General features: G+C 31.9%; 5 protein-coding genes across 8 annotated transcripts in view; 1 reads left to right on the forward strand and 4 right to left on the reverse strand.

Annotated features, from left to right (window-relative positions):
- Positions 1-588, forward strand: part of LOC107908933 (lysine-specific demethylase JMJ25) — a 2,402-nt gene extending 1,814 nt beyond the window's left edge. The window contains exon 4 of the mRNA XM_041089141.1: positions 1-588. This exon is cut by the window's left edge and continues 318 nt beyond it. Coding sequence (XP_040945075.1) covers positions 1-535 — 535 coding nt within the window. The 3' untranslated portion in view covers positions 536-588.
- Positions 589-3,067: 2,479 nt separating this feature from the next.
- On the reverse strand, positions 3,068-3,808 carry LOC107908932 (vegetative cell wall protein gp1). The gene has a single exon (XM_016836238.2). It carries the CDS (start codon positions 3,755-3,757, stop codon positions 3,422-3,424), a length of 336 nt encoding a protein of 111 aa, XP_016691727.1. The 5' UTR covers positions 3,758-3,808; the 3' UTR covers positions 3,068-3,421.
- A 24,110-nt stretch (positions 3,809-27,918) lies between these two features.
- On the reverse strand, positions 27,919-28,983 carry LOC107887011 (protein PELPK1). Its single transcript, XM_041088366.1, has one exon. It carries the CDS (start codon positions 28,981-28,983, stop codon positions 27,919-27,921), a length of 1,065 nt encoding a protein of 354 aa, XP_040944300.1.
- Positions 28,984-35,342: 6,359 nt separating this feature from the next.
- On the reverse strand, positions 35,343-36,044 carry LOC107908931 (glutamic acid-rich protein-like). The gene has a single exon (XM_041088367.1). The coding sequence runs from the start codon at positions 36,042-36,044 to the stop codon at positions 35,343-35,345; it is 702 nt and encodes a 233-aa protein (XP_040944301.1).
- Positions 36,045-37,743: 1,699 nt separating this feature from the next.
- On the reverse strand, positions 37,744-40,579 carry LOC107908930 (beta carbonic anhydrase 5, chloroplastic). 4 transcript variants are annotated; one of them, XM_016836232.2, is made up of 9 exons: positions 40,278-40,579; positions 40,112-40,179; positions 39,291-39,452; positions 39,158-39,206; positions 38,928-39,041; positions 38,779-38,832; positions 38,618-38,700; positions 38,394-38,499; positions 37,744-38,236 (listed from the first exon to the last, which is right to left on the reverse strand). In XM_016836232.2, exons 1-9 carry the CDS (start codon positions 40,335-40,337, stop codon positions 38,036-38,038), a joined length of 897 nt encoding a protein of 298 aa, XP_016691721.1. In that variant the 5' UTR covers positions 40,338-40,579; the 3' UTR covers positions 37,744-38,035. The 4 variants fall into 4 exon arrangements, with proteins under 4 accessions (XP_016691721.1, XP_040945076.1, XP_016691720.1 ...); XM_041089142.1 differs by having other exon boundaries at positions 38,394-38,496; positions 40,278-40,538; XM_016836231.2 differs by having other exon boundaries at positions 40,112-40,182; positions 40,278-40,531.
- Between the last annotated feature and the right edge of the window lie 24,256 nt (positions 40,580-64,835).

The raw sequence follows: 64,835 nt of genomic DNA on the forward strand, positions 1-64,835 counted from the left end.
GCAACTGATTCAGAGTGCTGAGGAGCTCACCATTAATTTTCAGTTACCTGATATCGAGTTTTCTCAAGGCTGTTCTTTGTGTCAAACCACCTGCTCTGCAGGAAATGAAGCAAAAAACTTTGAAGTAAGGCAGGCAGCTCATAGAGAGAAAAGTCATGACAATTTTGTGTACTGCCCGAATGTAATGCAGTTGGAAGACAATAGCATTCAGCATTTTCAAACTCATTGGATGCGAGGTGAACCTGTTATTGTTAGAAATGTCCTTGAAAAAAGTTCTGGTCTTAGTTGGGAACCATTGGTTATGTGGAGAGCTTTTATAGGTGCAAAAAAGATATTAAAAGAGGAGGCTAAGAGGGTTAAAGCAATTGATTGCTTGGACTGGTGTGAGGTACTTTTTTGGATAAGAAGCATAGAAAAATTTGGCTTCAAAAATTTTCTCAGGGTTGAAGATATTGATACTTTTATGTGGTGTAATATTATGCACTTGGACAATGTTGTTATTATGTGGTGTACTACTAATTATGTATTTGGATAATATTATTTCTAGTACTCATTATGGTTTCGAAGCAATTTATAATTATTCAATATTCTTACTAGTACTCATTGTGGATAATATTTTTTCAATTTATAACGATCAATATTGTAGCTTATTATTGAGTATTATTATAAATAAATCATTGCAATATATGTAAAAACAATTTAAATATAAAAATTATTAATATATATTAATATATGTAAAAAATAACTTTTCGGAAAATATTTTCAGGAAATCTGTCAAACAGCGGAAAATATTTTACACAGATTCAATCAAACACCAGAAAATATTTTCCAGTAAGTCATTTTACAGAAAAGTAAAACATTTTCTAGAAATCATTTTACGGAAAACATTTTACTGCCAATCAAACAGACCCTTAGATGAAATATTGAAATCTATCTCCACACATGTGTTCGTATTTGATAATGGAGTGAACTCTTAAAGTAGTAAGAAATAAACTTGTATAGCATGGTCTATTATTGATGCTGAAATTGGCATTTTTAGCGATGGTTCAAGAGAGTGTTTGGGTTAAAATAATCACGATTAATATAGTTACGTTAAAGCAAAATATCTTCTATAGTTGGATTCAACATAGTCCAATCCAAACTTATTGCAAAACAATGAAAATGATATTGAGGTCTTTTATTGTACTCTCTTGTATAGTTTGCATCTCAAGGCACTTTCTAGTTGATTACGATGAACAAAAAACGGTTGCAAGCTCTGGGACGAGCAAGATCAATATCTTTAGAGATCAAATGATGGTTAGTATACAAATTTAAAAACTAGTTTTATAATTTCATTTTCATATAGTTTTTATTTATTTGTTATTATAAATTTTATGCTTTTTATAATATTTTATATGTTTTAGTATTTTTACAATATTTTAATAACTTTCTATCTTTTTAAATATTTATTACCATTTTTATTTTTTAATTCAAATAATTTATTTTTTTCCAATTTTCTATATTTTATAATATTTTTAATAATATTTTATATATTTAAATATTTTTCATAATTTTAATTTTTTAAATTTTTCATAATTTATATGTTTTTTAATTTTATTTTAGTACTTTTTAATGCTTTTCACAATTTTTAATAATTTTATAATTTATATTTTTTTCGTTTATAATCATTTTATAATTTATATATATATCTGCAATTTTATATATTTTATAATTTTTGCAATTTTTATATTTTATAAAATAATTTTGTAATACTCCAAACTCGGCCTTAACGTTATGACCAAATCTGGAGATGCTATGAAGATACATTAAAAAAAATCTAGAATATGTTGATTTTATAAAATGATACTTGCCCTTATTTAGTAAAATCTGAGTTTATTTGAGAAATTTATCGTTTTGATGGGTTTGTCAATTATTTACTCATAAAACTAGTCGAATCCAATTTGAAACACGATTTTTTTTTGTTGTAAAATCCATTATTCAACAATTCAATTTTCAACCCACCAACGAGGAAATCACACAGGACTTCCTGCTAACCTACCATCTTTTTCAAGAGTTCAAACCCAATCCAACACCACCAACTCGACAGCACATTAAGGGCTAACAAAAATAAATTAGAGACTCAAACGATAAATTAACATCTTATCGTTGAACTAGTAAACTCATTCTATCACAAATTGATCAAAAATAGTATTTAAGTGGTAAGGAACAAGATAAGGATAAAAGACAAAATAATAAAATTTCTTAAAAATGAGATTTGAACCCAAGAGCTTCAACAATTCACAAGAACCCTAATCAGTAAAACAAATACTTATTCATGACATAAATTAACAAATTAAAAAATCATATTTTTGGGTCTTAAAAGTTTTTAATAAATTATAATTACTTGATTCCAGTTTCTTTATTATGCCCAAATTTAAGATTAAGCCCTATATTTTAATTTTGACATAATTTGATTTATTTATTTTATAATGTCATTAGTTATCTTAAATCGCTAACATTATTAGCTATGCCAAGTAAAATAACATCGTGTATTTTTTTTCTTAAAATCATCACTTCTAACTAAATAATTGCTTAATCACTTTTTTAACTAATTATACTAACATAGATTTTTTTTAGTTGGAACGAGTATGTTTAGGAAAAATCACCTCAACACTTTACTTGAAATTAGTAATCACATTAATTATTTGGACTAACTAAATCATTACTGAATCACCTTCTAACTAATTATAGTAATGTATATATTTAAGAAAAGCTCACTTTAATGTTTTAACTGAAATTATTAACCGTGTTAATTACTTAAACTAACTAATGAAAAATATTTCAAATTAATTTATACTGAATAACTCTCAAATCCAAGTATAATAAAATAATATGACTAACTCAAACTTGGCGTTGAATTGAGTTTGGGAGTAAAATAATCACATCACTCATTGGCAAAGCATGACTGTGATTATGATATGGTTTTCGAAGTATAACTATGGTGGAGTTGATAGCATTGATTAGAATACCTTTATAAATGAATATATAACATTTAATCATGTATATATTTTTAATAATTTAATAACTTAAAAAACACCACACTTTATTATATATGTAAAATGTAAATAGAAGCTACATTCTTATTTCATGAAATAACATCATAGAGAATGTGATGGCAGAGTTCATTCTCAGTAATATATGTGATACTAATTAGGAATCAAACTGTCTTCAATGGCTGGATGGAGGTGGAGGTGGAGGTGGAGACATGAAAGGAATGGAAGGCAAGCTGCTACTGGGAAGTGGTGGAAGAACAGTGATAGGCTTAGGCTAAGATGGTGGGATTGTTGGTAGCTTCGGGATTCAAGGCAATGGAGGTATGCAGGGTTGAGCTGAGAATGATGGTAGATCTAGGATTGAAGGCAATGGAAGTATGTTGGGCAACTTACGAAGTGGTGGTAGTTCTAAGTTCTGGGATTGAAGGAAATGGTGGTGGTTCTGGGATTAAAGGAAGTGGTGACATCGGAGGTGGCAATGGTACCGGTAAATATGCAGATGGCAATGGTACTGGTAAAAATGGAGGTGGCAATGGTATTGGCGACAATGGAGGTAGCAATGGTACTGGTGACAATGGTATTGGCGACAATGGAGGTGGCAATGGTATTGGTGGAAATGGAGGTGGCACTTGCTGAAGATTTCGGGTTGCTAGGCTAACCTCCATGCTTGAAAAACCCAAGGAAATGAAGCAGGCTAATAAAATGAAAACGTTGGAAGCTGCCATTTTTTTTTGGAGAGATGAACTAAAGATTGAAGATTTGAGTTGAGGAAAGCAGGATTGGTTTCGGGTATTTATAGCCACATTTGAAGGAGTTTTTTAATTATTTGTTTGAGATATTACTCCCCTACTTAGCTTACTACCTTCTCTCACCCATCTTTCATCACCAAAAAAAAAAAAAAAAAAGTCTTTCCATTTCCATTTGTCTAATGCTAGTTAAAAAATTAAATGCTTTCAGATTTTGTGTGAAGCATATCTTTTACTTCTTAATGTTTTTTATACGGTGAGTGTATATTTGGTGTGGATAATCTTTATCGTGTGTAACTATTAATTAATTCTCTTATTGCATTGTACTAAAAAATATTTAAATTAGGAGGATTAAATTTAAATATTATATAAATGTATACTTTGGTACTTAAACTTGATTTTAAGGTTCACATTGGTATCTAAGATTTTCTTTGTTCAATTAGATAACTGAACTCGACTTTAAGGTTCAATTTGCTACCAAAAGTGTTTTTATAGTCTAATTAGGTACTTAAACTTGACTTCTTGATTCAAATTAGTGCTTAGTTATTTAAATCAATTTGAACTATAAAATCAAGTTTAAGTACTTAATTTAAACCTTGAACCCAAACTTAGATACTAGAATATATATTTACCCTTAAATATTTGATATAATACTAATCCTAGATTTAAATACTAATTTAACATTTAAACTATTTGCCCCATAGAGCTACTATGTAAGGTGGACTAAATTAATGATACAACAAAAGTAATTAAATGGGATTAGGACATGAAGCTCCTACTTGATCTAATTTGTGGGTTATCTAATATTAATTATACCTAAAGCAAAAAAAAGAAGTTAGTTTATATTTTCCTGAAATAAATTTAAAAAATCGGAAAAAAAAGCAAAAAAAAATCTCAATTTTTTTAAAAATCCAAAAATTTATATAAGATTCCAAGAAATATAAAAATTATTTTATTTTTTAAAAATAAAAAAATTGTCAAATAAATTTAGATAAATCTCAAAAGAAATTGACAAATCAGAAAATATATATATGAAAAGTTATATAAAATTTCTAAAAATTAAAAATATAATTTTCAAAAAAAATAAAAAAATATTTTAATCATATTCAATTATAAATTAAATAATATTAATTTTAATATTTTGAACAAAATAATAGTATTTTAATTATAATTTTTTAAAAAAAATATAACTATATAAAGTATTGTAAAAATAATTATTAGTTATACAATTATTTTCTTTATATATATATATTAAATTTATAAATAATTTATAACTATAACTAACATAACTTTCTCCATCTTCTTATTGATTACTAGATATAATTAAAATTTAATTTTCATATTTATTTCCTAATTTATAATTACAACAACTTTCGGTAAAGAAAAAAGCGACAAGTATCAACTAATGAGATTAAATAAATTTCAAATATAAAATATTCTTCAATAAACATCACAAATACAATGCATCATTAATCAAACTCAAAAGAAACAAGAAAAAAATTCATAAATTAAACAGTAAGAATCTAGAATCAATAGACCATCTCATACTGTGTATATAACAATCCATTATTCAATAAATCCAAAAAAAAATTATCATATTTATATTTTAAATTTTATTGGTCTAATTTTAGATAGGTCCTTAAACTTATGATTCTAATTGGATTTTAAAATATTAACAACTTAACATTAATTTTGGACATGGTTCAAATTTAACTGAAACATATTTAAAATACATAAATCAAAACTTTAGTTGGCTGGGTTAATTTATTGGTTTGGGACAACATAAACTATAGTAATTCAATGGATCCCAACTCCTAGTTGATTTAATTGCTAGGTTATCTAATATCAGGGGCGAATCCAGGGGCTGGCAGGGGCCTGATCCCTCTAATATGGAAAACTTTTTATTTAGGTCCTTTAAAATTTTAAAAATTCTAAAATAATAAAGGTAAAATTTCACTTTGTCCCCCCTAAAAATGATAAAATTTTAATTTAATTCTTTAAAAATTACATTTTTACTATCGTAAAAGTTACAATTGAATTTCAACCCTGCCTAAAATTTTTTCTATCTTTGCCCCTGTTTAATATTAATTATAACCAAAGCCACCTCTAAATCCACACTTGCAAGTATTGCTTAAAGCAGTGGTTTAATAAAACCCTAAATCCCATTTGTGGTGCTTTTACATAATATGAGATAACCTAAGAAAAAGGAAAAAAGTTAGCTAAAATTGAACTAATTAAGGCAAAGTGTAAAAATGGAGTGTCATCATTCAAATCGGTCATTCTCTTAATTGTCACAAACTAATTAGGTAAGCCAAATTCTTTTAACAAAAAGTAAAAGATTTCATGGCATCCCTTAAAACATTACACATCTCTTGTAAGTATTACAATGACATTAGTTGTTACTGTTGTGCGGAAGCGTGTAAAAGAGTAAAATTATTTCACACTAAGTTCAATTCCCAGGGAAGAGAGGTGGATCACAAGGATCGCTTAAGTACCAAGTCTTTCCTAGCCAGAATATTCCTCAATCGTAATTTAATAGCACAATAAATCACTACAATCACACTCACAATTCATGCAGAATAATACAATAAAGAACACAAGAATTTAACGAGGTTCAGCAAATTTTGCCTACGTCCTCGAGCACTACCAAATATATTTCACTCCAAAATACAAGTGAGAATTTACAAAGAGAGAGAGAGAGAACAATGCCTTAAGTAAAGAATGGCAAATATGAGATACAAAATGAGAGATGGTTATGCCTATTTATAGTTGAGGTTCAGGGATCAACTTGCAAAGTCACTTTGCAATTGGGACCAAATATTGCAAATATCTCAGATTTCTTATGTCAATATCTCGATACCCATATCTTTGATTTTCCAATATTTGATACCTATATCTTTGACTTTCCATTATTTGATAACCATATATTTGACTTTCCATAAATACGGATGATTGCCAATAATCTCCACCTTGAAGATTTGATTCGAATAATCTTATCTTCACACAATTCTCTCTGCCTTTGTCAACAACACTTGATAGTGCATTCTTCAACTATTAAACATGCAGAATATTGATCAAGTTCAAACAATGTTCGAACTTGATTGTTGTTACCACCTTGGTCATCATATCTGCGGGATTATCTGCAGTCTTAATCTTCTGAAGGTGAATTTTCCCCTCATCAATAATTTCCCGCACAAAATGGAAACGTACGTTGATATGCTTTGTACGTGCATGATAGACTTGATTCTTTGCTAAATGAATAGCACTTTGACTATCACAATATACGTTAATATGCTCCTGAACCAATCCCAAGGTTTTAACCATACCTTGTAACTAAATAGCTTCCTTTACAGCCTCTGTTACAGCCATGTATTCAACTTCTGTGGTTGACAACGCAACTGTAGATTGCAGTGTAGACTTCCAACTTATTGGTCCTCCAACAAGTGTAAACACATAACCAGTGGTTGATCTTCGTTTGTCCAAATCACCGGCATAATCAGAATCAACGTACCCAATAACACCTTTACCAAGTGTAGTATCCTGCTTGAACAGTAATCCAATATCCATGGTATTCTGAATATACCGTAGAATCCATTTCACAGCTTGCCAATGTCCTTTTCCAGGATTATGCATATACCTACTCACTATACTAACTACCTGTGAAATGTCGGGTCTTGTACACACCATTGCATACATCAAGCTACCTACTGCATTAGAATACGGAACTTGTAACATGTATTCTTGTTTCGTATTCGTCGAAGGAGATAGTTGTGCAGAAAGCTTGAAATGAGAAGCCAACGGGGTACTTACAACTTTTGTCTGCTCGTTCATGCTAAACTTCTATAGTACCTTCTTCAACTATTGCTTCTGAGACAAACTAACTCTGCCATGAGCTCTATCCCTATATATTTCCATGCCAAGAATCTTCTTAGCTTCACCTAGGTCTTTCATCTCAAACTCAAGGTTGAGTTGAGTCTCCAATCTCTCAATTTCAACTTTACTCTTAGATGCTATCAACATATCATCAACATATAAGAGCAAGTATACGAAAAATCCTTCTTGTAGCTTCTGAATATACACGCAATGATCAAATTTATTTCTTGTGTACCTTTGCCCTTTCATGAACTGATCAAATCGCTTGTACCACTGCCTCAGAGATTGTTTCAATCCATAAAGCGACTTTGTCAGTTTGCAAACCCAATTTTCTTTATCACCAACCTTGAATCCATCTGGCTGAGTCATATAGATTTCCTCTTCCAAATCACCGTGTAAAAATGCGATCTTCACATCGAGCTGAACTAGTTCAAGATCATATTGCGTAACCAAGACTAGTAAAATCTGAATAGACGAATGCTTCACAACTGGAGAAAACACTTCATTGTAGTCTATTCCTTCTTTTTGAGCATAACCCTTTGCTACCAATCTAGCCTTGCATCGAACTTCATTTTTACTAGGAAATCCTTCCTTCTTTGCATATACCCATTTGCATCCAATTGCCTTCTTTCCTTTGGGTAGTGTCACCAACTCCCAAGTCCTATTTTTATAAAGAGACTGCATTTCTTCATTCATAGCTTGCTTCCACTTTACACCATCAGGGTTACTTCTTGCTTCTGTGTAAGTAGAAGGAACATCATCATCTGCAAATGGAAGTGCATAGGCCACCATATCATCAAAGCGAGCAGGCATACAAATCTCTCTTCTTGGCCTCCTATATGCAATTGAATCATGTTGTTGTAGAAGTTCTTGGACTGAAACTTCTTCATCATTTGTTCCTTCAATATTAGCTGGATCATCATTAACCTTTTCAAGCTCCACCTGCTGCAAAGTGCCACTGGTTTTGTTATCCTTTTGTGAATCCTTGTTCTTCATCATGGTTGATTCATCAAAAGTCACATATCTACTCAACACAATCTTCCTTGTATCAGGACACCAGAGACGATATCCTTTTACTCCACCAGTTATACCCATGAATAATGCTTTCTTTGCTCTTGGGTCTAACTTAGATTCTTTTCATGATAATATGCAGTGGAACCAAAAACATGTAAAGAATCATAATCAGTAGTAGGTTTACCAGCCCGCCTCTCCATAGGAGTTTTTCCATTTATTGCAGCTGATGACAATCGGTTAATTAGATGGCACGCATATGTAACTGCCTCAGCCCAAAATTCCTTGCCCAATCCAGCATTGGACAACATACATCGAACTTTCTCCAGTATAGTCTAATTCATACGTTCTGCCACCCTATTCTATTGTGGTGTATCTCGAACAGTGAAGTGTCGCACAATGCCCTCATCTTGACTTACTTGTAGAAATGGATCATTCTTGTACTCGGTACCATTGTCTGATCGAAGTCGTTTGACCTTTCGACTAGTCTGGGTCTCCCCCATCTTCTTTTATTTCAGAAATGCATCCAAAACTTCATTTTTTCTTTTCATTAGATACACCCATACTTTTCTTGAATAATCATCAACAAAAGTAACAAAATAGTGCATACCTCCCAAAGAAGCCACTTTAGTAGGTCCCCATACATCACTGTGAACGTAGTCCAGAATTCCTTTTGTATTGTGAATTGTTGAACCAAATTTTATCCTCGTCCGCTTGCCCAGAACACAATGTTCACAGAATTCCAATTTGCAAGAATTTGCACATTTCAACAAGCCTTGCTTCGCCAAACTCTGCAAAGCTTTTTCACCAGCATGTCCCAATCGTATATGCCATAACCTGGTAGCCTCTGAATTTGCGTCTTTCGCAGAAGCTGTTGATGTTGATCCAATAACTGTACTTCCATTTAAATAGTACAGATTATTCTTTCTTGTGCCTTTCATCACCGTCAATACCCCAGCTACTACCTTTAGTAATCTATCTCTCAAAGTGATTGTGAGCCCTTTAGATTCTAGGACCCCTAATAAGATGATATTTTTCTTCAAGCTAGGTATGTAGCGAACATCTGTCAAGACTTGAATTGAGCCGTCGTGATTCTTCAATTGGATTGTACCTACTCCCATTGTCTTACAAGCGCTGTCATTGCCCATAAAAACAACTCTACATTCTAGTTCTTTAAGACTAGAAAACCAGTCCTTATTAGGACACATATGATAAGTACATCCCGAATCCAAGATCCACTCATCTGTATGACTTGCCATTGCCATGCCAACCAAGCTAAAGTCTGACTCCTCATCATGCTCCGCTACACATGCATCAGAAATAGCCTTGCCCTTTTGTAACTTAGGACAATTCTTTTTCCAATGCCCTTTCTCACGACAAAAAGCACATTCATCTTTGGCAGGTCTCCCTTTAGACTTACTCCTTCTACCAGATTTGTTGCTGTGCGACGACCTCTTACTGTTAAGACTTTTGTAGTTGTATCTCTGTGATCTTTTTTTATCTTTCTTTCGAGTCTCAGATCTATACAACGCACTACAGACTGTATCAAATGTGATCGTATCCTTCCCATGAAGCAATGTGGTGATAAGATGATCATATTCATTAGGAAGAGAATTCAACAATAGTAATGCCTTGTCTTCATCTTCAAATTTCTCATCCAAATTTAGCAAGTCTACTAAAATTTTATTGAATGAGTTCACATGGTCATGCATTAACATACCGGGTGCATACGTGAATCGATAAAGTTTCCTTTTCATATAAAGCCTATTTTCAAGACTTTTTGTTAGAAATTTTTCTTCCAGTGTATCCCACAACTTCTTCGCTGATGTCTCCCTCATGACAGAGTACTTCTGCTTTTTGGCCAAACATAGGCGAATTGTTCCACATGCATGTCTATTGATCTTAGCCCACACCTTGTCATCCATCTTGTCAGGTTTTTCTTCAAGGTCTATATCCAACTCTTGCTGACATAAGACATCCAGGATCTCACATTGCCACACACCAAAATAATTGGTACCATCAAATTTCTCTACTTCAAATTTTGCATTGGTCACAGTAGTCTTTGCTGATGACGATACCTTTTCCATTTTTCTCCTCAATCCCAACTACTGTAGTGAACAGTGCCGTGAACGATTGTATTCCCCAAGTACGAATCTAGCTCTGATACCAATTGTTGTGCAAAAGCGTGTAAAAGAGTAAAATTATTGTACAAAAAAATCACACTAAGTTCAATTCCCGGGAAAGAGAGGTGGATCATAAGGATCGCTTAAGTACCAAGTCTTTCCTAGCCAGAATATTCCTCAATCGTAATTTAATAACACAATAAATCACTACAATCAACTCACAATTCATGCAAAATAATACAATAAAGAACACAAGAATTTAATGAGGTTCAGCAAATTTTGCCTACGTCCTCGGGCACTACCAAATATATTTCACTCCAAAATACAAGTGAGAATTTACAAAGAGAGAGAGAGAGAGAACAATGCCTTAAGTAGAGAATGGCAAATATGAGATACAGAATGAGGGATGGTTATGCCTATTTATAGTTGAGGTTCAAGGATCAACTTGCAAAGTCACTTTGCAATTAGAGACCAAATATTGCAAATATCTCAGATTTCTTATGCCAATATCTCGATACCCATATATTTGATTTTCAATATTTGATACACATATCTTTGACTTTCCATTATTTGATAACCATATATTTGACTTTCCATAAATACGGATGATTGCCAATAGTTACAATATTGGTATTCTTCGGTTTTAAAAGGTACCAAATAGTTTATGTTCCATTCAATTAAAATTTTGTTGTATTTGGTTATTTCAGTGTGTTTCAACCTAATTTTGGCCAATATTGACTTGTACTAATTGGTATAAAATTTGATATTTTAAACTAACTTTTAAATTTTTTTTATCTTAATTATTTCAATTTTGGTTAAAGGGTCTTGAAAGCCCTTGAACGTTAAAATTTCAATCAATTAAGCCCATCACCCATTAAAATTAATGATCAACCATGAAAGAATAACAATAACCATTATGAGCGGTTGTTTTCACCACGTGGCGAATATGATGGTTTAAATTTAAAACCATTAAAACTATAAAAAATCATAAAATATTTAAAAATTACAAAAGTTATTAAACTATATAAAAGTGCACAAAATTATAAAATTTAGTATAAATGATACAAAAATTATATAAATTATTAAAAACTTGCAAAAAAAAACATTAAAATTTTCTTAAAATAACAAAAAAAATTATATATATATAAATTAGAAAAAGATAAAAAATGTAAAAAATATTTTAAAACTAATTTTGGTACCCAGCGATTTTTATAAATAAAAACTTGAGATTTTAAATTTTATATAAATTAAAATGTATAAATACAATAAACATAACATTTATAGTACTGAACAAGTGTAAGTAATTTCCATTGACTAATATATTTAGATTAATTATGATTATATTTATAGGAATAAAAATATTCCAAAAGTACAAGAGAAGCATTAATTTTTATATATTTCATCATTTACTTTATAATATTAAAAGACACAACATCTATGTTTAATTAAATAAATATTTAAGATATATATGTGTAAAGAAATTAAAATATATAATGAAAGTGTAATTGAATAATAAAATTCATGCATTTTGTTTTAAAATAAAAGTAAATAATTTAATCTTTTATTAAATATGAGTATAATCTTGTGAAACAATTGAATTTTGGTTTTGTTATGGGATTAAATTAAATGTTCAATTAAGGACTAAATTAGCAATTAATCCTTTTTAAGAATTTAGAGAACGAATTAGATAAGTTTAGACGTAAAAATAAAAGAGTAAAAAGAAATAAAAGTAAAAGAAAGAAAGTAATGTGTTTATTTTTTATAGTTTAGATTAGATTTTGTGTAGATTAACATAATTAGGAATTTAAATTATATTTTGATAATTAAAGCTTTAATTTAGTTAAGATAATTAGGAATCTAAATTAACAGGTTAGATAATATTTTAGATGTTAATTAATAATTAAGAATTTAAATTAAATTAGGATAATTAGAGAGATAATTAGGAATTTAGTTAATAGGTTAAATACAATTTTATATTTTAGTTAAGATAATTAAAAGTTTAAATTGTCCATTGTGTATCCACAGCAAAAGCAAATTCTAACTGCGTTCGTTTTACCGTTCAACCATACAGCTTTTATCTGCAAGTATGTTGTGCTTCCACGGTCATTGGCATGTTTGCATTTAGTTTTGCGTTGTGTATCGACAGCAAAAGCAGATTCCAACTACGTCAGTTTGCTGTGTGTCCACAACCATTGGCAGTGAAAACTACAAATTATTGGTTATATATCCACAACTCGGTGTGATTGGAGAAGGGAGTGCTGGGGACGCAGAAAACTCACAATGTTAGGACGCAGACTCGACATTCAGAAGGCCTCAGTTCGGTTTAGTTATTAAAATATTTTAGAATTATTATTTGATATTTCTCTTTATTATTCGGAGACTGTATTATTTTATTTTGAATTGTGGCATGAGACTTGGTTTACAGTTTTTACTTAAGCATGCATGACATTTAAATCATTTAGGCCATTAGAATATGAATTTTTATTTAAATTATTAATGAAGCGTGGTTTTTATTAAAATTACATTAATACCACTTTTTCGCTGCTAAGTTGAAAATAAGTTTTTGAAAGTTTAATTAAATTAACTAAGTTTTCAAAAATAGGTTCTGTTATAAGAAAAACGTTAAAATAAATCGTTTTTGCTAACTCATGTGTTTTTCGAAAATAGACTAAATTTTCTTTAAAATAAATAAATGTTTTAAAATCGATTGTTTTTAAACCCTGATCACTACTAGGCCATCTCAATGGCCGATGTAATCTCCCGGATTCGGGTCCAGCATCTAGCTGGGTGGAGGAGGTTACAAATTAAGATAATTAAGAATTTAAATTAAATTAGGATAATTAGAGTTTTAAATTAGATAAGATAATTAGGAATTTAATTAATAGGTTAAATAAAATTTTAGATTTTAGTTAAGATAATTAATAGTTTAAATTAAATTGGTATAATTAAAATTTTAATATATTTAAAAAGAGTTCTAATAATATGGTAGGTATAAAAATATTTAAACTGAAATTTTAGGGATTATAGGTTAGACCCTATTTCAGTTAAGAATATGGTACATATTATATTACAATATTATAACAATTATTTGCTATTTTATTTTATTTATTTCATTTTTTGTTGCATTTAATGTATTATATTACAATAATTATTTGTTATTATTTATTAAAATTTTAAGTGGAATTTGTTTAAATGTAATTAAGATCATCAATAACATACTAAGATAGCTAACATTGAACTAAAACTTGTAATTATATTGTCATATATTTATACATGTCTTAACTTGTAAAAAGTTTAAACAAAACAGTGCCATTTATAATTAATAGTAGAAGAGTATAATGATCAAGCAATGTTAAATTAACAATACATGCAATATCATTAAAGTAAAATACATAACATAACATAAATCAAGCCAAGTGATGTTAACATTAGATACAACATTTAAAATTAATTTCACTACAACATACACTATAACATAAACTATAACCATTTAGAATTTCTATGTATGCAAAGAGATTCACCATTAGTGCATGGAGGAATGCACACACACATTTCCCAATCACCATCTTTTTTATTAACTATATATTACGATATACCATGAAATTACTGCATGATGATGGCACATGCACCAGTGTCATATGATTCAAGGCTTAGTGGCCGAGCCAGGCTGAGTAAACATGGACTTCGACCATTCAGGCATTTTAGCCCACTCAAGGTACTCTGCCTTTTTCTCAGGTTTCTTCTCCTCTTCTTTTTCATGCTTTGGGAACTCATGTTTATGTTCGTTACCCTCATCTTGCTTTTTCTTGTATTCGGGTATTTCCGGATATTCGACTTCGTGTTTCTCGTGCTCTTTAGGCTTTTCCAATTTAGGGAACTCGGGTTTTTCTTTCTCGTACTCTTCGTGCTCTTTCGATTCGCGTGATTCGTGGTACTCTTCATGTTTATGTTCCTTGCCCTCATCTTGTTTTACCTTGTACTCGGGTATTTTCGGATATTCGACTTCGTGTTTCTCGTGCTCTTTAGGCTTTTCCCATTTGGGGAACTCGAGATTTTCTTTCTCGTACTCTTTTTGCTCCTTTGATTCGTGTGACTCGTGGTACTCTTCATGCTGTTTGCAGGGTTTTTGTTTTTCCTCCTTTTGCATTTCAGGCTTCTCAAGTTTTGAGTACTCTTCGTGATACTTTGGCTGTTTGTATTCTGGCTTTTCGTATTCAGACTCTTCGTGCTTTTCGTATTTTGAAGCCAATTGTGGGAGCTCTGATGAGGTTGCTTGTGTCTCGAATAAACGTCGAGCCGCTGCCGAAACAGTGTGGCTACCGGTCACTAGTGAGACACTTATGAGTAAAAGTTGGAAAAGGAAGAAAGGGTGACGAATGCTATGAGCCATGGTTAATCAAATAGAAAGAAAAGAACGTGTATTTGTGTGTGGATTGTTGTCTATGTGTAGCAAGCCTTTTATAGGAGAGAATGAGAGATGGTTTGGTGGGATTTGGCCCCACGTTGTTTGTACCAATTTCTCATCTACATACTTGACTTATGGTGGGATTATGTTAAGAAGGTGCTCAATCTATGTCAAATATTTTTACGTAAATATACAAAATATAATCTTTCAAATATATGAAAAAATGTTATAAAAATTAAGTGTTTTTCTTTATTTAGATAATAATTTGTGACAACATTTAGTTCGAGTAATATAAGATTATTTTTCATAATAAAATTATGGGAATGTAAGATTACAAGTAAGATGTTCCGTATGTTATATTATCTTATTTAGTTCATTTGATTTGAATTTTTGTGTTTGGTTAAGAGTACTTAAAATTACCTAAAAGTACATTTTTTTCTAAATTGTCTTTGTTATAGAATTTGTTCTCTTAATGTTTCTTGGTCTCAATTTCCATAAAATTATGATAAATTATGTATTAATAAGTAAATATACGATGTTGAAATAAATTTATAAATCATAGTTAAAATATTTAGTGGAAAGCGATTGTATCCCACCATAATTATAATCAGAATTAATATACTAATAAATAAATCATCAAGGTAAATATAATACTTATAATTTTGAAGTATAACATGAGTTGTTTCAACATTAAGGAAAAATTATTTTTATTTAGATTTAAATTTTATTTTGAAAAAATAGACTAAATTAATTAAAATAATAGAAATAAAAATTAATTGATTCAAAATTTAATATTATGCTTGTAATTTAAAGTTAATTACACTTTATATTACTATATTTTAATATTATGTATACGAAATTATAGTATGGAATGCTCAAAATATTAAGAATCTAAATAACATAATTTTATTTTAAAATATAATATTACATTCCGTAATATAAAATTCAACCAACCAACATTAGTTTTTTTTTGTGTGTGTGACCAGGCCACCTTATTTTAATTTCATTTTAACATTATTCTGTGAGCAGTTGAACTAAACAAATTGCCTTTATCCATTATGGGCAAAAATTGGCTCATTGAAGGCAGCTCAAACTTTGATCACTCTTGGGTAGACCAGCCAACTGCTTGCAAAAAGTATAATGTTATATACTTTACGTATCTCCCCACTGTCACATTCACCAAAGTATAATTATGATTAAATTATTAATATTATATGTTAAAACATAATAAAAAAATATGGTCAATCTTCATTTCCCTCTTCTCTCCACCGTTTGCAACAAAAAGAAACAAAAGAAGCCATTTTTAAGCTCTTAGCATTCGGCCAAGCTTTGTTGTTCAAATTGATAAATGATTTTAAGTTTGTTTTTTTTTTGTAATTTTTATGTTTTTGAAGACTCAAAAGCTTGATCTAACTAATCATGAAATTTGTGTCATTTGGTTAAATTTGATGCTTAGATGTGAAAAATGATTAATTTCTAAAGTGAAAATTTATAGTTTTGAACTTAGGGACTAAAGTGTAAATATTTCAAAATTAATTTGAAATTTATGTAATTATAGATAATAGAGAGTTATAAAAGGATGAAATTGAAATCGGATTGAAAAATGAAACTTAAATTTGAAAGATATAACTATTTCGGTTTTAGGGAATAAATTTAATAAAATTCAAAATTTTTGGGAACTTTCGAAAACTGAATTGAACTGACTTATATTTATAATAGGATGATATAAGGTAATTGAAATTGATAAATCGTAATAAATTATTATAGATCGGAACTTGAATCAACCATATGTTAATTGAAGAAAAAGGAAAAGTTGTAGATTCGACCCTGACGTCATGTCGTTTTGTCAGGTAAGTTTCTATAGACTTACTACTGTAGCACAGCAAACTCAGCCTAGAAGTTATGACCAGATTTTGAGAGTTACACTGACTACTTAAAGCTAGATTATTTGCTCCCCAAAACGTTGTTTGTTCTTGCATTAGTAATTTTACAAAAAAGAAGAAGATATTTCCGTTTATTCCCTAGAAAACTTAATTATTGTCAAATAATTATGTTCAAAAACATACATTACTTTCCACCAAATCAAACTAAAAATCGTAATACTAACTTATTTAATCTTTCTAAAAAACAAATTCACTTATTCTGAATTTGCAGTAGTAAAAATTCTTAAACGTTTCAATTTTGAAAAAAAATTCGAACATCCTTTTCAAATAACAGAAAAATTATGCAGAATATTTAAAATAATTATCTAAAAAATTCAACAAAACCCAAAACCAAAATAAAATTCTGAAAATTAGTCAGACAGTCCAAAAGTCCATAAATTTTAATTAATAATTATTTAATAAAATATGATGTGAGAAAACCAATCCAAGCTCCTGAACGCCATCCAATCCTAAGTCTGCAGATTGCCTGAAATGATTAAATAATTGGGTGAGCTATGAATCTCAATGTTTGACTTAACTCAAGCATAAACACATATAATGTAATAAACAGATCAGGATATCATAGAGAATTTTATAACGTTCAATTGACCAAAATTGAGAATGCATGATTATGTTAATGCAATATTTTTCAGAAAAACACAATGCAAATTTTTTTCGAAAATTTCCTACCCAACTCCGCAACACACCAAATAGAGTTCCCCACGACTCGTCCATCCAAAACACACCAACAAATAATTGTAGACAATGCCACCAGAGTCACAGATAAATTTCCAGAACAGATATGGGCGGTCGAGCCACCATAACCGCAGTCAAGATGCCATAACAAATATGTGGTTAAACCACCAGATAGTGCAAATCATTAAACTGTCAAAACTTCCTCCTTACCATATCATCCCAACCCCATGTAATGTGACATAGCATGCAAGGACAAAATCAAAATAGTAAGCATGTTAAACTTGCAATCGTATCTTTAACAGAAAGCAGTAGGCATGAGATTCCATGCTTTGTAGAACAGATGCATCAGATTTCAATAATAACAAATCAATTTAATTAGAATAGCCACAATGTCACATGCCATAAGAATTGGAATAAAACATACTATATACTTATCACACGAGATAAAACACACACAAAAGAAAAAAACATATTTCGTTAATCGGACAATCATACATATCATTCATCGAAGTTTACAAAATCTTTGACCTTGAATATGCAATCTAAAACTCGGCCCTAACTATACTTACTCAAAATGAGCCCACTCGCCCTGTAACACTCCAAACCCCGCCTAGATGTTATTTGCCTAGACGATATCGCCCTGTAACATATAAACATGTGTTTTGACATACTAATTTTGGTAAATCAATTTCCAATTTTTAGGAAAATACTCGTTAAAATTATTTATTTATTTTATTACAGAAAAAACACTTAAATGATTACTTTATTTTGCAGCGAAAAATTCTAAGTTATGGAATTTTGAAAACTGTGACTTAGTTTGTAAAAACATATAATTTTGCAGTTTAAAAATAATAATTACTAAATCCAAAAAAAGCAAATAAAAAACAAAAATAAAGTCCCAAACAGTTACATAGTCCAAAAAGTCCATAATAGTTTAAAAACATAAATCGTCTTATTTATTAACTAGAAAATCAATCCGAGCTCTCGTACGCCGCCCGGTCCTAAGTTTGCTGATCACCTTAGAAATTAGAAAAATTTGAGTGAGCTTACAAGCTCAGTGTGTAACTCAACCTAATCAAACAGTTCATATAGTAAAATAATGCAAAAAACTTGTTTCAAACAGTTACAAATGCATGACATGTTAAAGTTCACCACCAAATCGGTTAGTGGCCTAAAATCTTGGGCATATCAGCAGATGAAATATTCAAATTAGTTTCAATAAAGTTGTTAAATGGTTAGCTAAAATCATGGTTTAATATCTGATTGTGATTTTGCTATTAGGTTATCCTATTTTTTTAGCTAAAGTTGTTGTAGTTTCAGCCTATATAAAGGATGTAAATCAGTGAAAAAAAGTGTATTGAGTTATTGTTTTTCATTGAGTCTTTTGTATACAATTCACAAAGTGTTATTGAGTAAGCTTCTTTTATTTTTTTACAGCAAATCTTCCCATGTTTTGTTTAGTCCACATAGTGTAAAGGTATTCGAAAGTGTTAAAGTCTCAGGAACACCAACCATGGAAGGGAAGAGAATGGAATCTATCTATGTGATGTCGGTAAAAACTGCTTATGTGGACAAAACAAAAAAGAATGAGATAACAGATTTGTGGCACGCAAGGCTTGGACATGTCAGCTATCATAAGCTGAAAGTTATAATGAAGAAGTCAATGCTAAAGGGTCTTCTTTAACTTGAAGTGTGAGATGGTATTGTTTGTGCAGGATGTCAATTCTATAAGGCGCATCAGCTACTATATGAATAATCTAAGTAGAAAACAAAGGCTCCATTAGAGCTAGTTCATTCTGATGTATTTGGGCGTGTCATGCAACCTTTAATTAGTGGGATGCGCTTTATAGGGAATTTTATTGATGATTTCTCAATGTATGTATGGGTTTTCTTTATGAAAGAAAAATCAGAGATATTTGCCAAGTTCAAAGAATTTAAAGAAGTAGCTAAAGTAGAGATTGGTAGAAAAATTCAATGCTTACGCACAAATAATGGCAGGGAGTACATATCAGATGAGTTTCTACATTTGTAAGAAATAACAAAATTCATCATCAATTACATGTGCTGACACGCCATAGCAAAAGGGAGTTGCCGAGAGAAAGAATCGACATCTTGCTGAGACGTGTCGAAGTATGCTTCATGCAAAAAATATACCTGGAAGATTTTGGGCAGAATGTATGAAGACCGCTGCTCATGTCATTAATAAACTTCCAACACCAAAGTTTGGTTTTATCTCACCCTTTGAGGTACTATGGGATGCTAAACCTGCTATTGGTCATTTTCAAGTTTTTGGGTGTATTTGCTATGTATTTATTACAGGTCATTTAAGGATCAAGTTCGATAGGAAAGCAATCCGGTGTATCTTTGTTGGATATGATAACCAAAGGAAACGATAGAGGTGTTGTGACCCTGTGACTGACAAATGGTACACATCACGCAATGTAGTATTTGATGAAACTTCTTTTTGGTGGACCCCACAGCAAGTGAAATTGCCAAATTCTGAAGTAAAAGAAGATTAACCCCAAAGGAAAATAGAGGAGTAGTTTCTTAAGATACAACCAAGTCTTGCAGCTAATGAACAAATTAGAGACAATGAAGTTGTTGAGACAACAACAAATCCTTGGCGAAATGGTGTTCATCAGAGGCAGGAGGCCGAAATCAATCCAGAGGGTGAAGAAACTTCGCAGCCACAACTTAAAAGGTTAACCAGATTTCGTAGGCAAAATCTAAAGTATGCTAATGTAGCTGTAGCGGAGGAAAAACCTTTGGTCGAGCCAACAACTTATGAAGAAGCGTTTCAAGATTCTGACTGGGTAAAAGAAATAGAGGAAAAGATTGCTGCATTGGAGTAAAACTAGACTTGGGAGCTTGTGCCACATCCACCAGATCAGTTGAGAGGTACAAGGCTCGGTTAGTTGCAAGGGGATTTTCTCAACAATAATGATTGGACTATGAAAAGAATTTTAGTTAGGTGGCAAAGATTGTTATTGTTCAAGTTCTTTCGGCTCTTTCTGCTAGCAAAGATTAGAAGTTGTGGCAAATGGATGTGAAGAACGCTTTTTTGCATGGAGAGCTTGATCGTGAAATTTACATGAATCAACCTATTGAATTTCAGAGTGAAAGTCATTCTGGTTATGTTTGCACGTTAAAGAAGGCGTTATATGGGTTAAAACAATTGCGGAGAGCATGGTATGGTAAGATTACTGAATTTTTAACTCAAGCTGGTTATGTTATGGCTCATGCGGATCTAGTCTGTTTGTTAAAGTTAGTGAAGGTAAGTTGGCCATAGTGTTGGTGTATGTGGACGATTTTATAATCACTGGATATGATAGTGAAGAAATCCACCAAGTTCGACAAAACTTATCAGTCCGCTTTCAAATGAAGGAACTTGGCCAACTTAAACACTTCTTGGGGCTAGAAATTGATCATACAAAAGAAGGCATGTTTCTTTGTCAAGAGAAATATGCAATGAATTTGTTGCAGAAATTTGGAATGTTCAATTGCAAGACCATCACTATACTAGTGGAACCAAGCATCAACTTTTGTGCTCATGAAAGGAAATACTTGGAAGATAGGTTGATGTATCAGCAACTTGTAGGTAGTCCCATTTACCTAACTTTAACTCGACCTGATATTTCTTATATTGTTGGGGTAGTGAGTTGATATATGAAAAATCCCAAGAAACAACACTTGGAAATAGTTCGACAAGTTTTAAGATATGTGAAGGGTACTCTTGATTATGGTCTTTTATATAAGAAAGGTGAGGTTTGCAAACTAGCTGGTTATTGTGATGCTGACTATGCAGGGATCACGATACATGTCGATCAACCACTAGCTATGTGTTCAAGTTTGGTTTAGGGACAATTTCTTAGTGTAGTAAAAGACAGCCAACTGTGTCCTTATTGACAACAAAGGCAGAATATAAAGCAGTAGCTATGGTAGCCCAATAAAGTAAATGGTTAGTGCAACTTGTGGAAGATTTGCACCAAAAAGTTGATTATGCAATACCCCTCTATTGTGACAATTAGTCAGCTATTCTTTTAGCAGAAAATCCTGTGTTTCATGGAAGGACCAAACATATAGAGGTGCACTACCATTTTGTTAGGGAGAAGGTGTTACAAGGAGAAATTGAGTTGTCCTATGTCAAGACTGATAACCAGGTTGTAGACTTTTTCACGAAAGGCTTGAGTACAACTAAGTTGGAAAAGTTTTGCTCACAACTTGGGATTGTGAAAATATTTGGAGTTAGTGTTAAGGGGGAGTGTTAAAGTTCACCACCAACTCAGTTAGTGGCCTAAAATCTTGGGCATATCAGCAGATGGAATATTCAAATTAGTTTCAATAAAGTTGTTAAATGGTTAGCAAAAATCATGGTTTAATATTTGATTGTGATTTTTCTTCTGGGTTATCCTATTTTTTAGCTAAAGTTGTTGTAGTTTCAGCCTATATAAAGGATGTAGATCAGTGAATAAAAAGTGTCTTGAGTTCTTATTTTTGATTGAGTCTATTGTATACAATTCATAAAGTGTTATTAAGTGAGTTTATTTTTTTTGCAGCAAATCTTCCCATTTAGTCTAACATGACATATCTCACGATTCAAGATGACAGACAGATCAATTACTAATACGAATGCAATTTCAAATGCAGATATAGATATAGATATAGATATAGATCCTACCCCCTTCCGCTACACACTATCTTCGTCCATCCCTACACACCAAATAGGGGTAATAAATACTCATCCAACCCTACACACCAATAAGTGAGCGTATGTCACTTTTCAGAATAGTGCAGTCATGCTGCTAGAAATAATGCGGTAATCTGTCAAAATTAGATAAGTATATTCAAGCCACCAAAATTGCAGTCAAGCTATCAAAACAGATATATGGTTAAACCACCAGATAACACAGATCATTAAATTGCCAACACTTCCTCCGTCACATAATTATCCCACCCCAATGCACGTGCTGAAACATAATACATACTCAGATGCACACAGATGAATCATGCTTTAACAAATCAGAAACATTCTAACAGAATTCTCAGATTTGTAGATCAAATGCGAGATTTATACTACTAACATGTTTACAGATGATACACATAGCCTGGCACACGGCTGTGTGGCTTCAACAGTAAGTTTTTTAGCTTTGAGTTGTTTGCTATTTTTCGGGACAGAACGTACACACCTGCCCGTTTTTCAATGCAACCACAACAACGAGGATTCCAAAACCTAAAATGACATTTAGAAAGAACAATTTAGCAATGATACATTAAATCTAAGCCACAACTATTAACATTTGGCCTTAACAAACTGAGTCAACCCCTAAAAATCCTTTAATTTGTAGGAGGGACATCGTATGTCTCATGATCTTCACCTAACAAAGAACTCGAAACGATTAATATCGAATATTCAAGAACATCCCAAAATCTCCCAACATTCACACGAAACAAAATTAGTTAATCTTACCATTGAAAAATACACATAGTTACCTACAACGAGACGAAAACACAACTCTTCGTTCTCAAACATAGCACAACAACGATATTGTTAAAAAATAATGGCAATAAGGATGCCACAAAGGGAGGTTCAATAGAAAAGAAATCACGATGGTCTGGATTTCGAAGAGTATACCGAATAAAAGAGAGTAAAGAGAACATAGAGAATAAATGAAAGAAAAATGTCAAAAGAAAATTTGAAAGAAAAACAGAACTGAAATTTGTGGAAGAAGGGGAAAAATGGGATGGCAGAACTAAGGAGAAAATTGAGGGAAGAAGGAAAGAAGGACGGCAGAACAGGGGGAGAGATTTTAGGGAAATTTGTTTGTTTTTTTTAATTCTTTCAAATAAAAATAAAAATAAAATAAATTTGATAAGATCACAACCTACCAAATTAGATAACAATTAAATTAAACTGAAACTCTAACATCCTGGTGGCAATAACAGAGCCTAAGAATTTTTTTTTTAGTTTTGCACATACACAAGATTCAAACATAGAATTTCTAGGTAAGCTAAGGCTTTATCACCGAACCAACTAGTTCATTCTTGTCAACAGTTGAGCAAAAATAATAGATAAGCTAGATGTTCAAAGATAGAGGTTGAAACAAAAAATAAATAAAAATTCAAGGGAAAGAATTTGAACATAGGACCTTAGGCACATAACTAGAACACTTAATCACTGAAACAAATTAATTCACTTTACACAATTCTTGCAACCTTATTTCAAAAACAGGACATGTCCACTCTTGGTTTACTAACCCAATTTATACTAACCCAATTTTTGAGATGTGACACTCCCTATCTGGCATAGTCGTGTCGCTCACACGGTCTGGTACACAACCGTGCGGTGTTGACAGTTTCAATTTTTGATCAATTGATCAGAAAAGACCTATTTCCAAAAAAAAAAATTACGAAAATGGGTCACTTTTTTAAAAAATAATGGGAATGGTTAGGTTTTACTAAAACGCACTGAGCTAAAGTTGTTTTAAGGGGAAAGTCAGAAAAGCGCGTCCAACTTAGTGCTTTTTTCCTCTTAGACCTGTAAAACATGTCCAGGTCAACGTATTTAAAACTTACAAAACAAGCTTTTATATAGACCCAAAATTTCATTTCTCGATTAATCTAACAGACCTCCAAAGTAACCAAAATCAACCTTCTTAGAACAAAAACCAACAAATTATACTTACTTAAAGATTATAATAGGAAGAATCACAATCTGAATGGTGGTGAAACAAAAAATAGGCAGCACTGGAGTGAACAACAGAGTGCTATTTTGCAATTTAATGGAAACAAACAAGAAAAAAGAAAAAGAAAAGATAAAAGAAGTAGAAAACTAAAGAAATTTGACAAAAGGAGTTGCAGCAAAAAGAAATCCACGCGAAAAAAGAAGATTTAGTAACAAAAATTGAAGACTAAGAAAAGAAACAAAGGAAAAGAATAGAAGAAAGAAAAGAAAACTGAAGGTGAGGAAGTGGAAAAATGGGACGGCAAAAGTGAGAGAATTTTTGAGAATGATAGTTTTTTTTAAAAAAAAAACAATTATAATATCGCAATCAACCATATTTTTTTTCTAACTTATCAGATTGACCAAAGTTTGAATTCAATCCAAATTCCTACAACATGGGTGGCACAATAGAACATGAGTAAAAATAATTCCATTTTTCACACAAAAGATTTGAACTTTGAACCTAAGGGTAAGCTAAGGCCTTACCACGAAACCAACAAACTTATTCTTACCCACAATTAAGTAAAATTTATAGATAAGCTAGGTGTGACTAGCCAAATATAGGGATAAAAATAACCAAAGTTCAAGGGAAAGGAATCAAACACAGGACTTCAAGCACACATCCAGAACACTTAACCACTAAACCATATTAAGTTTCCTTACACAACTACTACATCGTTTCATTAAAAATAGGGCGTGACACGTACCGCCTCTGACCGTACTAACATCTTAAGTGTGAATACTGCAACTATATATATGGATTTTAGGCGATGTCTGCAAGTATACGTTTCAGGTTATAATATAGTTACAACGAAGTAGGTAAGTACTCCGAGGATCGTACCCAAGGGATTGCAGTTTGGGAAAAATTACTATCAAGCCAATTTCTGAAAATAATTACTAATATACTTGATTCACGAATTAGTGGTGTTAATATGGAAGCAATATAATGATAATATTAATAAACTAAATAAATTGAATTATGCCTAAATCCACTCAAAAAGTTCAAGTATCACTTTCTCCTATCCCTTGTTTTGACTATGTGAGTTCCATTAGCCTAGATCTAATTACTTAACGTAATTAATTATTGATGTCGGGCTCTATTCAACCAGCTAGTCATCAACCTAGTATTGGTTCGGTAGTCTTTAGACCGTACAATGGCTTGGTTATGTGTAGCATGTACATAGGAGTTTGTTTTGGTTTACTTGTATAATGATATGGCTTGAAATCCATGTTGATAGAATTATGGCAGAGATAATGCTTAGTGGAAAACATATGCATTAGTAAATGGATTGAATTATGCATTTGGCATTTGAAATGGCGCATTTGAGCATGCAATTAAATGGCTAAAATAATGTCATGAAATGGTTAAAAGGCTTGGTTGATTAAGGTGAGTTTATTTAAGTTAATTTGATATGTTTTGATGCCAAATTGTGGAAACATCGGATTAGTTTATTTGAAACAGTGATATATGATATTTTGACAATGGTATGAATTATGTGTTTGTAATATGTTGTGATGTTTTGAGTGGTTAATGAGTAAGAGATAACATAATAGGTTGATAAAGAGTACTGGATGGTTTTGATACCTTGTGTGCAAATCATGGTGGCACTTACATGATGATGAATAAATAGGTTTAGTAGGTGAGTTAATTTGAAGGATGAGCAGTAATAAATTGTTATAGTTATATGATAATTGAATTTGCACTAGGAGAATGGAATAAGCTTGGATATTGTCAAGTTGATTTGGTTGGTATATGTTTTAATGTTTGAATAGAGAGTGAAGCAATGAGTTCGATGTAATGGACCATGATTGGAATAGAATAATATTCATTGAGTTTTGGCTGATGATATATCTATTGTCGAAACGTTTTTTTTTTGTCTTGAACTATTTTATTTTTTAAAAAGGAAGACGGAATCGCCACTAATCTTTTTTATTAGATGTGATTGGATCACCTCAAAATTTAATCATTTTAATAAAATGTCAAAATTATTAAATGACGATTTCTTTTACGAAATTTAAGAAGTGGGTTCGAGAGTCAGTTACGTACGAGGAAGGATTAGCATCCTCATGATGCTAGTAATAACAACACAAATAATAAAATAACAAAAATAATAGTAGGAATAATGATACTATTTAATAGTGATAATAATATATAGTAAAATAACAGAAAAAGATATGATGATGCTATGATTATAACCGTGTAATATTAACAATAATAAAATTTTTAACGGAAGTAATATTAATTAACAACAATAATCATCTAATAATATAAATGGTATCAATATCTTAAAGTGAAGGACTTAAATTAAATAATATATAAATTTAAAGATGAAAAACATGAATTGCGTAACTTGAAGGGTAAAAATGAAAATAACAAAATTAAAAGTGTTGGAAATAAATCGTTTTTGCTAACTCATGCGTTCTTCTGAAAATAGACTAAATTTTTAAAAAAAATAAATAAATGTTTTAAATTCGACTGTTTGTAAACCCCGATCGCTACTAGACCATCTTGGCGGCCGATGTAATCTCCCTAGCCAGGCGGAGGAGGTTACAAATTAAGATAATTAAGAATTTAAATTAAATTAGGATATTTAGATTTTTAATTTAGATAAGATAATTAGGAATTTAATTAATAGGTTAAATAAAATTTTAGATTTTATTTAAGATAATTAATAATTTAAATTAAATTGGTATAATTAAAATTTTAATATATTTAAAAAGAGTTCTAATAATATGGTAAGTATAAAAATATTTAAACTGAAATTTTAGGGATTATAGGTTAGACCCTATTTCAGTTAAGAATATGGTACATATTATATTACAATATTATAACAATTATTTGCTATTTTATTTTATTTATTTCATTTTTTGTTGCGTTTAATGTATTATATTACCATAATTATTTGTTATTATTTATTAAAATTTTAAGTGGAATTTGTTTAAATGTAGTTAAGAATAACTAACATTGAACTAAAACTTATAATTATATTATCATATATTTATACATATTTTAACTTGTAAAAAGTTTAAACACAACAGTGCAATTTATAATTAATAGTAGAAGAGTATACTAATCAAGCAATGTTAAATTAACAATACATGCAATATCATTAAAGTAAAATACATAACATAAGCTTCGTTAAAACATAAATCAAGCCAAGTGACATCAAAATTTAAAAACAACATTCAAAATTAATTTCACTACAACATAAAATATAACATAAACTATAATCATTCAGAATCTCTATGTATGCAAAGAGATTCACCATTGGTGCATGGAGGAATGCACGCACATTATTCACTCACCATCTTTTTTTTATTAACCATATAATTAAGATATACCATGAAATTACTGCATGATGATGGCACATGCACCAGTGTCATATGGTTCAAGGCTTAGTGCCCGAGCCAGATTGAGTAAACATGTACTTTGGCCACTCAGAGTACTCTGCCTTTTTCTCAGGTTTTTTCTCCTCTTCTTTTTCATGCTTTTGGAACTCATGTTTATGTTCCTTACCCTCATCTTGTTTTTCCTTGTATTCGGGTATTTTCGGATATTCGACTTCGTGTTTCTCATGCTCTTTAGGCTTTTCCCCTTTGGGGAAATTGGGTTTTTCTTTCTCGTACTCTTCGTGCTCCTTCGATTCGTGTGACTCGTGGCACTCATCATGTTTATGTTCCTTGCCCTCATCTTGTTTTTCCTTGTACTCGGGTATTTTCGGATATTCGACTTCATGTTTCTCGTGCTCTTTGGGCTTTTCCCCTTTGGGGAAATTGGGTTTTTCTTTCTCGTACTCTTCGTGCTCCTTCGATTCGTGTGACTCGTGGCACTCCTCATGTTTATGTTCCTTACCCTCATCTTGCTTTTCCTTGTACTCGGGTATTTCCGGATATTCGACTTCGTGTTTCTCGTGCTCTTTAGGCTTTTCCAATTTGGGGAACTCGGGTTTTTCTTTCTCGTACTCTTCGTGCTCCTTCGATTCGCGTGATTCGTGGTACTCTTCATGTTTATGTTCCTTACCCTCATCTTGGTTTTCCTTGTACTCGGGTATTTTCGGATATTCGACTTTGTGTTTCTCGTGCTCTTTAGGCTTTTCCAATTTGGGGAACTCGGGTTTTTCTTTCTGGTACTCTTCGTGCTCCTTCGATTTGTGTGACTCGTGGTACTCTTCATGTTGCTTGCACGGTTTTTGTTTTTCCTCCTTGTGAATTTCAGGCTTCTCATGTTTTGGGTACTCTTCGTCATACTTTGGCTGTTTGTATTCCGGCTTTTCATATTCAGACTCTTCCTGCTTTTCGTATTTTGAAGCTAATTGTGGCAACTCCGATGAGGTTGTTTGTGTCTCGAATAAACGTCGAGCCGCTGTCGAGACGGTGTGGCTACCGATCATTAGTGAGACACTAATGAGTAAAAGTTGGAAAAGGAAGAAAGGGTGACGAGTGTTATGAGCCATGGTTAACGAAATACAAAGCAAAGAATTTTGAGTGTATTTGTGTGTGGATTGTTGTGTATGTGTAACAAGCCTTTTATAGGAGAGGATGAGAGATGGTTTGGTGGGATTTGGCCCCACGTTGTTTGTACCAATTTCTCATCTACATACTTGACTTATGGTGGGATTATGTTAAGAAGGTGCTCAATCTATGTCAAATATTTTTACGTAAATATACAAAATATAATCTTTCAAATATATGAAAAAAATGTTATAAAAATTAACTGTTTTTCTTTATTTAGATAATAATTTGTGGCAGCATTTGGTTCGAGTAATATAAGATTACTTTTCATAATAAGATTACGGGAATGTAAGATTATAAGTGGGATGTTCCGTATGTTATATTATCTTATTTAGTTCATTTGATTTGAATTTTTATGTTTGGTTAAGAGTACTTAAAATTACCTAAATGTATATTTTTTTCTAAATTGTCTTTGTTATAGAATTTGTTCTCTTAATGTTTCTTGGTCTCAATTTCCATAAAATTATGATAAATTATGATAAATTATGTATTAATAAGCAAATATACAATGTTGAAATAAACTTATAAATCATAGTTAAAATATTTAGTGGAAAGCGATTGTATCCCCACCATAATTATAATCATAATTAATATACTAATAAATAAATATAATACTTATAATTTTAAAGTATAACATGAGTTGTTTCAGTATTAAGGAAAAATTATTTTTAATTAGATTTAAATTTTATTTTGGAAAAATAGACTAAATTAATTAAAATAAAAAAAATTCAAAATATTTTGATTTAAAATTTAATATTATGCTTGTAATTTTAAGATTAATTATACTTTATATTACTATATTTTGATACTATTTGTACGAGATTATAATATGGAATGCTCAGAATATTAAGAATTCAAATCACATAATTTTATTTTAAAATATAATATTACATTTAATAATGTAAAATTCGACCAACCAAACACGACATTAATATTTTATTTTTTTTGGTGTCACCAGCCCACCTTGTTTTAATTTCATTTTAACATTGTTCTGTGAGCAGTTGAACTAGACAAAGTGCCTTTATCCATTATAGGCAAAAATTGGCTCATTGAAGGCAGCTCAAACTTTGATCACTCTTGGGTAGACCAGCCAACTGCTTGAAAAAAGCATAATGTTACATAATTTACGTATCTCCCAACTGTCAAATTCACCAAAGTATAATTATGATTACATTATTAATATTATATGTTAAAACATAAAAAAAAAATATGGTCAATCTTCATTTCCCTCTTCTCTCCACCGTTTGCAACAAAAAATAAAACCAAAAGAAGCCATTTTTAAGCTCTTAGCATTCGGCTAAGCTCTGTTCTTCAAATTGATAAGTGACTTTAAGTCTGTTTTTTTTTTTGAAGCCTCAGAAGCTTGATCTAGCTAATCATGAAATTGGTGTCATTTGGATGTGAAAAATGATTAATTTCTAAAGTGAAAACTTATAGTTTTGAACGTAGGGATTAAAGTGTAAATATTTCAAATTTAGTTTGAAATTTCTGTACTTATAGATAATAGAGGGTTATAGAAGGATGAAATTGAAATCAGATTGAACAATGAAACTTAAATTTTGAAAGATATAGCTATTTCGGTTTTAGGGAATTAATTTAATAAAATTCAAAACTTTAGGGAACTTTTGAAAACTGAATTTAACCGACTTATATTTATAATAGGATGACATAAGGTAATTGGAATTGATAAATTGTAATAAATTATTATAGGTCGGAACTTGAATCAACCATATGATAATTGAAGAAAAAGGAAAAATTGTAGATTAAACCCAAACTCGGCCTAAAAGTTATGACCAGATCTTCAGTGTTACACTGACTACTTAAAGCTAGGTTATTTGCTTCCCAAAACATTGCTTGTTCTTGCATTAGTAATTTTGCAAAAAAAAATTCATTTACGTTTATTTCCTAGAAAACTTAATTATTGTCAAATAAGTATTTTCGAAAACATGTATTACTTTCCACCAAATCAAACTGAAAATCGTACTATTAACTTATTTACTCTTTCTGAAAAACAAATTCACTTATTCTGAATTTGCAGCGGTAAAAATTCTTAAACGTACGTTTCAATTTTGAAAAGAAAATTCGAACATCCTTTTCAAATAACAGAAAAATTATGCAGAATATTTAAACTAATTATATAAAAAACTCAACAAAACCCAAACCCAAAATAAGTTCCGAAAATTAGTCCAAGAGTCCAAAAGTCCATAAATTTTAATTAATAATTATTTAATAAAATATTATGTGAGAAAACCAATTCAAGCTCCCAAACGTCGCCCAATCCTAAGTCAGCAGATTGCCTGAAATGATTAAATAATTGGGTGAGCTATGAAGCTCAGTGTGTAACTTAACTCAAGCATAAGCACATATAATGTAATAAGTAGATCAGTGTGTCACAGAGAATTTTATAACGTTCAATTGGCTTAAATTGAGAATGCACGATTATGTTAATGCAGTATTTTTCAGAAAAAACACAATTCAAATTTTTTTTCGAAAATTTCCTACCCAACTCTGCAACACACCAAATAGAGTTCCCCAAAACTCGTCCATCCAAAACACACCAACAAATAATTGTGGACAATGCCACCAGAGTCGCAGATAAGCTGCCAGAACAAATATGGGCGGTCGAGCCACCATAATCGCAGTTAAGCTGCCAGAACAGATATGTGGTTAAACCACTAGATAGTGCAAATCATTAAACTGTCAAAACTTCTGATAACACTCTATAATAACGTATTTTTATGTATTAATTATGTATTTATTCTGACTATGATCCTACTAATTTGAGCTATTTATGATCTTTTATCTCATAGGGACTAAATTTGAGGCAAAAGTAAAATTAAGGGCCAAAAGTGTGAATTTAGAGATAAAATGGGCCAATGTGCATTTAGAGATAAAATGGGCCAATGTGCGACACAGGGAAAAGTTGGTGCCAAAAGTGCAAGCATGGAGGACACAAGGGTTAAAATCAAAAAGAAGAGATTTTATTCTATCAAACTCTATTTTAATTATATTAGGATAATTAATATTAAGATAATTATTAAGGATTATCTAATTTTAGTATTTTATTTTATTTATCTTTATTTATCTTTAATTAAATGTATTTATCTTTTGGGAGTTTAAGTAGGATTAGACTCTTCCTGTTTTTTGTTTTTTGAAGCCAATTGTGACAGCTCCGGTGAGGTTGTTTGTGTCTCGAATAAACGTCGAGCCGCTGTTGAGATGGTGTGGCTACCGATCATTAGTGAGACACTAATGAGTAAAAGTTGAAAAAGGAAGAAAAGGTGACTAGTGTTCTGAGCCATGGTTAACGACATACAAAGCAAAGAATTTTGAGTGTATTTGTGTGGATAGTTGTGTATGTGTAACAAGCCTTTTATAGGAGAGGATGAGAGATGGTTTGGTGGGATTTGGCCCCACGTTGTTTGTACCAATTTCTCATCTACATACTTGACTTATGGTGGGATTATGTTAAGAAGGTGTTCAATCTATGTCAAATATTTTTACGTAAATATACAAAATATAATCTTGCAAATATATGAAAAAATGTTATAAAAATTATATTCAACATTTTTTTTTTGGATAATAGTTTGTGAGAGCATTTGGCTCAGGTAATATAATATTACTTTTCATAATATGATTACGGGAATGTAAGAATACAAGTAGGATATTCTGTATGTTATATTATCTTATTTGGTTCATTTGATTTGAATTTTTGTGTTTGGTTAAGAGTACTTAAAATTACCTAAAAGTACATTTTTACTAAATTGTCTTTGTTATAGAATTTGTTCTCTTAATGTTTCTTGGTCTCAATTTCCATAAAATTATGATAAATTATTATAATTTATGTATTAATAAGTAAATATATGATGTTGAAATAAATTTATTAATAATATTAAGGAAAAATTATTTTTATTTAGATTTAAATTTTATTTTGAAAAAATAGACTAAATTAATTAAAATAATAGAAATAAAAATTAATTGATTCAAAATTTAATATTATGCTTGTAATTTAAAGTTAATTACACTTTATATTACTATATTTTAATATTATGTATACGAGATTATAGTATGGAATGCTCAAAATATTAAGAATCTAAATAACATAATTTTATTTTAAAATATAATATTACATTCCGTAATATAAAATTCAACCAACCAACATTAGTTTTTTTTTGTGTGTGTGTGACCAGGCCACCTTATTTTAATTTCATTTTAACATTATTCTGTGAGCAGTTGAACTAAACAAAGTGCCTTTATCCATTATGGGCAAAAATTGGCTCATTGAAGGCAGCTCAAACTTTGATCACTCTTGGGTAGACCAGCCAACTGCTTGCAAAAAGTATAATGTTATATACTTTACGTATCTCCCCACTGTCACATTCACCAAAGTTTTATTCTTCTACTACATAAAAGAAAAGCTTCTTTAAAAATGTTTATGGATTTTCAACTTTGCGTTAGGCTCAGTTTTAGTCCCAGTCAGAGTCAAATCAGCAGAGTTGGATGAAGCATACCAAACTCGGTCCAAATTCTTATAGGTGAACCATATCAACAAGCCATTATATTGAGTCCCAGATAATATATAGAAGAAGTTGCTTTAAGACCAATAATTATTACGACATATTGTACTTTCAAAGAGAAAATATACTTGAAGACACCACATTAATAGGATCTTGATCGGCGTGAGTCAGATGATCTGATTACTGACAACAATTATCTGGTTGGTTCTCAAAGCTAGGGTCCTATGGCAACAATGTTTCATTGGAAGAGCAAATAATGGACTTGAAGATGGACCTGTTGCAAAAATTTTGGGAGGCCAAGCCTTATGAAGCTTCTTGGAGTCATTATAATGAGCCTCTCTCCCCACCTGGCTAACTATACGAATGGGTCACCACCGTCCTATTGGTGACACGGCACTACCAACCATAGAACCTCCCCTCTATAAATGCACTCCAAAACGATGAATAAAAGATTTTTTACCTCCTCAGCAACCCTAAGCACTCACTTTTAGCACTCCGTTTCCTTTGCTCTTAGGCCTTCCTCACTCCTCTTCTACTCCCTTCTTTTTATGGCTTTCCGCCTATCTAGATGAAGTAGCCTCCTTAGCACTATCACCTTCTCTTCTTATATCCTCCCTTGCTAATACCCAGTATTAACACACATATATATATATAATATAATTTTTTTACCAAAATAATATATAATTTATTAGAAAACCAGAATCAACATGGTATTGATTACCTTTATTAAAATTGCTTATTTGGTTCAAAATTTTATGGGCCAACAAAGCTATCTTAGTTTATAATAAGATTGAACTTTCACCTTGGGGTCAAAGGCAACTTTCACCTCGGGGTTTTATGGGCCAACAAAGCTATCTTAGTTTATAATAAGATTGAACTTTCACCTTGGGGTCAAAGGCAACTTTCACCTCGGGGTCAAAGGCAATTGCTATGGCATGAGGGGTTAGTGGCCCATGGTCCTAACATGCATCACACTGTCAGTTAGTTTGGAATTATGATATGGACCCATTCTCCACCCTAAATTTAATAATTTCGAATAATTTTAAATATAATACAATTATATAAAGTAATTAAAATAGTATAGAATCATGAATGTATCAAAATATATTGATGTTGTAGATAAGTTTATGACATGGTAAAAGTTGAGATTTTGACTTTCGAAGGTTGGGGTTGAAGTTTTACTATTTATAATTACAATGTGTGGGTCTTTATCTAATTTTGTGTATATGTTTTGTATGATTTTGTCTAACTTTTTTTGGATTAGTTCAATTTTTATCAAAATTTTTGTTCGTTGTACACTATATTGATTAGATTCTACATTATAATTAATCAAACATATATATTTATACCTGTCTTAACTTGTAATTATATTGTCATATTTTTATGTGTTAACTTGTAAAAGGTTTAAACAAGACATGCAATTTGTAATTAAGAAAAATTAACTTTTGTTAAAGTAGAAGAGTATAACGATCAAGTTATGTTAAATTAACAATACATGCAATATCATTAAAGTAAAATACATAACATAAACTTCATTAAAACATAAATCAAGCCAAGTGATGTTAACATTAGATACAACATTCAAAATTAATTTCACTACAACATACAATATAACATAAACTATAACCATTCAAAATCTCTATGTATGCAAAGAGATTCACCATTGGTGCATGGAGGAATGCACACACACATTTCCCGCTCACCATCTTTTTTATTAACTATATAATTATGATATACCATGCAATTACTGCATGATGATGGCACATGCACCAGTGTCATATGGTTCAAGGCTTAGTTCCCGAGTCAGATTGAGTAGACTTCGGCCATTCAGGCATTTTAGCCCACTCAGGGTACTCTGCCTTTTTTTCGGGTTTTTTCTCCTCTTCTTTTTCATGCTCTGGGAACTCATGTTTATGTTCCTTATGCTCATCTTGTTTTTTCTTGTACTCGGGTATTTCCGGATATTCGATTTCGTGTTTCTCGTGCTCTTTAGGCTTTTCCCATTTGGGGAACTTGGGTTTTTCTTTCTCGTACTCTTCGTGCTCCTTCGATTCGTGTGACTCGTGGTACTCTTCATGTTTATGTTCCTTACCCTCATCTTGCTTTTCCTTGTACTCGGGTATTTTCGGATATTCAACTTCGTGTTTCTCGTGCTCTTTAGGCTTTTCCCGTTTGGGGAACTCGGGTTTTTCTTTCTCATACTCTTCATGTTGTTTGCAGGGTTTTTGTTTTTCCTCGTGCATTTCAGGCTTCTCATGTTTTGGGTACTCTTCATGATACTTTGGCTGTTTGTATTCTAGCTTTTCATATTCAGACTCTTCGTGCTTTTCGTATTTTGAAGCCAATTGTGGCAGCTCCGATGAGGTTGTTTGTGTCTCGAATAAACGTCGAGTTGCTGCTGAGACGGTGTGGCTACCAATCATTGGTGAGACACAAATAAGTAAAAGTTGGAAAAGGAAGAAAGGGTGACGAATGTTATGAGCCATGGTTAACAGAATAGAAAGCAAAGAATTTTGAGTGTATTTGTGTGTGGATTGTTGTCTATGCGTAGCAAGCCTTTTATAGGAGAGGATGAGAGATGGTTTGGTGGGATTTGGCTCCACGTTGTTTGTACCAATTTCTCATCTACATACTTGACTTATGGTGGAATCATGCTAAGAAGGTGCTCAATCTGTATCAAATACTTTTACGTAAATAGAAAAAATATAATCGTCCGAAAAAATAATATAAAATTTAAGTATATATATGTATATATGTATTTAACAATTTTTTTATTTGGATAATAGTTTGCGAGAACATTTGGTTCAAGTAATGTAAGACTACTTTTCATAATAGGATTACAGGAATGTAAAATTACAAGCAAGATGTTTTGTATGTATATTATCTTATTTCATTCATTTGGTTTGAATTTTTATGTTTGGTTAATAGAAATTGAGATTACCTAAATGTACATTTTTACTAAATTGTCTTTGTTATAGAATTTGTTCTCTTAATATTTCTTAGTCTCAATTTCTATAAAATTATGATAATTTATTATAATTTATGTATTCATAAGCAAATATACAAATGTTGAAATAAATTTACAAATCATAGTTAGAATAATTAGTGGAAAGTGATTGTATCACCAATCATAATTATAATCATAATTAATATACTAATAAATAAATATAATAGTTATAAATATAAAGTATAACATGAATTGTTTCAATATTAAGAAAATATATTTTTAATTAGATTTAAATTTTATTTGGAAAAAATAGACTAAATTAATTAAAATAATAAAAATAAAAATAAATTGATTCAAAATTTAATATTATGCTTGTAATTTAAGGTTAATTACACTTTATATTACTATATTTTAATATTATTTGTACGAGATTATAGTATAAGATGCTGAAAATATTAAGAATCTAAATAACATAATTTTATTTTAAAATATAATATTACATTCTGTAATATAAAATTCAACCAACCAAATTAGTTTTTTTTTTTTTTGATGTGACTAGGGTTTTAATTTCATTTTAACATTATTCTGTGAGCAGTTGAACTAAACAAAGTGCCTTCATCCATTATAAGCAAAAATTGGCTCATTGAAGGCAGCTCAAACTTTGATCACTCTTGGGTAGACCAGCCAACTGCTTGCAAAAAGTATAATGTTATACTTTACGTATCTCCCCACTGTCACATTCACCAAAGTTTTATTCTTCTACTACATAAAAGAAAAGCTTCTTTAAAAATGTTCATGGATTTTGAACTTTGTGTTAGGCTCAATTTTAGGCCCAGTCAGAGTCAAATCAGCAGAGTTGGATGAAGCACACCAAACTCGGTCCAAATTCTCATAGATGAACCATATCAACAAGCCACTATATTGAATCCCAGATAATACATAAAAGAAGTTGCTTTAAGACCATCAATTATTATGACATATTGCATTTTCAAAGAAAAAAACTGTAAAATGGATATAAAATATACTCAAAAAATTGCTTTGGGAAGCACTATTATCAGATATTCTCATTCCGATATGCCATGGAAAAGTTATCTGATGCTACAATTTAACCCATAACATCCATAAAAATTTAGGATTGGAGAAAGGGTTACAAATGTTGAGGTTGAAACCTTAGACCAACTGGATGAACCGAGAAAACTCTGGACATAATGGAACATCGAATCATGTATCTTTCCATGTAGCAATCAAACAAATTGATATTAAGTTGAAAATTGTTATCAAATGAATTAGAATTACAACATACAAAATCAATTTTCCAACACCAGGTCCCCCATATTCTTTTCAACATCCTTTTCAACCACAGATACAGAAGCAAACATATTATTACAACTAAGTAGTTATTCCTTGATATCACAAGGAATAAACATTATTAGATTGCGTTGACACTTAACACTTACGAATCAAGTAAACTGTGAATGGAACAGCGAATGCAGAAGCGACAGATAAAAAAGATAAGATGGATCGAGAAGGTTAGCACCAAAATAACCGATCCTTCATTACGACTCTGTTTTTTCCATTCATGATGCTTCCCTTGTAATCCAATGTCCATTTCTCGAAAGTACAGTTGACAAAGTCATAGTAGCCACCGTGCAGAGAAAGCATCCCTTTCTTCACCTTTTCTTCTATCCATGGATAAGTAAGCAGGTTCAACAATGAATTGTTGATTGATTCCTGAAAAAGAATATCATCAAATTCATCATTCGATTTTACTTTTTAAGCTACTTCACCCTTTCTCGCAAACATGAAATGCATATAATACAGATAAAATCCCAAAGCAGAATATTAGTGTTGGACCAAACACAATCAAACTAAAAGGGAATGAGAGTACCTTCTCGCAGTGTGTGCATTGCTGGTCAAAACTGAGGTTTGAAGCAGCAGCCTTTGTACTTAGTTTTGCATTCTTTCCGACAATAACCCAACTCCGGATAAAGCTACTGAAACAAGAGAGTTTATCTAAGTAAGCAGTGCTTACAGAATTAATAGCTCTTATCAGAAGATACTAATGGTAGATTAGATTAGATTGCTAAAAACAAGTTGATTTTCTAACTAAACCTTGATTCCGCTTTATCTTGCATACTCATGAGGGCACGAATGCCACCACAGCAGCTATGACCAATGATGAAAACGTTTTCAACCTGCGAAAGTAACATATCATTAAAAGTTGTACTTTGAGAGGTGGCATAACACAGATATTATAAAGATGAAAGACTTACTTCAAGTGAATTTACAGCAAATTCCAGTGCAGCATTAGTTTCCGATGGGCCACTCTGCACAAACAGAAAGGAAAGTGAATAGAATTTACAATATCAATTCCTAAGACCAAAACTAAACCTAAGTGAAATAAAAGCACAGCAGTATATACCTCATATGTTGGCACCATATTCGCAACATTGCGAACCATGAAGGCTTCTCCTGGTTCAAATCCCAAGATGGTTGAAGGGCATACCCTTGAATCTGCACAGGCAATCACCATAAACTGTTCTAGAAATGGTTAGCATAAATATCACTGTATCTCACAAGCAATCACTGCATGATAACATAGGTCATAGCAAAAAAACAACTACAATGAAACATTGGAAGGAACATCATTACTTTAGGAGCTTGACCCTTGGCGAGTGCTTGATAGCATTCCAAGTTTTCCCTGCTCAAACATAAAAATGGATCAAAGGACAATACCAATTCTAATTCAAAGCTAAAACAACTAAGTCCAGATTCTGCAGCTTACATATATTTATGGCTTTTGAAACTGAGGAACCCATTTTTCAACTTGTCAAACAAATCACAACCACTTTCCATTTCCATTATGCCCTTTAGTTCATCACCTTTAAGCTCCCGTGTTAGCGCTGGAGGCTCTGCTGAAGCCTTCAGTTTCACACCTGTTTTGCTCCTAACAAATGTCAAAGAAAAGACATTTGTGGCAGTATAAAATGGATTTATCAGTTAAACTGAATCCAATAAACAATATTTGCAGGTGAGTTAAAACCAAATTGGAAATCAGCTTATCTCTTAAGGGTCAACCCAGAAACACTTGCATTGTAGTCGTGATCTTAAATTGTATAACTTCTCCTATAACAAATCATCAAACAAGAAGAATCAGAGCTTAAAAGCAAACTCAAACAAGATCTTAGTGAATCCCCACTAGCATAACTTAATAACCACAACCTTAATTCCCAATTTTCATATCAGTTCAAGCCTTATTGACGCCATAGAGCTAGACTAAACTTGCAAAAATAGTCTCTGCAGTAAAATTACAATCAAATTCTTTTTACATAAAAGATAAACAATAATCCCATTTGTTTCCTTTTATAGACATCCACATTCCAAGCGTATATTTTCAATCCAAAAAAGAGTTACAAACTATTTTATTTCCTTTTTTTTATAATTTCATTTTGCTAGATCAATAGTTCAACACCTTACCTGCAACAGTAGGAAATCAAGAAACATAGAAAAAAAAAAGATAAAGCATATGGAGATATACCTCTCCAATAGACCACAAGAAAATCTGAGATTTTAAAAACTGGGAAACAGAATAAAACAGTCCCTAACCTGAAAGAAGTCCAAAATCTGAACTGGGTCGGTAGCAAATCCCCACTTTGGACCTTGGAACCAAAGATCTGCTAACAAAAGAAGCAAAACCCAGATTCAAGATCATGCAAAGTAAGCATTAAACGAATAAAGAGAAGAAGGGTGAAAGGGAGTATTCTAGACATACCGTTGGAGTTCCACTTGATAAAGGATGCTTTGAGAGAGAAGTTGGTTGAAGAGCTGCCATTGAAATCGGGTTGGATCTAAAGAGTTAAAAGATGAGAGTGCCTTTAAGGAGTAAAGAGGGGCAGCGATGAAAAGTAGTGGAAGAAATTAAGAGAGGGGATAGTGAAGAATTAGGGGAGTCGTTCAAAGTATAAAAACAAAGAGGTAAAGCCTTGGTTTTTTAAAAAAGGTGGTTGTGTTGGTTGGATCACTGCTGTCCTAACCTCCAAGAAAGACGGAGAAAACAATGTCTAAATAAATGAATAGGTAAATTCACCGGTTGATGATCCAACTTTTAAAAGCTTTCATTTTAGTCATCTGAAGATTAAATCTTTAATGATATTTAACTGTACACGCCACATCATGTTTACACTTTGAGAGTATTCATCCCAAACACTTGTTGTGCTTTCTTTTTTAAGCCTTTCTCTTCTTCTTCTTTTTGTCACTTGATTCGCTTACTTTTTTTTTTGTAATGTATCGATGCTTTAAAGAATTCTTATCAAGATTCTCATTTTTCGAGGTTTTAAGCTAATTTAAGTAAATTTGAAATAACTTTACTCCTAAGGCCATGTGGTTTATAACATAGGACCAAAGCCTAAAAATTACTTAAGGAGCAAAAATGAATTAGAAGTAAAATGAATTTTTACCATTAATTTGTGATTTAACAATTTTTGAAGAGATCAAACGAGAGATTAATTGATATATTTATATGTAAATATATAAATAAATCAAGATTTAATTTATTTATTTTAGCATTAATATAAAATTTAGTATCTGAACTATACCTCATTAATCAATGTTATACTTATGAAATTTTTGTTCTTAATTTGATACTTAAACAATTACGTTTTTAACCAATTTTCTCAAAATGTAGATCGCCACGTGTCAATATTTTAAAAAATAAAAATAATGTCATTCTATAAATTCTATGTGGAAATAACATTAAATAAAATTTAACTAAAAAATACAACTTTCTCTTCAAAATTATGAACTTTCTTGGAAGCCAAACAAGCTTTTGTATTTAATCCAAAACCACAATTTTGTATTTTTAAAGAAAAGAAAAGAAAAGAAAAGATGTGGGAGATACTTACTATATACATGCCTTTCCTTTTTCATTTTAAAATAAAGGTTAAGTTGTATCCAACTTTATTAAATTATTAGTAAATCTATGTATTGGTTATTCAATTTTTAAAAATTACAAAATGATTATTAAATTATTAAAAAAATTTCACTTAAATTATTGATTGTGGCCGTTAAAATCGTTGTTATATGGTTTTTTTTGTTTACACCACTTGCACCAACCAAAAGTTACCTTTCTAGTTCTCTTCTACAATTTAATTTTTTTCATAAACAATTTTGAACATCATGAATCTACAAACCAGGATTAAATTAGCTTTCTTCTCCAATCTTTAACACTGATTGTTAGATCAACTTGGATTCAAAGCATGTTCTTCTACTTGTAGATGAGTAATGATCCATCATACTGATCGTCGAATTGGTACTTTGAGCTCACTATCTAAACTTAAAAAAAGAAAAACTTAACAACCTAGTAACTTAAAACTTTTGAATAGTTTAATGACTTAAATTAAAATTTTTGAATAGTTTAATGGCCATTTTATAATTTTTTAAGGTTGAGTGACTAAAAAATAAATTTACTGACCTTAAGTGCAATTTACCCTAAATTTAATCACAATCTTTTCTACCTTTAAAAATAATAAGACAACACATTCATGGTGTGACAAGATAAAATAAATTTAAATATTATGATCTCGACAATATCAAGAAAGGATAAATTAGTATTTAAAATATCTCAAAATGGAAGTTTGGAAGGTTGAAAACTAATATATATTAAAAGTAAAGTATCATTTTTTTTTCGTCTTATTATTATTTTCACAATGCCATGTCAATGTTATTTTAGTATTATTAAATATTCGACTAAGATTATAATAAAATTATAAAATTTCGGTAATCCATTATTAACATTATAATATAAAAATATAAATTTAGATATTTTTTAAGCGATTAATATAAATTATTTATAAAGTTTAATTTATATATAAATAAAAATTGTAATTTATGAATAATATAAACTTATAATTTAAGAATCGATGCTAAACAAAGCTTTTATATAGGCAGGAACATGACCAAATGGACCAAATGGTCCAAGGTCCTCCAAATAAGGGCGGGGTTTAATTATAACAAAATTAAGATAAACCATTGAAAAATTATTTTTTTAAAATCTTAAATTTATGCATAATTTTTAATAAAATGTCTAATATGACATATGCATTTTAATTTGGTGTATACATCATTTTGATTTAATTGTACTTATAAAATTTTAATTTTAATTTAAATATAAATATTCAAAAATAAATAACAAGTCAATAAATTAATAAATACAAGTCATTTCGATGTTTAACATGCCTTTCAAACAATTCTGAGTCTTAAATGAGCTTACAAAAGCTCTCAACCCGGCTCGAAACTAATTTAGTATCATTTTGAAACTTTTACAAAAAGATAGGTAAAAAGGAAAAACAGGAGTCATCTGCCATATGGCTAGGCCGTGTGGTGCTATCACACAATCGTTTCCCCAAACAGTGTATGTAACGACCCGTTTTCAGTGAAAACAGAACAGTGGTTTTGAGACCATAAATTCGAAGTCGTAAAATTTATTTTAATATTTTTTTTTGGTCTAAAACATGATAGTATTATTGCATAAAAAATTTCGTTAAGAAATTTTATCGTTTGTATGCTCAATTTGTGAAAAAGGACTAAATCGCGTAAAGTGCGAAAGTTGTGTTCTATAAGCTAAAAGTGTTAAATAGCTATAGAATTTTAAAGTGGAGGTCCTCATATGGCAATTAGACCATTAAATGATGTGCATGGCTTGGTAATTGAGTAATTTTTAAAGTTAGGTAAGGGTAAAATGATAATTAGGTAATTAAAAGTAATTAAATAAAACAAAACAAATGGTCATCTTCCTCATGCAATTTCCACCGAAAATTTCAGCAACTTAGAGCCATTTGGGAGCTTAAAATTTCAGCAACATAAACCCCTTGCATGTAAGTGAATTTGATGTTCGTTTTTGTTGATTTTTATGTTTTTGGAATCGTTGTTGCTTAACCTAGCTAATTAGGGGATTAATTTGCAAAATGTTTGAAAGTCTAGGGTTTTTCCATGAGATAATTCTTGTTGTTCTTGAAGTTTAATGGAAGAAAATAAATTCTTGTTGTTAATTAAACAACTTTTGTTAAGTGAGTTTTAATGAAATTACCAATTAGGGGTTAATTTGAAAAATGTGAAAATTGTGTGTTAAATGTGTGAATTTGTGATGTGTATGGGCTGCTATGAGCACATAGGGTATTTGGCTAGGCTTGGGTGTAGTGAAATTTCATGAATTTCATTTTACGAGCCTAGGGACTAAATTGTAAAGAAGTCAAATGTTTAGGGAAAAAATGATAGATCAAGAAAAGTAACATTCGAAACTAAATCGAGGAAAAGATAAATTCATGGACTAAACGATCATATTCTCTGTTTGAGTTTGAGGTAAGTTCGTGTAAATACATTGCATAATTATATATTTTGATTGAAATATATATGTATGTGATTAGTTTAATTATTATGTATAATTATCAAGCACATAACTGACAATGTATGAAGAATACCGAGCCCCGTTTGAACTTTAAGAATTTGTAAGATACAAATGACATGTCATTAGGGTTACCGTTTTGGTTGAGGTCTTACATGTGTTGCGGACTCACCACAGCTCGTATCAGCTTACCGATTTATAGCTCGTAGGAGCTTACTGATTTGCAGCTCATAGGAACTTACCGATATTTAGCTCGGAAGAGCTTACTGTTTATCGCTCGTATGAGTCTACATGTACGGGAATTGACAGATTATAGTTCAGTACACCTCGTGTGTACTACCCGCGTATCTAACGAGATTCTAATTGGTTCAACAGGCATAGTGTTATTACGAGATTATATAAGTTCGATACGAACTAGTACAGGTATTTACATAGAGATGGTTTTTATATATATGATATACAGATATACAGTAGAGATGTTACATGTACATGAAATTTTAATAATTGTTGAATTCATACATGATTCTCGATTTTTATGTGTATATATGGCTAACTTGGTGATTGGTTATGTGATAGGCTTTGGTCAAATTGAATTAAGTTATGCTTTGAGTTAGTTACCCAAATTAGGGGTTATACGATAAGTTTTATTCTATGTTTTACAAACTTACTAAGCTTAATTGCTTACTCCGTTTATTTTTCTATGTTTTATAGTGCTTCAGAAGCTCGCTCGGTTTGGAAGTCGTTGGAGATTTGTGTCACACTATCAAACTCTTATTTTGGTACTTTGGACTTTATATTTTGGTTAAATGGCATGTATAGGTATTTTGGCTAATGTGGCCTATATGTCTTGTTGAGTTTTGGCCATTTGAATTAGCTTGTAAGGTGGTCATGTATTTTGGTATGTATATATGTATAAATGGCCTTATGATATGTGGCGTATAATTGTTATATTAATGTCTTGCTCGTGAATTTGTGTTTTGGCACTAAATGGTTGGGATTGAGATAAGTATGCATGCTAAGTTTTAGGCACAATGTCTCATATATGTATTTGACAATTTAGGTAGACTTTGGAAGTATGTTCGATATGTGTTAAAGTGGTCAAATGAATGTGCTTATGGATATCACGTTGTATGTGTGGATATTACATGTTATAAACTTGATATTGGTTGGTTTTGAATGTTTATTTATGTCATGGTTGTATGTGCATTGTTGAGCTTAGGTTGGTACCACATTGGGTGAGAAATATGGCTTAGAAAATGACCTAATTTTGTCCACAAGGGCAAAGACACGGGCATGTGTCTCAGCCGTACGTGACACACGGCTAGGTGACACGACCGTGTGTCCCTTGATACTTCTTTAGAAATCAAGTCAGTAGCTTCACACAGCCTAGCACACGGACGTGTGGCTTGGCTGTGTGGCACAAGTCATGATACCCTCCAGTTTTCACATGGCCTAGAACACGGCCTGGCATAGGGGCGTGTGAAGTCATTTCACACCGGCGTGCGGGTTGGCCATGTGACCCAAGTTAGTGAGTTACACGGGGTCAGACATGGGCTGGAACACGGCCGTGTGTTCCCATTTTGAATGCCCACATGACCTGAGACATGGGCGTGTCTCTTGGCCTTGTGAGACACACGGCCTGGCCACACGGGCGTATGTCCCTTGCACTTTGAAAAAAATTAAGTGTTTTCTAAAAATTCTTTGAGTACTCGGTTTAGTCCTAAACTACTTTTAATATCTATTTGGAACCTCGAGGGCTCGTATTAAGGACGATATGAATGTATTTGAATGTTCTTTTATTTGAATGATAATTGAATATAAAATGTATGATTGTTTAAGTTAAAGAACATCACTACTGTCCTACTATTCTATGGGACATTATAGTTGAGATAGAGATGCAAGACACTCTAGTCCTAAACCCCAGGCCACATCTATAGCTAGTGTGGGTAGTGTTAGAAATGCTAGACCCGAGTGCAAACACTGTAATAGGCCACATTATGACGAGTGTTGAGTTAAAAGCAAAGCGTGTTTCAGGTGTGGTTCATTCGACCACTATTCTAGAGATTTCCCTGAAAAGTCTGAGAAAAAAAAGCTCAAACCGCGAGACCGAGCAATACAGCTACTAGAGGGAGACCACCTCGAAACACTGGAAATATGAGTGGTAGTAGAGGTGCAACGAAAGATTCAGTAGTGAGATCTGAGGTATGGGCGCCAGCTAGAGCTTACGTTATTCGCGCTCGCGAGAATGCATCGGCGCCAGATATTATCATCTGTACTTTTTATCTTTATAACACTGATGTAACTACTTTGATTGATCCCGGATCAATCCATTCTTATGTATGTACAAATTTAGTGTCTAGTAAGAGTTTACCTGTAGAGTCCACTGAATTCATGGTTAAGGTATCGAACCCCTTAGGTTAGTATGTCCTAATTGATAAAGTGTGCAAGAATTGTCCTTTGATGACTCGGGGTTACAGTTTTCTGGTTGATTTGATACTTTTACTGTTTGATGAGTTTGATGTGATTTTGGGTATGAATTGGCTGACTTTGCATGATGCTTTTGTTAACTGTAGGCGAAAGATTATTGAGTTGAAATGTCAGAATGGTGAGACTCTTCGTATTGAATCCGATGATTTGAATGGTTTACCTATTGTAATATCGACTATGTTAGCATAGAAATATATGAAAAATGATTGTAATGCTTATCTTGCGTACGTACTTGATACAAAAGTGCCTGAATTGAAGATTGAATCAGTACCAGTAGTTTGTGAATATTCAGATGTGTTTCCAGAAGAATTACCCGGGTTGCCACCGATCAGAGAGGTTGAATTTGCTATTGAGTTAGTACCGGGAACATCACTGATATCGATAGCTCCGTACAGAATAGCTCTGGCAGAGTTGAAAGAGTTGAAGACTCAGTTGCAAGAGTTAACGGATAGAGGTTTTGCACAACCAAGTTTCTCACCTTGAGTTGTACCGGTTTTAGTTGTAAAGAAGAAAGATGGATCAATGAAATTGTGTATTGATTATCGATAGCTTAACAAGGTTACAATTAAGAATAAGTATCCTTTGCCGAGGATTGATGATTTGTTCGATCAGTTGAAAGGAGCAACAGTATTTTCAAAGATTGATTTACGATCTGGTTATTATCAATTGCGGGTTAAAGATTCGGATGTGCTGAAAACTACGTTCAAAACCAGGTATGGGCATTATGAATTTCTTGTTATGCCGTTTTGGTTAACTAACGCTCCTGCAGTCTTTATGAATTTGATGAATAAAATTTTCAAACCGTATTTAGACAGATTTATTACTGTATTCATTGATGATACTCTGATCTATTCCCGAGATGAGTCTGAACATGCCGAGCATTTGACAATTGTGTTACAAACTTTGAAAGATAAACAACTATTTGCTAAAATTAGCAAATGCGAGTTTTAGCTCTGAGAAGTTAGATTTTTGGGACACATTGTTTCAGCAGAAGGCATCAGAGTTGATCCGAGCAAGATTTCAACAATTTTTTATTGGAAACCACTGAGAAACATATATGAGGTCAGAAACTTTCTAGGATTAGTGGGATATTATTGAAGATTTGTTAAAGGGTTCTCAATGATAGCTACACCGATGACTTGGTTATTACAAAAAGATGTAAAGTTTGAGTGGTCTGAAATGTGTCAACAGAGTTTTAATCAGTTGAAAGCATTGTTAACCGAAGCACCAGTTTTGGTTCAACCTGAGTCGGGTAACGAATTTATGATTTTCAGTGATGCATCATTGAACGGTTTAGGATGTGTTTTAATGCAAGAAGGCAAAGTGATAATGTATGCTTCCAAACAATTAAAGATGCACGAGAAGAATTATCCGACACATGGCTTGGAATTACCTGCGATCATGTTTGCTTTAAAAATTTGGCGACATCATTTGTTCGGTGAAAAGTGCCACATATTTACTAATCACAAGAGCTTGAAGTATCTGATGTCACAGAAAGATTTGAATTTGAGACAGCAAAGATGGCTTGAACTTTTGAAAGATTATGAGTTAGTGATTAATTATCACCCGGGGAAAGCAAATGTAGTCGCGAATGCTTTGAGTAGAAAATCTTTGTTTGCTCTAAGAGCGATGAATATGCGATTGACATTGTCTAATGATGGTTCGATCTTAGCTGAGTTAAAAGCTAAACTAATGTTTTTACAATAAATTTACGAGGCTTAGAAATGTGATAATGAATTGCAAACTAAAAGAGTCCAGTGTGAGTCGACTATTGATTCAGAGTTTCAGATCGGATCCGATGATTGTTTGTTGTTCCAAGGTAGAGTTTGCGTGTCGAAAGATATTGAGCTTATACAGAAAATTTTACATGAAGCTCATAGTAGGAGCTTGTCTTTTCGTCCAGGGAGTACTAAGATGTACGATGATTTGAGACAAATGTACTAGTGGTCGGGTATGAAACGTGACATTTCTAATTTTGTGTCAAGATGCTTCATTTGTCAACAGGTTAAAGCCGAACATCAAGTGCCTTTAGGACTATTGCAGCCAGTGATAATACCGGAGTAGAAGTGGGATAGAGTTATAATGGATTTTGTATCGAGATTACCCCTATCTCCGAAAAAGACAGATGCTATCTGAGTTGTTGTTGATCGATTGACGAAGTCTGCACATTTTATTTCGGTACATACAGACTTCTCACTTAACAGGTAATTCGAATTGTATATTTCTGAGATTGTGAGATTGTACGGAGTACCAGTCTCCATCATTTCGGATAGAGATCCGCGATTTACATCATGATTTTAGAAGAAGTTGCAAGAAGCTTTGGGTACGCGGTTGCATTTTAGCACTGCATTTCATCCTCAAACCTATGGTTAGTCTGAGAGAGTGATTCAGATTCTCGAGGATATGCTTCGTTGTTGTGTCTTAGAGTTCGAAGGTAATTGGGAAAAATATTTACTGTTGGTTGAATTCACATATAATAATAACAACTTTCAATCGATTATTCAGACGACACCGTATGAAGCTTTGTATGGTCGTAAATGCCGAACTCTGTTGTACTGGACCAAGCTTAGTGAGAAAAAGATACGCGGGGTTGATTTGATTCGAGAGGCCAAAGAGAAAGTGAAAATGATTCCTGACAGTTTGAAAGCCACTTCAAATCGACAGAAATCGTATACAGATTTAAAATGAAAGGATATTGAATTTTAGGTTGACGATAAGCTATTTTTGAAAGTATCGCCTTGGGAAAGAATTCTCCGATTTTGTCGTAAAGAAAAGTTAAGTCCGCGATTTATTAGACCGTATGAGATTATCGAGAGAATTGGACCAGTGGCATATCGACTTGAATTACCGTCAGAGTTGGAAAAGATTGATAATGTGTTTTATGTGTCTATGTTTCGATGATTCCAATCGGATCCTTTGCGTATAATTTCTCCAATTGAGGTTGAGATTCAGCCTGACATGTCATATAACGAATAACTGATCAGAATCTTAGCTCGAGAGATCAAAAAGTTAAGAAACAAAAGAATAGCCTTAGTGAAGATTCTTTGGAATTGTTACGATTTTGAGGAGGCTACTTGGGAACCCAAGAAAACCATGAGAAAAAAATACCCAAACCTATTTTCTGGTAAGATTTTCGGGGTTGAAAATTCCTAAGGGGGAGAGTTGTAACGGCCCATTTTTAGTGAAAACGGAACAGTGGTTTTGGGACCACAAATTTGAGGTCGTAAAATTTATTTTATTATTATTTTGTGGTCTAAAACATGATCTTATTATTGCAAAAAAAATTCATTAAGAAATTTTATCGTTTGTATGCTCAATTTGTTAACAAGGTCTAAATCGCGTAAAGTGCGAAAGTTGTGTTCTATTAGCTAAAAGTGTTAAATAGCTATAGAACTTTAAAGTGGAGGTCCTTATATGGGAATTAGACCATTAAATGAGTTAGTGGATGTGCATGGCTTGGTAATTGAGTAATTTTTAAAGTTAGATAAGGGTAAAATGGTAATTAGGTAATTAAAAGTAAATTAAATAAAACAAAACAAATGGCCATCTTCCTCATGCAATTTCCACCAAAAATTTTAGCAACTTAGAGCCATTTGAGAGCTTAAAACTTTAGCAACATAAACCCCTTGCATGTAAGTGAATTTGATGTTCGTTTTTGTTGATTTTTATATTTTTAGGGGATTAATTTGTAAAATGGTTGAAAGTATAGGGTTTTTCCATGAGATAATTCTTGTTGTTCTTGAACTTTAATGGAAGAAAAAGGATCATTGTTGTTGATTAAACAACTTTTGTTAAGTGAGTTTTAATGAAATTACCAATTAGGGGTTAATTTGAAAATTGTGAACATTGTGTGTCAAATGTGTGAATTTGTGATGTGTATGGGCTTCTATGAGCACATAGGGTATTCGGCTAGGCTTGAGTGTACTGAAATTTCATGAATTTCATTTTACGAGCATAGGGACTAAATTGTAAAGAAGTCAAATATTTAGGGTAAAATGGTAATTTTTTCATAACATGAAATTTGGATTGAATTGATTAGAAATATGATTAAATGAGTTAAATTTATTTATATAGATCAAGAAAATTAAAATTTAGAACTAAATCGGGAAAAGATAAAGTCGTGGACTAAACGATCGTATTCTCTGTTTGAGTTTTAGGTAAGTTCGTGTAAATACATTGCGTAGTTATATGTTTTGATTGAAATATATATGCATGTGATTAGTTTAATTATTATGTATAATTATGGAGCACATAACCGACGAGGTACGAAGAATATGGAGCCCCGTTTGAACCTTAGAAATTCGTAGGATACAAATGACATGTCATTAGGGTTACCGTTTTGGTTGTTTAATAGCCCGATTTTTAGTGATATCGAAAATAGTGGTTTGAGACCACCAAATTCAGCGAGTAAGCTCATAAATTTTATTATTTAATATTTACAAGTCAAATTTGGTTTTAAAAAGGTTTTTGAATTAGTAATTTATGTCTTATAGTGAATTATTCGATTCGAGTGATAAAACCCTAGTTTAAGTGGTTTTGGAAAATAACGTATCGGGACCTCGTTTCTCTAAACTAAGCCTTAAATATTTTTAAAAATATTTACGGAGTGTCAATAAGGTCGTATTAAAGTTTCGTTGAAAAATTTTAATGTTTCGATAGTTAATTAATATAAAAGAACTAAATTGAAAAAGGTGCAAAACTTGCTAATTATAATATTTAAGAGATTAAATGGCTTGATTAATAAAAGAGGAAGGACTTAAGAAGAAAATATACCTAATTTAAAATGATGAGGCTGCATAAGCATTGAAAATAATAAAATAAAAAGAAACAATGGCAATATTGTAATTTAATGGAAAATAAAATGAAACAAATTTAATTTAAAACTTTCCAGACACTTTTGTCTCCAAGTTTCGATTCAAAACAGACATGGGAGAGAGTTTAAGCTGGTTTTCATATTTTTGTTGTAGATTAAGATCGGGTGGAATATCGAGGAAAATGGAAAATTATCAAAATACCCCCAAATCTTGATCTTTCTGCAATTTAGCCAGGTAAGTTCGTGTAACTGAATTGTGTATATTTATATGTTTGAATTGAATGTTGTATATGTAAATTATATAAATGACATATGAATGAAATTGATCACATATCCGATAATACCCGATAAATAATAAGTCATGTTTGAATAAATGAAATTCGATTGGATACAAGGTTCCCGAAAGGGTTGTAATTCTTGCATATGTTGCTGACACACCATAGCTCTTACGAGCACCTAGTTATAAGCTCTCTCTCGCTTCCCGTTATATGGTTCCTGCGAGCATCTCGGTCGGTATTGATCCTGCATGTGTTGCGGACATACCGCAGCTCTTTGTGAGCGTCCTATTATATGATCGGTATTGATCTTGCATGTATTGTGGACATACCACAGCTCTTTGTGAGCGTCCTATTATATGATCGGTATTGATCTTGCATGTATTGTGGACATACCACAGCTCTTAATGAGCGTCTCGATATTTGGCTCATCATGAGCTACCCGTTATAGCTCACTTGAATTTTCTGATATATGGCTATCCGGAGCTTCCTAATAATAGCTCTTCAGAGTTACCCGTTAAGCTCACATGAGCTTTCTATTTTAAGCTCTTATGAGCTTCTTGTTATTAAGCCCGGATAAGCTTCTCGTTACATGGATCCCGTTATATGGCTTGAGAGAGGACTTCTCGATTATGTGCTTTAACGAGCACTCCCGGATATGAATTGACGGATTACAGATTTGTACACTTCGTGTGTATTACTGTGTATCCATCGATATTTCAAATGGTTCAACAGACAAAGTTCTGATATTAGTTAAGATGAATTATGAATGAGATACTACTTGTATACACCTGAAATACATGGAAATGATATTTATTTTATATATTGAAACATGACATGGAAAATACATGTCTAAGTGATGTTGTAGATTTATTCACCTTGTGAGTTGATGAATATAACTTCATGAATATTGTGGTATCAATATTGGATTATTCTTGATATGTATAGATTTCATATTTGAAATGAATTAATATGATTAAATATTAAACGAGCTTACTAAGCTTTCATTGCTTATGTATTTATTTATATTTACCCTACATATTATCAGAAGCTCGAACGGGTTAGAAGCTTGTCGGAGTTATATCACACTATCTATTGGTTCTATTGGTAATTTTGGATGATTTGAATCTGGTTATAATTGCGTGTATAAGTTAATTTGGCCAATGTTGGCTTATTAATGTTGGCTTATAGGTATGTTAATACTTAGTACAAGTATACATATATGTGAATTTGGTCAATTTGATAAGTTTGAATACTAGAGTATTTGTGATGATCATATATATATAAAACTTGGATTTAGCTTGATTTGAATGCTATGATATAGGTTGTTGATGTCTAAAAGTGTTGATTTAGGTTGATGACAAATGGGGTGAGAAATGTGGCTTGGAAATGACCTAATTTCGTCCACACGGGCAGAGGCACGGGCATGTGTCTCAGCCGTGTGTGACACACGACCAGGTGACACGGCCGCGTGTCCCCTGTATCTATTAAATTAAGCAAAACAGAATGTTTGTACGGCCTAGCACATGGGCATGTGGCTTGGCCATGTGACCCCTACACCTATGTATTGCAAGTCAGTATTCTCATAAAGCCTAGCACATGGGTGTATGGCTTGGCCGTATGACCCAAGTCAGAGAGCACCATAATATGAACATGGGTTGGGATATGGCCGTGTGTCCTTACTTCGAATGTCTACACGGTCGTGTCTCTTGACTGTGTGAGACATACGGCCCGGTCACACGGACATGTGTCCCCTAGACCTTTGAAAATTTTGAAAGTTTTTTGAAAATTTTTTGAGTTTTAGATTTAGTCCCAAATTGTTTCTCATGTGTATTTTAGGCCTTGAGGGCTCGTATAAGGGAAAATATGTATGATTTTGATTTATTTTTGACTTGAGTTCTATATGATATGAAATGTTTGCATTATCTATCTGTTTGCTTTATAAACTCTGGTAATGCTCTGTAACCCTGTTTCAACGACAGATTCGGGTTAGGGTGTTACAGGTTGAGATCCTGTATGTGTTGCGGACTCATCACAGCTCGTATGAGCTTACCGATTTGCAGCTTGTAGGAGCTTACCGATTTGCAGCTCATAGGAGCTTACCGATATTCAGCTCTGAGGAACTTACCGTTTATCGCTCGTACGAGCCTACATGTACAAGAATTGATAGATTACAGTTCAGTACACCTCGTGTGTACTACCTGCTTATCTAACGAGATTCTAACTGGTTCAACGGGCATAGTGTTATTACGAGATTATATAAGTTCGATACGAACTAGTATAGGTATTTACACGGAGATGGTTATATATATATGATATACATATATATAGTAGAGATGTTACATGTACTTGGAATTTTAATAATTTTTGAATTCATACATGATTCTCAATTTTTATGTGTATACATGGCTAACTTGGTGATTGGTTATGTGATAGGCTTTGGCCAAATTGAATTGAGTTATGCTTTGAGTTATTTACCTAAATTTAGGGTTATACGGTAAGTTTTATTATATATTTTACGAACTTACTAAGCGTAATTGCTTACTCCGTTTATTCTTCTGTGTTTTATAGTGCTTCGGAAGCTCACTCGATTTGGAAGTCGTCGGAGATTTGCATCACACTATCAAACTCTTATTTTGGTACTTTGGACTTTATATTTTGATTAAATGACATGTATAAGTACTTTGGCTAATGTGGCCTATATGTCTTGTTGAGTTTTGGCCATTTGAATTGCCTTGTAAGGTGGCCATGTATTTTGGTATGTATATATGTATAAATGGCCTTATGATATGTGGTGTATAATTGCTATACGAATGCCTTGCTTGTGAATTTGTGTTTTGGCACTAAATGGTTGGGATTGAGATGAGTATGCATGCTATGTTTTAGGCACAATGTCTCATATATGTATTTGACCATTTAGGTAGACTTTGGAAGTATGTTTGATATGTGTTAAAGTGATCAAATGAATGTGCTTATGGATATCATGTTGTATGTGTGGATATTACATGTTATAAACTTAATATTCGTTGGTTTCGAATGCTTATTTATGCCATAGATGTATGTGCATTGTTGAGCTTAGGTTGGTACCACATTGGGTGAGAAATATGGCTTGGAAAATGGTCTATTTTTGTCCGCACGGGCAGAGACACGGGCGTGTGTCTCAGCCGTGCGTGACACACGGCCAGGTGACACGATCGTGTGTCCCCTGATACTTCTTTAAAAATCAAGTCAGTAGCTTCACACGGCGTAGCACACGGGCGTGTGGCTTGGCCATGTGGCACAAGTCAGTATACCCTCCAGTTTTCAGACAGCCCAGTACACAGCCTAGCACACGGGCTTGTGAAGTCATTTCAAAAGGTACACGGCCTGGCACACGGGGGTGTGGGTTGGCCGTGTGACCTAAGTCAGTGAGTTACACGGGGTCAGACACGAGCTGAGACACGGCCGTTTGTCCCAATTTTGAATGCCCACACGTCCTGGCCACATTGGAGTGTGTCTTTTGCACTTTGAAAAAAATTTCAATGTTTTTTTTAAAATTCCTTAAGTACTCGGTTTAGTCAAGAACTACTTTTAATGTCTATTTGGGGCCTCGAGGGCTCGTATTAGGGACGACATGAATGTATTTGAATGTTTTTTTGATTTGAATGATAATTGAATATGAAATGTATGATTGTTTAAGTTATAAGTTCGGTAATGCTCTATAACCCTGTTTTGGCGTCGGATACGGGTTAAGGGTGTTACAGTGTAACAAACTGATGCCGTGAATTGTGACCGTGTAAACTAAAAACCAACTTAAACGTGGAGCACACACGGCCATGTGGTAGCCCGTGTGCAGCATAAGTGACCTATATATGCAAGTTTCATACCAATCAAGAAAAGTGACCTATAATTACAATTAATGCCAATCAGTTCTACACCAAAACATACCTATTTCAAAGCTAAAACATTAATTCACATAACCATTTAAACATACAACCAATACGCCCTTATTAGCACCAACAATTCATGAAACTCAATTTAAATACAATTCATACCAAAGCCTTTAGCCATTTCAATCCACAACCTATTTCATACGTTCAATACCATTCATACTTTATCATTATCTTTAACCTTCTAGTTTTTAATTTGGCACCAACCATATAACACAATAAGATTATATATACAAAACTAGTATACTAAAACATGTTCACTATCTTGCACAAGATCAACTATCCTATGGACATACTGCAAATAACCAAGCTCGAAACATCAAAAGTCTATCGAATAGGAAGACGAAAGGTGTGTGGTTCTCACTGATCCGATCGACACATTCCGGACGTCTAAAATCTATAGGAAAATAGTAACACGGGTAAGTATTTAAACTACTTAGTAAGCTCCTACAATATAACTTATTTATTACCTCAATTACTTATCACACATTCAATTCATTATGCAAAATAAGTATCCCTGTTAAAACACAATGCAACAACATCAAATACATAAGGCTTTGAGCTCAAACCATACATATAACCTCAATTTTCATATTTCTATTATAGTTAAACTTGATTCAAATATTCATATCATGAACTATCTTTTTGCCAACATCAACTTTATATCATGACATTTCCATTTTATAATTCTACCTAATGAAACATCGTAAAAGAACTCATACAGGTGAAAAAATGGTGTTTAGTTACCCTTTCGAGTTGAACCTACATGAATTGGATAATAGTGCATGGTCACCCGTTAGGGTTGAACCTACCCAAATCGAATAAAAATGTTTGGTCACCCATTAGGGTTGGACTTATATGAATCGAACAATAATGTCCGGTCACCAGTTAAGGTTGGACCTATACAAATTGGATAATAGTGTCTGGTCACCCATTAAGGTTGAAATAACATATAGCCTGGACAAGGCTTAATAAACCTATTTTCTCGAGTGTACAACACATGTTGGAGCTCAAAACCTGCAATTTAGTTATACTGTATGAACTTACCAAGGGCTAACATCAAAAGCAGGAGTGTTAGGCACTAGTCTATAATTTTCGTTTTTTCCTTGATTATCAACCATCTTGTTCAAATTTTGATCTATAATATAAATTTATTTCAGTTTAATCACTCAAATATCACATAACAGCATGTTACAAATATATATAAGCTCAATTTCATCTTTCAATTATTTCTTCAAGTTTTACGTTTTATTCGATTTAGTCCCTAAAATCAAACTTATCATAACTTCCAAATTTGGACTCCAAATTTTAAACCAACTTCAAATATATCCAATTAAATTTCCTATTATAAAAAAAATTTGTATAAATTACATTCCAAAATTAAAAATTTAGTCCTTATGTTCAAAACTAACAAAAATCAATTTATAAAATAGCCCTATTTTCCATCCAAGCTTCAAAATCTACCATAAATATTAAAAAAATTCAATTAACATCAATGGAAATTTTAGAAATATTTAAAAATTTTGAAAATAGAGATACAGATTAATTGGACCTAGTTGCAACGATCACAAACATATAAAAATTATAAAAAACAGGACCCCAAAACCTTACCATGCAAAGGTTGAATGGTTTGAGAGCTTGAAGCTTTTCTTTCCCTTTAACAATGGTGTAGTTTCGGTGGGTAAAAGAAAAATGAAAAGATGATGATGTCTTTTATTTTATGTTTATTTACTTTTTATTATTAATTTAATTTTATAACTAATATATATTTCAATTAAAAATCCTCCACTAACCGTCTATCCCATTTAAAAGTGGTCAAATTGCCACCTAGATCCTTTCGCAAACATTATTTAAGTCATTTAACTAATAAAATTCAATATCTATTGAGTTTTACAGTTTTTACGATTTAGTCATTGTACCTAAATTAGCCATTTAATAACTAAATTTTTCAAACCAAATTTTAATACATCTACAAAACAACTCCGTAAATATTTATATTAAATATTTATGGGCTCAGTTTATGGAAACAAAATCTCGATACCTTATTTCTCAAAACCACTAATTTTCAAGTCAAACCACTTGTACTTTAATTAACCGTCTAATTAGAAAAATTTATCAAATCAAAATTCACTATATCATTATACTTGACTCGTAAATATTAAATAATAATATTTACAGACTTGCTTGTCGGAATTGTGGCCCGAAACCACTGTTTTCGATACCACTAAAAATAGGCTATTACATTTAGTCCCTATACAAACCCCAACATGTTTCCCGAATTTTTGTAAATTCAATTGATCCCCTGGTATTATAACTAAATTAGCCATTTAATAACTAAATTTTTCAAACCAAATTTTAATACATCTACAAAACAACTCCGTAAATATTTATATTAAATATTTATGGGCTCAGTTTATGGAAACAAAATCTCGATACCTTATTTCTCAAAACCACTAATTTTCAAGTCAAACCACTTGTACTTTAATTAACCGTCTAATTAGAAAAATTTATCAAATCAAAATTCACTATATCATTATACTTGACTCGTAAATATTAAATAATAATATTTACAGACTTGCTTGTCGGAATTGTGGCCCGAAACCACTGTTTTCGATACCACTAAAAATAGGCTATTACATTTAGTCCCTATACAAACCCCAACATGTTTCCCGAATTTTTGTAAATTCAATTGATCCCCTGGTATTATAACTATTCTGCAATTTATGATCTTACTGACCGATTTGAGACTATATTATGTGTATGGTTTGTGAAACTATTCATGTCAACTGTCACTATTTTCTGATAAATTGTTAATGTTATTACTGCTTCTGTCTTACTGATTGCATGTTAAGCATGTCTATTTATACTGTTGAGCTAAATACATGTAAATCATGTTTATTGTTTATGTACTAATCTGTTATCAACATGTCTTATTTCATTGGATGGGGTGGGTTGATACAAATGGAGGAAGTACTGACAGTTTGAGAATCTACAAATAGTGGTAGTTTATCCACAACTTACTGACAGCGTGTCTACAACCTTTTTATCTAAAATTTACTAGTGGTTACCCAAAATTTTACTGATTGTTTTACTACAATTATTGGTGGTTTATCCATAATGCAGTGTGTAGGGATAAATGAGTTTTGGGGAACTCTTACTGAGGTGTGTAGCGAAGTTGGGTAGGAACTTTTCTTGTAACAACCTATTTTCAGTGAAATCAGAATAATGGTTTCGGGACTACAAATTCAAGTCTAAAAGGAAAATTATTTTAATATTATTTCATAGCTTGCATAATGATGGAAATATCGTATGAAAATTTCGTTAAGAAAATTTTACCGATTACATGTCTAATTAGATAAAAATGACCAAATTGCATAAAATGCAAAAGTTGAGTTCTAGTAGCTATAGGTATAAATAGCTATGGAATTCAAAATTTGAGGTCCTTATATGGCAAATAGATCATTAAGAAGAGTTAGTATATAAGTATGCTTAGTCATCAATGGAAAAATAAATAAAGAAAATGACTAAATTTGAAAGATGAAATAACAAAAGATGATATTTTAATTAAATAAGATATATCATCATTTTATATCATCTTTCCAAAATAAAAAGACCTTGAAACCCTAGTTAAAAGAGCTTGAAGATAACAAGCTTATTTGGCTTAATTAGGTAAGTATTCTTGTCCCGTTTTTAGTAATTTTCATATTTCCGAGATCGTAATAGCTTAATCTAGCTATCTCAGGGATTAATTTGTAAAGATATCAAAGTACTAGGTTTTCGCCATGGATGAATATAGTTCAAATATAAAATTTTATGGTAGAAAATGAAAGGTTTTTGATAGATAAACAATTTTTGTAAAGTGAATTTTGATGAAATTGTGATTTAGGGACTAAATTGTAAATATATAAAATTCATGGAAAAATTCTAAATTTTATGAAATATATGGGCTGTTAATGTTACATGTAAAAATCGGCTAGGCTTGTAATAAGGATTAAATTGCATGAATTTCATTTTCCAAGCCTTGGGATGAAATTATAATTAATCAAAAGTATAAGGGAAAAATGGTAGTTTTTCCTAAGATGTGAATTGGATTGAATTTAATATGATTGTATTAAATTGAGCTAAATTTACGCGTATAGATCCGGATAGACCAAATATGGAATTGGATCGAGGAAAAGACAAAGTGTCGGACTAGTAACTTTAGTGTACACAAACACTTGTCGAGGTAAGTTTGTGTAACTAAATTGTATAATTATATGATTGAATTGAATGTTATATATGTGTATTGTGAAATTGACATGTATAAATATCATTCACATATCCGAAAATATCCAACAAATATTAAGTCTCATTTGAATAAATAAAATTCGAAGGATACAGGGTTCCCGAATTTGTGGTGGTCCTGCACATGTTGCGAACACATCACAGCTCGAAAGAGCGTCCCATTATTAGCTCTCATGAGCATCCCAATACTTGGCTCTCACGAGCTTCCCATTATATGGTTCTTGGGAGCTTCCCATTAATAGCTCTTCGGAGCATTCCGATTGGTTGTGATCCTGCATATGTTGTGGACACACCACAACTCTTATGAGTGTCCCGATATATGGCTCTTCAGAGCTTCCCGATTAAAAGCTCTTTCATGAGCTTCCTGATTAATGGCTCGCTTGAACTTCCTGAATATGGCTCTTATAAATTCCCGTTTCATGGCTCACATGAGCTTCTCGTTATATGGCTCGAAAGAGAGCTTTCTATTTATATGCTTGTATGAACATTCCTGAATATGAATTGACGGATTACAGTTTTGTACACTTCGTGTGTACTACCCGTGTATCCATCGATATTTTAAATGATTCAACGGGAAAAGTTCTGACATGAGATATTATGAAACTGAGACGAATTGTTATGAGTATATACTCACAATACAAGGATATGATGGATAAATTCATGGACACTTGATGTGAAAAGTATATGTAACACCCATAACACTTATCCACCGCCGGAACAGGGTTACGAAGCATTACCAAACTTTACAGAATAAATATGAACATTTTATAACATTTAATAAACATATCAGAACCCAATCATAAAATACATATATGTACCTTAGAAGTGAATCAGGACTAAATCAGAAACTCGGAGAATTTTTTTTTAAATCTTAAAATTTTCTTAAGAGTAGGGGACACACGCCCGTGTAGCCAGGCCGTGTGAGCAGAGACATGCCCGTGTCTTAGGCCGTGTGGGCATTCGATGTGAGGAACACGGTCGTGTCTCAGCCCATGTCCATACCCATGTAACTCTCTAACTTAGGTCATACGGCCAAGCCATACATTTGTGTGTTAGGTCATGTGGAAGGTGCAGGGTCACACGGCTAAGCCACACGTCTGTGTGCTATGCCGTATGCAAAAACCTGGGCATTCTGTTTTGAAATTTTAAGGTGCAGGAGACACATAGCCAAACCACACGCTTATGTGCTAGGTCGTGTGTGACATACAGCCGAGACACACGTCCGTGTCTCTGCCCGTGTGGACGAAAATAGATCATTTTATGGTATCTTTTCTTACTCATTTTGCTATCAACCTACACACTACATTTCAATACTCCAATACATCCCAAATAAGAAATTAACTCAAGCCAAAATCAAGTTTTAAGCATGACCTAACATCACAAATACTCAATCTCTTAAACTCACCTATTTAATCTATCTCATTGATTTATCAAAATCTATTACTACGTTACATACATACAAGCCTATATCATTCACACTATTTTTCAATGTATTTCACATCCATGATAACCCTATACATGCCATATAAACCATAATATGAATAACAAAATCTACCGGAACAAACTAGATAGTGTGGCCCAATGTGTTGATTCGATCCTCCGATTTCACGTTAATCTACAAATACATTAAACAAACAAATAAGCTTAATGAAGCTTAGTAAGTTCGATGGTTTTAAACATAAATCTTACCAAACTTAATTTAATAAATAAAATAGTAAATTAATCACATATTCTCCCGGTAAAGCACAACATAAATCGATGATCACACTTATTTCAGATCAATATCAATTATAACTACATATCCTTCAATTCTAGTCACATAAGTCTTTTATCAAACCTTACTAAATCGGAGAACGGTTTACCGAAATGAGTACATCGTATTCAAAAGCCCGAAAGCTGCACAGAAGCACATAAGTGCTAAACGGAAACCGATAAGGATTGAACAGAAGCTCATAGGAGCTAAACGGAAACCCAAAAGGGTTAAAACTGAAGCTCAAAAGAGCTGAATGGAAACCCATTAGGGTTAAACTAAAACTCATATGAGTTAACTGAAGCTCATGAGACCCAAACGAAAAGTAAACACGAAAGTTCGCAACAAATGTTGAATGTAATACCCCTAACTCGAATCCGTCGCCGAAACAGGGTTACAGAACATTACTGGAGTTTACAAATTAAATACGATCATTTCTCAATTTTTACAAATTTTTTTCTTAGAAGTAGGGGACATATGCCGTGTCTCTACTCGTGTGAATAGAAATAGGCCATTATTAAACAAAATACCTATTCATGCCATTATATCCAAAATCCAATCATTCGAACATGTCGATATAACCAATGGATAGTGTGATATATCTCCGACAAGTTTCTAACCCAATCAAGCTTCCGATAATCTGTAGGAAAATAAAAACAAATACGTAAGTAATGAATGCTCAGTAGGATTTTAAATAACTCTAATACTTCATAGTTTCTTTTGTCAAATACATTATAATTAATAAACACACTTCCTTCAGATCGATATCAATAATAATCTATAATTCTTTCAATTCAAACACATAAGTCTTTTACCATTTCTTACTAAATCAAAGAACGGCTTACGGATATGAGTATATCGTTCTTTTTGTGCCATAGTCCAACTATGGTCTTATCCGACAATTCATCCTTTGCCACAGAACGACTGTAGCCAATCCCGCGTTCAATCTAAACTGAGTATTAAATTCGGTAATATATTTCCAATAAAAATTCAATTTGGCTTTCATTAGTTAATATCATATACTATCACATTGAGCCATTATTTATCTCATTAATATTTAGCTCATGTTTTCATTTTACATTTTCATATTCAATTCACATTTTCAAATTATATTCCACAATCACGTTTCTTTCAATAGCTCAACTGTTTCATTTTGTTCAATCTAACTTTTTATTTAATTACCCCTATTAACAGACTCGGGCTTTGGTGGATACGTGGATTCCAACCAAACACACCAATACGACACATTGTACCTTAACGGTACAAGTACCTAAACAGTAATCAGTAACAGTAGCAGTAACAGTAACAGTATTCAACACACAAAGTGTTGAATCTGTAATAGTACGGTAACAGTATTTGACACACAAAGTGTCGAATCGATAACAGCACGGTAACAGTATTTGACACACAAAGTGCCGAATCGGTAACAGTAACAGTAACAGTATTCGACACACAAAGTGCCGAATCGGTAACAGTAACGGTAACAGTATTCGACACACACAGTGCCGAATCAGTAACAGTAACAGTATTCGACGCACAAAGTGTCGAATATGTAACAATAACAATAACAGTATTCGACACACAAAGTGCCTAATCAGTAACAGTAACAGTAGTCGACATATAAATGCCTGATCAGTAAGCCGACAAAAACTCGTACTCTCCCATATCCTATGGCATGCCAACTATATCCGACTAGCCCGACTAGTTAATAGGGTATTTAATTCACTTTTCAGTACAATTTCCATCTTAGTTCAGTATAAATTATAATTCCTTATTTCAATCAGTTTCACAATATTGTAGTAATTCATAACTTCAGTAATTTCACAGTTCAATGCAATATACAAAACAATATTCAGTAACTTCACAATTCAACTCAGTACTCAAAACAATATTCAGTATTCCATAATTCAGTTCAGTATCAGTCTCAATTTCAATACCCAATCATAAATTTATCATTTTAATAAACACTTACCTTAAAATTCTTACCACACATAATTAGTAAATTAAACACATAATAATGATAAAGTTTGAATTATAGTGATACAAACACATATTTCTTATTCAATTCAGTTCTCTAAATTCAGTTCAATACTACCACATATACATATATATTATTTATCACCAAATAATATTCACTTTAATGAAAATGATATAGAATATAGTTCATTCGAACTTACTAGGTTAATTTGCAGAAATACCAAGATACAAGGGCATTTTGGAAATTTTCTATTTCCCTTGATTTTCTGCCTGATCTTGATCTAAATTGATATTTCATTAAATTTATTAACTTAAATAATAAAACAATTCATTTCATGCAATTTGGTCATTTTTTTATATTTTTACAAATTTACCCTAAAAATTTACTTTTATTCAATTTAGTCCCTGAACCTATAACATGTAAATTAGCTCTTTTAAAATAAACTCATATTAGGTTAATATTCACATATAATTTTCCTCCTCCTCCTCTCCATTCCACATCCTAAATGTGTATAACACATTTAAACAACATTATTCATACTATCACTATTTTTCTGTATGTAAATTCAAGCTGTCTGTCTGAGTCTGTGTCACTAATTTATTTATATCTCGAGCTACGGAGCTCAAAATTAAGATCCGTTAATTTTTCCTAAAACTAGACTCAAATATATTCTTACCATAAAATTTTAAAAAATTTTGGTTCATCCAATAAGTACATTTTATTCTTTAAAGTTTCCCCTATTTCACTGTTTGACAGTTCCGACCTCTCTTCACTAAAAATTAATTATCTCATAGCACAGAATTCAAATGATGTCCTCGTTTATTTCTCTTGAAAATATACTCATTAAATATTTTAAAAATATAAATTACAACTCATAATTATTTTTGTACAATTTTTATATCCAAGTTAGAACAGGGAATTCCGAAATCATTCTGACCCTATCTCACCCAAATTCAAATATCTCATAATATAAAATTATTTTTGTATACAATGTTTCTTTTATGTGAAAATACACTCATTCAGATTTAATTTCATATATTATTCAGCCTCTAATTCAATTTTCACCATTTTTGGTGATTTTTCAAAGTCACATAACTGTTGTTGTCTAAACTATTTTGTTGCTGAATGTACTCTTTCATAATTTTTTCACTTTTTCTCACTTTTCTTTTTATTGATTAAGGTCAATTTCTCGTCTTTCTTGATGTATAACAATACATTTAACTTATTTAACACTGAAATTATTCAATTTAGTTCAAAAATCACTCTTTGAAAAAATTACATTTTTACCCCTAAACTTTTCATTAATTCCTATTTCGTCCCTAGGCTCGAAAAATGAAATTCATGCAATTCAATCCCCTTTCAAGCCTAAACGAAATTCATATATATCTATAATAGTCCATAGATTTCACAAAAAT

This window comes from Gossypium hirsutum, chromosome D02 (assembly GCF_007990345.1).
Source record: "Gossypium hirsutum isolate 1008001.06 chromosome D02, Gossypium_hirsutum_v2.1, whole genome shotgun sequence".
NCBI classification, from domain to species: Eukaryota; Viridiplantae; Streptophyta; class Magnoliopsida; order Malvales; family Malvaceae; genus Gossypium; species Gossypium hirsutum.

Excerpts from the sequence above, each read along its gene's own strand:
- LOC107908932 (XM_016836238.2), bottom strand. The coding sequence starts at position 3,757 with ATGGCAGCTTCCAACGTTTTCATTTTATTAGCCTGCTTCATTTCCTTG.
- LOC107887011 (XM_041088366.1), bottom strand. The coding sequence starts at position 28,983 with ATGGCTCATAACACTCGTCACCCTTTCTTCCTTTTCCAACTTTTACTC.
- LOC107908931 (XM_041088367.1), bottom strand. The coding sequence starts at position 36,044 with ATGGCTCATAACATTCGTCACCCTTTCTTCCTTTTCCAACTTTTACTT.
- LOC107908930 (XM_016836231.2), bottom strand. The coding sequence starts at position 40,337 with ATGGCAGCTCTTCAACCAACTTCTCTCTCAAAGCATCCTTTATCAAGT. Across the intron at positions 38,500-38,617 it reads CAAGATAAAGCGGAATCAAG|TAGCTTTATCCGGAGTTGGG; the intron begins GTTTAGTTAGAA and ends CTCTTGTTTCAG. Across the intron at positions 38,237-38,393 it reads AATGCACACACTGCGAGAAG|GAATCAATCAACAATTCATT; the intron begins GTACTCTCATTC and ends ATTCTTTTTCAG.